At 40.7% G+C, this 72089-nt stretch overlaps 3 protein-coding genes and 2 pseudogenes across 3 annotated transcripts; 2 read left to right on the top strand and 3 right to left on the bottom strand.

Annotated features, from left to right (window-relative positions):
- The first annotated feature begins 6064 nt into the window (after positions 1–6064).
- Positions 6065–7012, top strand: LOC120876574 (olfactory receptor 56A3-like). The gene has a single exon (XM_040258551.1). It carries the CDS (start codon positions 6065–6067, stop codon positions 7010–7012), a length of 948 nt encoding a protein of 315 aa, XP_040114485.1.
- A 17571-nt stretch (positions 7013–24583) lies between these two features.
- On the top strand, positions 24584–25399 carry LOC120875882 (annotated as a pseudogene).
- Positions 25400–29611: 4212 nt separating this feature from the next.
- Positions 29612–31535, bottom strand: LOC120876573 (olfactory receptor 56A4-like). Its single transcript, XM_040258550.1, has 2 exons — positions 31287–31535; positions 29612–30307 (listed from the first exon to the last, which is right to left on the bottom strand). The coding sequence occupies exons 1-2, from the start codon at positions 31533–31535 to the stop codon at positions 29612–29614; spliced, it is 945 nt and encodes a 314-aa protein (XP_040114484.1).
- Positions 31536–42110: 10575 nt separating this feature from the next.
- LOC120876572 lies at positions 42111–43052 on the bottom strand (annotated as a pseudogene).
- Positions 43053–52030: 8978 nt separating this feature from the next.
- Positions 52031–52984, bottom strand: LOC120876571 (olfactory receptor 56A4). The gene has a single exon (XM_040258549.1). It carries the CDS (start codon positions 52970–52972, stop codon positions 52031–52033), a length of 942 nt encoding a protein of 313 aa, XP_040114483.1. The 5' UTR covers positions 52973–52984.
- Between the last annotated feature and the right edge of the window lie 19105 nt (positions 52985–72089).

Genomic DNA, 72089 nt, shown 5'->3' with positions numbered 1-72089 from the left:
GGATGTATGTAAGACACTCACATTTAGGAGACTAACTGCCAATAGACACATGGCAGTGTAGGACTGGATTCCCAGAGGTCCTTCCTTTTACAGAGAAAGAAAATAATTTCTTCTCTCATCTGCCTGTCTTTCCTTTCCCAGAATGGCTTTAAGGGCCAAAGGGAGCAGGGATGGAGGAGTTCCCAGAGGGCAGAGTCCCTAAAGCTCCAGAGGTATACCTACCCCAGGTACTTGGGAACTATCCAAGGCTTCAGTATCAGTGGAACCAGAACCCATGCTTAACATCATCCGTGAGTCTGAGTGAAGAAAGATATACCAGCATTAACCAGAAGACAGGAAAGACTTCTCTCTTCCTCGGGGGTCTGTGTTCGTTTCCATTCCTGGGCTAGTGCTGCTGAAGTAGTCTCCCATGTCAGGTGAGTAAGGGCACGTGAAAGCTCTGCTCTGGAACCTTGTTCTCTCCTTTGCCCTTCTTTTCTATGGTTTTTTTGCTTGGTGATGACAGAGACGCAGAGGAGGTGAAGTTTGTCCATAGGAGACAGGTGGTGGGGAGCTTGAAAGTACATCATCTGGACCCCACTTATGAAAACTTCAAACATTTCAACAAGGAGTATGGACACTGGGCACAAAGTATTCATGCAAAATTACTGTAATCATGGGGTAGGAATTATGTTTATTCTATATAACTTAAGAGATGAGAACAGAGATCACAGTTGGGGGTCAGAGGGTGTAAGAAAGTAGCTCCTAAGATATCAGTTCAATCTAAATAATATCTAAAAACTACAGCTGCCAAAACCAGAAAATGATGCCCAAAGATAAAAGAAGTATCTGCCACTGGATATCATCAATAATGTCTGTAACTGCATTTCAAAGAGATGTCTTAAAGGTCTATCTGAGTTCTGTGGATTTAGGTGAACCCTAACAACTTTAACAGTTAAATATATAAAATAATATGGCAAATAAGATATGCATTTCTACCTCACTGTGACAACACAGGACACAGCTGTATGTATATATTCAATGGCTTTGGGCCTGACATTTGTTTCTTTCACATCCAAACCCTAGAGGTTAAACTGAGGAAAAGACATATAACACCACTGAAATAATTTTTCCATTTGAAGATGTAAATTATTAAGATAGTCAACTTGACTCACTTTCTTCAGAGTATGGTTATTATTATATGACATGATATGTGTACAATTCATCCCCAAATTGTCAATATCACTACTAATGTATTCTGTTATTAGCAAGAGGAAAAAAATTGGAAGATCATTTAATCTCATCTACATATCACGTGGAAAGGCCATGCCTGGCATGTCCCAGCTAGATAGGACCCTTTGTCTGGAGAAGCAGAGGACCAAGAGGAGTGGAGAGAGGAGACTGGGAGGAGACTCCCCTCCTCCTTCCCCTGAGAGTCAGCCCTGGTCACTAACAGGGAGTCTCTGGTGAGGAGAACTGGAGAGCTGAGGAGGACTGAAACTGCATTCGGAGGTTAGATTTCATAACTGGAAACAAGAACACGATGTGAAACGGGACAGAATCAAAAGTTGGTTTCTATTGATATGAAAATACTGTTTAGTTCTGGGTTCACAGTTTGATTAAAGCTTCCTTTCCCTTGCTACTCTGCCCCCATCACAAAGCTATTTCTCGTCTATCAGTTCTGTTTCCAGAATTACTAATTGTATCATTGGTGATTTTTGATTACTCTTTTATAGTATTGATGAGGAAAGTACATTATCATAGAATTGTTTTTTAGGGTCAGAGAGAAACTGGAAGTTGTTTGAATCTAACACACTTGATTAGAATTAGATAGGAATAAGATTAGCCTAATACTGGGTAGATGGTTAAGATTTCGAGAATCATTTCCCTTGTTTGTAATGTGATGATAATAAAACATATTTCACAAGAGAGTGAAAGAGAAAATGAGATGAAGTCCTAGATATTGGAGCACCATTCTCAGCAAGTGACAAGAGTTCAACAACTAAACAGTATGAAAATTTATATTATGTTAGCAAGCCTAGTAAGAAATCGAGAGAGAATTTTAAAAACTCCTGGAAAAAAGTTTGTAAACCCACATGATAACTCTTTATATGAGACTCTGTTTATGAAGACAGATTTGACTACAATGGACTGCATGATTTGAAGGCCACCAGAGAGTCCTAACCTATACATTTTGCCAAGTTACAGACTTCTTTTGATTCTCTGTCACAATTCAGGTGCAGGAGAACCTTAGAATTCTTCATCTGCAATGTAAATGAGGATGGGTGCTAAACCGTTTCAGTTTTATCCAATTCTTGGCAACCCCATGGACTGTGGTCCACCATGCTCCTCTGTCTGGAGTGGCTTGCTGTGCCCTCCTCCAGGGGATCTTCCCAACCCAGGGATCAAACCCATGTCACTTATATCTCCTACATTGACAAGCAGTCTTTTATCATTAGTGCCATGAGGGTACCACATCACTTTACTCACAATACTCTTTCTCCAGCCTATACCCTATGCCTGTTAGTCAGCACTCCCCTGAGCTATGCTGTGCTTAGTCGCACAGTAGTGTCCAACTCTTTGAGACCCCATGGACTGTAGGCAGCCAGGCTCCTCTGTCCATGGGGGTTCTCCAGGCAAGAACACTGGATTAGGTTGCTATGCCCTCCTCCAGAAGATCTTCCCAACCCAGGGATCAAACCCAGGTGTCCTACAGTGCAGGCAGATTCTTTACCATCTGAGCCACCAGGGAAGCCCAAGAATACTGGAGTAAGTAACCTATATCCCTTCTCCAAGCAGCCCTCCCCTACTCTCTCATAATAGTTTATGCAAGACCATGTCATTGCTCATAGCACTTATTGGTATTACTGTTGTCCCAGAGTGGTTTTAGTTCTCCCTACTTCAGAATAGAGATGGTTTCTAACTCAATTTAGTGACCCTAGTATCTAACAGCATGCCAAGGAGAAACTTTAAATGATGAGACAACAATGGCAACATTGAACTAGCTTAGAGGAAAGAGGGAATGTGTACCTGGATTATTGCACTGAAGATGAAAAACAGAAACAGAAAGGGGATGGAAGGATTTTAAAGGTAGATCTCATCACCCTTACACTACTGCAATCAGAAGAATCAAGTTTCCTCCTGCTTACTGTTAGGTATTAGTCTAGCAGAGCTGGGTGGAACTGCTCATTCTCCTTTTAAAGTTGTTTCTTCCAGAATTTAGGAATCCTACTAATATGAAAATCTAAGAAATAGAGTAAACAAAAAGCAATTTTTACGAATAACCCAAATCAAAATGACTTTTTAGACAAATGCAAATTCACAAACATTATTTGCAGTGCCTAATTTTTAAAATCTATAATTCAGTTCACTTCAGTCACTCAGTCGTGTCCGACTCTTTGCGACCCCATGAATCGCAGCATGCCAGGCCTCTCGGCCCATCACCAACTCCCAGAGTTCACTCAGACTCACGTCCATCGAGTCAGTGATGCCATCCAGCCATCTCATCTTCTGTCGTTCCCTTCTCCTCCTGCCCCCAATCCCTCCCAGCATCAGAGTCTTTTCCAATGAGTCAACTCTTTGCATGAGGTGGCCAAAGTACTGGAGTTTCAGCTTCAGCATCATTCCCTCCAAGGAAATCCCAGGGCTGATCTCCTTCAGAATGGACTGGTTGGATCTCTTTGCAGTCCAAGGGACTCTCAAGAGTTTTCTCCAACACCACAGTTCAAAACCATCAATTCTTTGGGGCTCAGCCTTCATCACAGTCCAACTCTCACATCCATACATGACCACTGGAAAAACCATAGCCTTGACTGTGGATCACAATAAACTGTGGAAAATTCTGAAAGAGATGGGAATACCAGACCACCTAACCTGCCTCTTGAGAAATCTGTATGCAGGTCAGGAAGCAACAGTTAGAACTGGATATGGAACAACAGACTGGTTCCAAATAGGAAAAAGAGTACATCAAGGCTGTATATTGTCACCCTGCTTATTTAACTTATATGCAGAGTACATCATGAGAAATGCTGGACTGGAAGAAACACAAGCTGGAATCAAGATTGCCAGGAGAAATATCAAGAACCTCAGATATGCAGATGACACCACCCTTATGGCAGAAAGTGAAGAGGAATTAAAAAGCCTCTTGATGAAAGTGAAAGAGGAGAGTGAAAAAGTTGGCTTAAAGCTCAACATTCAGAAAACAAAGATCATGGCATCTGGTCCCATCACTTCATGGGAAATAGATGGGAAAACAGTAAAAACAGCGTCAGACTTTAATTTGGGGGGCTCCAAAATCACTGCAGATGGTGGCTGCCGCCATGAAATTAAAAGACGCTTACTCCTTGGAAGAAAAGTTATGACCAACCTAGATAGTATATTCAAAAGCAGAGACATTACTTTGCCGACTAAGGTCCATCTAGTCAAGGCTATGGGTTTTCCTGTGGTCATGTATGGATGTGAGAGTTGGACTGTGAAGAGGACTGAGCGCCAAAGAATTGATGCGTTTGAACTGTGGTGTTGGAGAAGACTCTTGAGAGTCCCCTGGACTGCAAGGAGATCCAACCAGTCCATTCTGAAGGAGATCAACCCTGGGATTTCTTTGGAAGGAATGATGCTAAAGCTGAAACTCCAGTACTTTGGCCACCTCATGAGAAGAGTTGACTCATTGGAAAAGACTCTGATGCTGGGAGGGATTGGGGGCAGAAGGAGAAGGGGACGACTGAGGATGAGATGACTGGATGGCATCACGGACTCAATGGACGTGAGTCTGAGTGAACTCCAGGAGTTGGTGATGGACAGGGAGGCCTAGCGTGCTGCGATTTATAGGGTCGCAAAGAGTCGGACATGACTGAGTGACTGAACTGAACTGAACTGACTAGATGGACCTTTGTTGGCAAAGTAATGTCTCTGCTATTCAATGTGCTATCTAGGTTGGTCATAACCTTTCTTCCAAGGAGTAAGCGTCTTTTAATTTCATGGTTGCAGTCACCATCTGCAGTCATTTTGGAGCCCAAAAAAATAAAGCCTGACACTGTTTCCACTGTTTCCCCATCTATTTCCCATGAAGTGATGGGACCAGATGCCATGATCTTCGTTTTCTGAATGTTGAGCTTTAAGCCAACTTTTTCACTCTCCACTTTCACTTTCATCAAGAGGCTTTTTAGTTCCTCTTCAATTAAAGCATAATAAATACAGCTGAAAGGTCAAATTATAGTAGCTAGTGGTCCATAGTCACTAAGTTGTGCCAGGTTCTGCTGCTTATTAGCATGTATTGTTCAAATTAAATTGTAGATATTGTAGTCCATGTAATCATTTTTAAATAGTGAAGAAACATGAGTATGAATTTAGAGACTCACCTGTTATAAAGAAGTTTCCTAAGTAATTTTCTCCTCTTAATTTCTATAAAGATTTAACAGCTCTATTAAAAATACAGAATGAAGTGTGTCAGAAAGAGAAAAACAAATATCATATATTAATACATATACGTGAAACTTGGTGAAACAGTACAGCTGAACCTATTTGCATGGCATGGATAAAACTCTAGTTAGAGAGAACAGATATGTAGATACAAGAGTGCTATGGGTGGATGAAATGGGAGATTGGGATTGACATATATACTCTACCATGTTTAAAATAGATAGCTAGTGGGAACCTGCAGTATAGTACAGGGAGCTCAGCTCAGTGCTCTGTGATGACTTAGGTAAGATGGCAGTAGGGGTGGTGAGAGGGAGAAGATATATGTGTACATACAGCTGATTCATTTTATTGTACAGAAGAAACTAACAAAACATTATAAAGCAAATATATACTCTGTTAAAATATTATAAATAAACCTTGAACAAATCAAACACTACAAAGAAATCATAGCATCTCAGCCTTCTGAATTGTTTAAAGTAATATGAATATCATACTGTGTACATAAGATATACACAAGAATTCACTTAGTGATGGATAATCTGCCGGGATGCATAAGTTACTCAAGTAAAGCAATTTGTTCTGTTTCTATGTATCTTGAATCAGTAGCTAATTTTTATCCCAATTTTACAGATCACTAAAAGGAAGGTGCAGGAACATTTGACAAAATATGACAGCACACCAAAATGGCAACATCTCCACTGAGTTTTCAGACTTCTTTCTGAACTGTTTTGTCAGGTCCCCCAGCTGGCAGCACTGGCTGTCCCTGCCCCTCAGTCTCCTCTTCCTTCTGGCCATGGGGGCCAACACCACCCTCCTGGTCACCATCCGGCTGGAGGCCTCTCTGCACGAGCCCGTGTACTACCTGCTCAGCCTGCTCTCCCTGCTGGACATGGCACTCTGCCTCACTGTCATCCCCAAGGTCCTGGCCATCTTTTGGTTTGATCTCAGGTCTATCAGCTTCTTTGCCTGCTTCCTTCAGATGTTCACCATGAATAGTATCTTTGCCATGGAGTCCTGTACATTCATGGTCATGGCCTATGACCGCTATGTGGCCATCTGCCATCCTCTACGATACCTGTCCATCATTACTGACCAATTTGTAGTCAAAGCAGCCATTTTTATTTTGGCCAGAAGCATCTTCCTGACAGTACCCATCCCCATTCTTTCAGGACGTCTCCATTATTGTGGGGAAAATGTCATTGAGAACTGCCTCTGTGCCAATATGTCTGTCTCCAGGCTCTCCTGTGGTGATATTATCATCAATCGTCTCTACCAATTTGCTTGTGGATGGACTCTGCTGGGATTGGACCTCATCCTCATCTTCCTCTCCTACACCCTCATTCTAAGGGCTGTTCTGAGACTCAAGTCAGAGGGAGCTGTGGCCAAGGCCCTAAGCACATGTGGCTCCCACTTCATCCTGATCCTCTTCTTTAGCACTGTTCTTCTGGTTTTTGTCTTCACGCTTGTGGTAGAAAAGAAAGTGTCCTCTGATGTGCCAGTCTTGCTCAATATCCTCCACCACGTCATCCCTCCAGCCCTCAACCCCATTGTCTATGGGGTGCGAACCCAGGAGATCAAGCAAGGAATCCAGAGATTACTGAAAAAAGACTGGTAACTAGGACAAGTGGATCTCTGCATTCCTAAAATGGGATGGCTTTGAGTCAATAGTGGATGAGTGGATTGAAATTTGTATCTATGAATTTTAGTCTCAAATTATACAAATTGTCTTTGTTTTTCCTTTTAATAAAGCTTTCATTTCTTTTAGAGTTTCTCTTTCTCTCACTTCTCGAAAATGAATCTTCATGATCATTTCTCCCCTTTTCCCACACTTTTTTCCAAATGTGCAAAATAATAAACGTCCTTAAGCAGATTCTAAAGGGAGAGATTTATGTTCCTGAATGAAAGTGAAAGTGTTAGTCACTCAGTCATGTCCCTCTCTTCGCAGCTGCAAGGACTATAGCCTGCCAAGCTCCTCTGTCCGTGGGATTCTCCAGGCAAAAATACTGGAGTGGGTAGCCATTCCCTCCTTCAGGGGATCTACCTGACCCAGGGATTGAACCCAGGTTTCTGGCATTGCAGGCAGATTCTTTACCATCTGAGCCACCAAGGAAGTCCTGAAAAAATAACTTTTAATATGCCATATATTTCATATTCTGGTGTAAATAATTGTGGATGTTCTGTGGGGTATATTATATAATTTGTAAGGTGTTCTTATTCTTATTTCCACTAAATATAACATATTGGAGACAAAGACATAGGAGCTGAAACTTTAGCCCTGAATAGTGGAAGGTTGCTGTTGGTCTCTGTGTGCTTATTCAGTCAGTTCAGTCATGTCCAACTCTTTCTGACTCCATAGACTGTAGCCCACAGGTTTTTCTGACCATGGAATTATCCTGGCAAGAATACTGGAGTAGGTTGCCACTTCCTACTCTAACTGGTAGGTAAATGGGTCTTTTTCTCTCAATCTCCAACCATATCACAAGCTTCTTTCTCACTGCCTTACTGTCTCTCTGCTTCTCTTCTCCAGGAGTGTGCATTGCAAGGGGACACAGTTTGTTTTTTTCTGAATACTTTTGTGTGTAACAATTATCATAAAGTTATAGCAGATTTAAGAGACTAATAAACTTTTTCCCCAAAATGTCTGCGCTTTGGACATGTATCTCTTGAATCCAAAAGATATGCAAAGACAGCTATGTGAATGATATGCAAACACAGCTATGTGAATGAGTTACAGAATTGTTAAACAATCTAATATATGATTCAGTAATAATACTTGCAGATATAACAAATTATATGGAAATTATTTCATGTTAATTTTACAGTTTCTAAGCACATTTGTGTCCTGGAAATTCTGTTAACTATTAAAATACAAAAATAAATCAAACATTAGTATTGCTTTTGGGAGTTCAAAGTTGGACTAGGAAGAATACAAATAATAATTCCAGAAATATATTCTTCTCAAATGAAGAGGCTGAGGAATGGAATCATGTGCTTCTATGGGCATTTCTTTGGAAGGAATGATGCTAAAGCTGAAACTCCAGTACTTTGGCCACCTCATGTGAAGAGTTGACTCATTGGAAAAGACTCTGATGCTGGGAGGGATTGGGGACAGGAGGAGAAGGGGACGACAGAGGATGAGATGGCTGGATGGCATCACAGACTCGATGGACGTGAGTCTGAGTGAACTCCGGGAGTTGGTGATGGACAGGGAGGCCTGGACTGCTGCAATTCATGGGGTCGCAAAGAGTTGGATATGACTGAGGGAATGAACTGAACTGACACTCAATTTTTATAATAGGGAAATGTTTATAATGAGAGAAAAAATCTGAAAAAGAATATATATTAATATGTATATATATGTACAGCTGAATCACTGTGCTATAGACCTGAAACTAATACACTGTAAGTCAACTATACTTCACTTGTTAAAAAAATAAAAGGAAAAAATAATGGATGAATAGACTGAAATTTATATCTATGAACTGGGTAATCTGGATAGTGTGTCTTCTCGAATCAAACAGTTTGATTTTAAGAGTTCCTTTCTCTCATCCTTTATTATGAATCTCAAGTTAGCTGGTTTCTTACATGGAATAAGGGTAAGCGTATGTCCAAGGGTTGGCCTGGAGTGTGGCTTAGGTGTTTTGACCACTCCGTTAGCGGTGCTGAGTGCACAGGGCATGTGCAGTACCTTGCTTTTGCTCCTGACACCCTGTTTTTGCTCCCAACTCTCCAGAAGTGACAGTTGGTTTTTTTTTTTTTTTTGGTCTTTTTGTATCTTTTCACTCTGAATTTACGCCAACTGTGCATGCATGCAGTTATTTGTAGTCTCTTATAGCTTCTTTGTATTTTATTGCTCAAGGAGACATTTGTCCGGGTGCCAGCATTGCAGTACTGCAGCAAAGAGTTCCAGGTTCCAGTCTATCCTGATGCTACTCATCATCTATAAACTGAGGAAAGCGAAAAATTTGTTTTTGATCTCTTATAAATATAAGCTTTTGTGCCTCAATAACAACTTGTGTGTTACTTTGTTTTAATCACAAAAGTAAAATCTCCCCATAATGCAATGTCAATAATGTCCCCAAAGTCTGAGCCTCTTAGTTTTCACTGGAAGCACCTGCTTCCTTGACCTACTTGAGATTTCACTTTGCAAAGCTCTGTCTGTTTCTTTTTCTCCTTCATCTCACAGTAAAGAACAATAAATTGAGATTTAATTCCCCTGTTCCTTCACAACATTGGGAACTACTGTTAAACAAAAGCATGCACTTACATAATAGAAGACAATAATAATCAACATTTTAACTGGGACTAATACATTTCTCAAAAGTAAAAAAGCAATCTGTGGAGATCCAGCTAAATTCATACAATATATAACTTTTTTCTTTGTTATTTCAAGAGGAACTCCCCAAAATCTCATACTCTCAAATGTTTCCCTTTCAATATAAGAAGAATGGCTTGGTTTAAAGGTGCATAACTGGATGCCAACAGAAGTGTCTTACAAATATAAAGATATAATATGCTTCCGAGGTAAATTTAAGCTACTATCTTTTAGGAAATATTAAAAGTCTGTGAGTTTTAACAATATTATATATTAATATCTACTCATGTATTTATATCAAATACACATATCAGTATAAGTAAGGATATAGATATGGGTATGGATGATGGGTATTGATAAAGATTCACCATAAACATAACATTAGAAATATTTTCATTAATTTTCATCAGAAAATTGTTCTATGTAACCAGTCCATCATACCTCTGCAAAACTCTCATCTTTTACTCTCTTAAAAAATTGATTGTCAATGCCATCTAGCCATTTTAATGCATTTATATGTGTTTAAACTTTAAACTAAATTGTTTTCTTGGCCTTTGATTTTGTTTGATACTTAATTTCTGATTCATTAAATATCTACTAAGAAAACAGACTGAAAAAATATATTCACACATGAGAAAATGAAAGATGATACATAGATGAAAAAATAACAGGAAACAATTTATACATTCAAAAAAAATTTGTTAGCCATCTCTATGTGTCAAAATGTGCTAGGCACAAGGGATGAGGGTGGAGCAAGTGGCTTATGTCCATATCTTCATGGATCTTATAAGCTAAATCCACATTCCTCAGAGTCTGTGGTAGAATTAACACCTTCTGTCTTTTTTAGCTCCTTAAAGACATCTTCCTCCCTGAAGTCACTGCCAAAGCTGCCTTATAGCAACAGCTCCCTCTCTACTGAAGTCTCTGAGTTCCTCCTGAACTGTTTTGTCAGGTCTCCCAGCTGACATCTCTGGCTGTCCCTGCCTCTCAGCCTCTTCTTCCTCCTGGCCATGGGGGCCAACACCACCCTCCTGATCACCATCCAGCTGGAGGCCTCTCTGCACGAGCCCATGTACTACCTGCTCAGTCTCCTCTCCCTCCTGGACATGGTGCTCTGCTTCACCGTCATCCCCAAGGTCCTGGCCATCTTCTGGTTTGACCTCAGGTCTATCAGTTTCTTTGCTACTTCCTCCAGATGTTCATTATGAATAACTTCCTGCAAGCATTTTTTTCACACATTAAAAAATATTTATTGAAAGTCATTCATTTTATACTCAGTATAGTACTAGAAAATGGGAAACTAACAAAATAAATCTCGATCTCAATACTAAAAGTACATGGCCTAGAGGGAAAAGGAAAAATATGTAAAATTAATTATACTGCAATGTTACAAAAGTTTGATTAAAACACACAAACAAATAAGGCACTTTAGAAGACCAAAAGAGGTTTTCATTTCATTTCACCTCCTCTTTCAAGCCACACCATCTAAACTGCTTCCCAAGCACTTTCTCAAAAATATGAACTACATCCTGCCTTTGAGACTTCTTACTTTTGATCTTTTGTTCACATAGCTCTTCCCCTCAGGTCCATTCAGTTTCCTTGACCACAGTATTTAAAATAGTATCCAACAATATTCCCCCCAAACACAAATGATTTCCTATTGCCCTCTGTTTTACTCTTCTGCATAATGCTTATCACTATCACAAATTTTATTCATTATTTATTCTGATTACATTCTCTAAAATTTATTTCTTCAAATAGTTTGTTTAGGCAGAAGAAAATGATGTCAAATGTAAATATGGATTTACACAAAGGAACAATGAGCATCACTTTTGCTACTACATGGATAAGCACTTTATATTTTTATTCTATAAGGATATTTTGTTTAAAATTCTCTGTTTAAAGAAAAATAATAGAAATGGAGTTTGCTGTTTATAAGACATGAAAGAGCAAAATGTATACCAGTAATAGTACAAACAAAAAGGGAGAAATGAAAGTATATTATTCTAAGGTTATCATGTTATATATATATATTATATATATAATGATATACCACTTGATGGTAGATTGTAATTAGTTAGAGATGTGTATGATGATCTCTGAAGTATTGCCAAAAATAACAGGTATAACTCATATGGGGAAAAAATAGACTGCTTTTTTTTATTACTGTACTCAACCCAAAAGAAGGAAGAAGGAACAAAGAATAAATGCCAAAAGGATAAACCCAAACATAGACATAGTCACATTAAGTACAAATGAGCAGACTAAACACCTTAAATTTCAATTAATGCAGAACTTATTGGATTAATTTTTTTAAGACCCAAGTAAATGCTGCCTACACAAAATACACTTCAGATATAAGCACAAATAGTTTAAAAGTAAAGAAATTGAAATATATACTATATCAATGCTAATCTAAAGAAAAATTGAGTGATTATATTAATACCAGAAAAAATAACTTTCAAGCCAAGAACATCAGTACAATACACAATCTTTCAAGTACACACTGAACATTTACCACAGTTGACCAGGAGGTCAACACTGAACTCTGATTGATTGTTTTCTTTGCAGCCAAAGATGGAGAAGCTCTATGCTGTCAACAAAACAAGACAAGGAGGTGACTGTGGCTCAGATCATGAACTCCTTATTGGCAAATTCAGACTGAAATTGAAGAAAATAGGGAAAACCACTAGACCATTCAACTATGACCCAAATCAAATCCCTAATGATCATACAGTAGAAGTGAGAAATAGATTTAAGGGACTAGATCTGATAGACAGAGTGCCTGATGAACTATGGACGGAGGTTCGTGACATTGTGCAGGAGACAGGGACCAAGACCATCCCCAAGAAAAAGAAATGCAAAAAAGCAAAATGGCTCTCTGGGGAGGCTGTACAAATAGCTGAGAAAAGAAGAGAAGTGAAAAGCAAAGGAGAAAAGGAACGATATACCCATTTGAATGCAGAGTTCCACAGAATAGCAAGGAGAGATAAGAAAGCCTTCCTCAGCCATCAGTGCAAAGAAATAGAGGAAAACAATACAATGGGAAAGACTAGAAATCTCTTCAAGAAAATTAGATATACCAAGGGAACATTTTGTGCAAAGATGGGCTCGATAAAAAACAGAAATGGTATGGACCTAACAGAAACAGAAGATATTAAGAAGAGGGAGCAAGAATACACAAAAGAACTGTACAAAAAAGATCTTCATGACCCAGGTAATCATGATGGCATGATCACTCACCTAGAGCCAGACGTCCTGAAATGTGAAGTCAAGTGGGCCTTAGGAAGAATTACTATGAACAAAGCTAGCAGAGGTGATGGAATTTCAGTTCAGTTCAGTTCACTTCAGTTCAGTCGCTCAGTCATGTCCGACTCTTTGCAACCCCATGAATTGCAGCACGCCAGGCCTCCCTGTCCATCACCAACTCCCAGAGTTCACTCAGACTCACATCCATTGAGAGCAGTTGAGTTGGGGGAAAATTTGTCTTTCTTTGAAAAGAATTACAGCTATATTCTTTCTTTTGGCTATGGTTTTTCTTTCTTTATTATGTTTTGCCATGTGGAGAAAAAGGAAGCCAGGATTTTAGAAGATACATGACGACGTCTTCATCTTAAAATGCTGGATGACATGAACCCAAATAACAGGCATCAATGTATGAAGATTAAAATAAAAGAATACTCATTTGTTTGCTATTTACAACACATAGTCCTCAAATCCTCAAAATCGGCAGTGACAGAGTTGAAATGGAGCCATGCATACATAAAATTTGGAAGTCATAGAACCTAATGAAAAATGTAAATAGAAATTTTACTATTTACTCATGAAAAGTAAAAAATATTAGTGCTAGAATAAGCAATAGATGTAAATATCAAAGATTTATCAGAAGATAGATGATAAGCATCATCATTTGTAATTTCTAAACTTTATACTGTTTACACATGCTTATGTATATATATTTTAAATTAGCTATTTTGTGTTTTATTATTTTAATAAATATATTTTCTATGAAATGTTTAATAGTGAAAATATTATAATTTATTATTTATTCTAATCACTGCAGATGCTGATTGCAGCCATGAAATTAAAAGATGCCTACTCCTTGGAAGGAAAGTTATGACCAACCTAGATAGCATATTCAAAAGCAGAGACATTACTTTGCCAACGAAGGTCTGTCTAGTCAAGGCTATGGTTTTTCCAGTGGTCATGTATGGATGTGAGAGTTGGACTGAGAAGAAAGCTGAGCTCTGAAGATTTGATGCTTTTGAACTGTGGTGTTGGACAAGACTTTTAAGAGTCCCTTGGACTGCAAGGAGATCCAACCAGTCCATTCTAAAGAAGATCAGTCCTGAGTGTTCATTGGAAGGACTGATGCTAAAGCTGAAACTTCAATACTTTGGCCACCTCATGCAAAGAGTTGACTCATTGGAAAAGACTCTGATGCTGGGAGGGATTGGGGGCAGGAGGAGAAGGGGACGACAGAGGATGAGATGGCTGGATGGCATCGCCAACTCGATGGACGTGAGTTTGAGTGAACTCTGGGAGTTGGTGATGGACAGGGTGGCCTGGTGTGCTGCAATTCATGGGGTCGCAAAGAGTCAGACATGACTGAGTGACTGAACTGAACTGAACTGAGTATGAACAGGAAACCTGTCTCTTCAAACCAAATAAGCATTATCCATAAAATTCAAAGCTCAGATTTTGTTGCTGAGAACTTGCACTTTGCTTATACATTATCCATAGTTAGACCTTTCCTCATATATCCAGAAAGAGGAGATAGATAGATATTTGAGACCAGACCCAACTGACACAGGATATTGATCTTGAGCTGGGAGAACAATGCAGAGTGCATAGTGACAATGGTGATGGCCCTTCAGGCCAACATTTTAACATCACGTCGTCTATCAAATATGAATTTATGTCTAATTTAGTCAAACCCTTGTTATGGTGCTAAGGTTTCAGTAATGAGCAAATTGGCAAATTCCATATGTATAAGAGCAAAGTCTCTGAATTTGGAAGAAACAGAAGTTCAAGAAGTAGTGAGAAATATCAATAGATAGGAAGAATATAGCCAAGGAGAACATAAGATATGGGTACAAAGCCATGGCACTTGCAGAGAGAACATTATAAACAGTTTTGTGCAAATAAATTTGACAGACATTTGACAACTAAACAAAATGAACAGATTTCTTAGTGACACAAGTTATTAAAACTGAGATTGATAATTAATATTATATGTCAAATTAGCTGGGCCATGAGATGCACAGATAGTTGGTCAAATGTTATTCTGGCTATTATTCTGGATGTTTCTATGAGGGAGTTTTGAATGAGATTAACATTTAAATCAGTGGACTTTGAGTAAAGCCGTTCATAATGTGGGTGGGCCTCATTCAATCAGTTGAAGGCCTGAATAGAACAGAAAGATGGTGTCACTCTGAGCAAGAGAAAATTCTCCAGCTGACTGTTCAGACTTCATCTGCAACATCAGCTCTTCCTGGTTCTGCAACAGATGTCCTTCAGATTAAAACTGGAGCATTACCTCTCCTGGGTCTCCAGCCTACCTGCTCACTCTGCCAACTTTGAACTTTCCAGCCTCCATATTGATATGAGCCAATTCTTTTACATACATAAAAATATATATATATATATATATGTACATACACACACAGACACTGATACAAGAATGGAAAATCTGAATAGAATAACACCTACTAAAGAAGTTCTATTTTATAACCTTTCCATAAAGAAACAAATACTTCCATGATGAATTCTAATAAACATTTAAGGAAGAAATAGTGTTAATTTCCAGAAACTCATAAAAATAGAACAAAGGAAATAATATTAGTCATTTTATGAGACCAGAATTACTCTGACAACCAAATGAGGAAAAAATATTGTAAGAGCATTTCAAATCAATTTCATTCATAAATGTACATATAGAATCTTAGCAAATCAAACAAGTAGTATATTTAAAGGGTAATAATAGTATGACCAAGCAAAAATTGGCCTAGAAATGCAATATTGACTTAACATTCAAAAATCATTCATTGTAATTCTTCTAATTAAGCTAAAACAATTTTGAGAAACAAAGTGAAATTCAATTCACCTTGCCAGATATTAGTATAAATCACAAAGCAATTGTAACAAAACATTGTAGAACTGATTCAAAAGTGACCAGATACTTCAACTTAGAGGATATTTTGGACATGAGATTCTTGTATGTAAGAATATAGCAAATGTCATCACTGACAACATAAATCACTACTGTAGATATTTATTACTTAGTATATTGTGTTGATAAAATCGCATCCTCATTTGCAGAAAATGAAGCTGGTTATATATGTTAGAATAACCAAAGAGGCAATATTCAAAGTCTTTAAATTTTTTTTGCATTCTTTTTTTTAAATAAATTTATTTATCTTAATTGGAGGTTAATTACTTTACAATATTGTATTGGTTTTGCCATACATCAACATGTATCCGCCACAGGTATACACGTGTTCCCCATCCTGAACCCCCCCTCCCTCCTCCCTTCCTGTACCATCCCTCTGGGTCGTCCCAGTGCACCACCCCACAAGCATCCAGTATCATGCATTGAACCTGGGCTGGCGACTTGTTTCATATGAGTAGTACATACAGCGTGAACACTAACAGATCAGAGTGAATAGGCATTTACATAACTAAAGACCATCTGCTTGCCAAATATTTAACCCTTAACCAGGCAATGGCATCCCACTCCAGTACTCTTGCCTGGAAGATCCCATGGATGGAGGAGCCTGGTAGGCTATAGTCCATGGGGTTGTGAAGAGTCGAACACGAGTAAAGAGACATAGCAGCAGCAGCAGCAGCTTGATCTTAAATAAATAGGTTAAATAAATAGGTTAGTAGGACAGTGGTGGTAGGGAGTGGGAGAGGGGTAGTCTCTCATGGGCCTTTGAATGGCAGTTATTTATAAACAAACGATATCTTAATGAACAAAATGAAATGACTGTGGTAGAGTAAGCAAGTGAATATCAGCCTCATGATATACAATATAAACCATTAATAAAGACATACAACTTAAAGATAAGACTTGAGAGCTTATATAAAATATAGAAAAACAACTTTGCAAACTTGACAGGAAAGAGTTTTAACCAATCATCCAACAGTAGAAGCTATTAAGAAAGCTCTAGCTTTCATAGCTCTAGCTAAGATTGCCTATATCGAAATTGAAGATTTCTATTTAACAAAAATATTGTATTCAAAATTAGACTGCTGATCAGGAGAGGCTATTAGCAATCTCTAAAGATAGAATTAAGTGTTCTAAAACTTCAGTCTTAAAATATACAAGGAACCATCAAGAAAAAAAAAAGAGCAAGTAAAGGTAAAGAATATATGAGAAGGAACACCAGAATGATTTAAATTTTTGTTTATAAAAGCTTAACAATCCAAAAAGTTAAATTAAAACAGTGAGGACTATTTTCAACATTTTATCTTTTTTAATTGGACAACAGCTAACACTGCTGTGGCTATAAGAAATCAAGGAACTCAATCCAATTCTGAAAGGAGTGCACAGGCATCATAGAGAAATCTGGTCTCCTAGGTTTATACCACAGGGAAATTTTCACACATACGTTTTTTAAAAAAAATTTTTTATTTTTACTTATTTTGCTTTACAATACTATATTGGTTTTGCCATACATTGACATGAATCAGCCACGGGTGTACATGAGTTCCCATTCCTGAACCCCCCTCCCACCTCCCACCCCATATCATCTCTCTGGATCATCCCCGTGCACCAGCCGCAAGCATCCTGTATCCTGTATCGAACATAGACTGGGGATTCATTTCTTAAATGATAGTATACATGTTTCAATGCCATTCTCCCAAATCATCCTGCCCTATCCCTCTCCCACAGAGTCCAAAAGTCTGTTCTAAACATCTGTGTCTTTTTTGCTGTCTCGCATGCAGGGTTATCATTACCATGTTTCTAAATTCCATATATATGTGTTAGTATACTGTATTGGTGTTTTTCTTTCTGGCTTACTTCACTCTGTATAATAGGCTCTAGTTTCATCCACCTCATTAGAACTGATTCAAATGAATTCTTTTTAATGGCTGAGTAATACTCCATTGTGTATATGTACCACAGCTTTCTTATCCATTCATCTGCTGATGGACATCTAGGTTGTTTCCATGTCCTGGCTATTATAAACAGTGCTGTGATGACCATTGGGGTACACGTCACACATACATTTTTTAAAAATGGTAAAGACAACATTCCTTGTCATGTAGTGATAGAAAGGCCCCAATCTAAATGTTGACTTTGTTAATAAAAAGTATACATACAATAGAATACTACTCAGCGTTAAAAGAAATGATTTGGATTTGCATATTGTACTTTTCATAGTTTTTTTTTACATAGTTGAATGAAAAAATAAGGAACAGGATGAGATTTATAATATAATACAATATATAAAAATTAAACATCACCACTGAGAAAAATTCTTTCTTATGGATAACTTATAGATAAATAAACAGTGAAGCTGAATGAGCAAGGACATGTATTAATTAAATAAGGCTTATGTCTTTTGAAGGGAGCAGAAATTAGGATTGAGATTGCACGATGAAAGTAAAATAAAATGTTTCATTATTAATATTAAAAAGCAAAAACATTAGCATAAGGCTAAATCAATGTCATTATATTAGTGTCTCACAATGTGAAAAGATCCTCAACTCTAGGACCCAGAAATCCCAAAGGAAAACAAATAAATAAATAAAGGAAAACTTCATTTTCCATAACAATTATAGAGTTAAAAACAAATCACCAGAGTTCCTTGCAGTCCAGTGATTACAACTCTGCACTTTCGCTGATGTGGCCTGGGTTCAATTCCTGGTTGTGGAACTAATAACCTGTAAGTGTCCAGCATAGCAAAAAGAAAAAAAAATTGCAACTAAAAATATTGTATTGCATTTTGTAATCTTTCATTTCAGTAAAAATGCAATGAGAGTCTTCTCTGGAGAATGCATCTTATTTCTCAGTAATTAAGTTTTCATTTGTATCATTTCACTTTTTTCATTGTAACATTATAGTTAAGATCATAATAAGAAATCATCTATCCATTCAACAGTGTTTATATGTGTGCTTAGTTGCTCAGTTATGTCTGACTCTTTGCAACTCCAAGAACTCCTCTGTCTGTGGGGATTCTCCAGGCAAGAATACTGGAGTGGGTTTCCATGCCCTCCTCCAGGGGATCTTTCCAATCCAGGAATTGAACCCAAGTCTCCCACATTGCAGGCATATTCTTTACTGTCTGAACCACCAGGGAAGCCTTCAGTAACATTTATGGACAATACTTATTCTCTACTGAGAATTCACAGTGACTTGTGAATGAACTTATTGCATCTCTGGAAAGGAATGAGAGCATTCCTATATATAAATGTGTGAATATATGGGTGTAAATATGTGAGTAATTGATGTTCAGAGAAATAACTCATAGCATGTCTTATATACAACATAGCCAGTAGGTCTGAACTCCCACAGGCTCTTTTTCTCAGGCTGAGACAGAACCATTATTTTCCTTAACTGCATTCCCATCTGTCCTGGAGGGCCTTATGAGTTTGCTTGTCTTGATTTCTACCTCCACCTCAAGGGAAAAGGGCTCCTCCAAGGCAGAATCCCTGAGGCCAGTGTGGTTATAACAATTCTCAAATTATATTTGGTTAGAGTCCCAACATCAGCGGAGCCAGAACCCATGATAGTGTATCCTCTGAAAGTGAGTCTGGGAAGCAAACCTGGAGGGGACTGAGAGGCATGGACACCAAGATTGGCCAGAAGGCAGAGGGGTCCTATGTCTTCGGTTCAGATGTGTATTCCTGTCCTTCTCTGAGTCAAGAGTGCTTGAGGGGTTTGAACAGAGGTAGTAGAAACTGTGTCCTGTGTGACAAGAGGACCTTTCTTAACTGCCTTGGCACATCTGGGGGCTTCATATACTAGGGATGAATGTAAGCTGGATCTTGTCCATGGAAAATTAACTAATGTCTTCGAATAGCTAACAAATAGGACCTAGTAGAACAAGTCAGCGGTTTTCAGTCTGAAGTCTGGAAATCTAGAAACGCGACAAGAGAAAATCTGTGCATAAATACTTGATTAATCAGAGGGAGAAAGATACCCTACATAGTGACAGACCAGAAAACAAGGGTGTGTATGAGAAGGAGTAGAAAGAGAATAACATATCTCAGTTCAATCCAAAGAATTTCTAGGGACTTCCCTGGTGGTACAGTGGTTAAGACTCCATGCTTCTCCTGTGGGGGTATAGGTTCAATCCCTAATCGGGCAACTAAGGTGAGGGAACTAAGATCCTGCTGCTTGAGGGTTGAGTGGTGAAAAAGAATTTATAAAAGCTAAAATGCTAATACTAGAAAATCTAGTAACTTCTTTTCTGTCTCTAGATCCAGCCCATAAGTTTAAAAGACAGACTGATGGTAGTATTTCACATTTAACCAAATAATATGGAGTGGGCAATCCTTTTCATCCCCTCCAAATTTCAAAGTCTGTGCTTCCAAGGTGCTGTGACATAGTTCCATCCTGGACTCTAAACTTGAGTTAGTTTCCTGCATTGGTCTCCAGCTTCAGCTGGCTTCCTCAGCTTGACCCTGATGGAGACAAGAAATGATTATCTCTGGGGTCTCAATCCTATTCTTGCCATAGGCTATCTCTGATTGCAGAGGAAAAATTGAAGAAGAAAGGGAAAAGGTATATGCATATCTAAGTAATCCAAATACTTTAGCCCTATAGATGAGTAGATAGATACTCAGTGCTTGAATAAAGTATTGGTTGAAGGGAAAAAAGAGAAAGAATGAGAGAAAAAAAGGCAAGAAATCTTTAAAAAGAAAGAAAATAAAATGGGCAATTCCGCATTTCTGCTCTCTAGAAATTCTATTGTAGTGCTAGAAAAAAATCTTTCCAAAACTATCCAGGAACTTTTAAAATACTGCATTTCTTGTAGGTTTCCTTATGGGTCCTTGTTCCCTGTGGCTGAGATGTTTTCATGTGACTAGATCCTCCAGAAATCAGGCAGGAGTATTTAATGAGTTTAACTATGGTGAGATTTGGGATTGTGTTAAGAATAAAAATGCTGTAATGTTACTACATGAAGGTGTGAGCAAAGGAAGAGCTAAAACACAAAATTCAGTGCAAAATGACAAGTCCTGTTTGAAGGAAAGTGTGTCAGAATTTGACGTGGAAATTTGCATGTGTTGAGACAAAATGAACTGGTATAAATGCAACTCTTGCTTTGTGTACTGTCTCAGAGGCACAGATGAGACCATTTTAAAACCACTTTGAAATTTACCAAGAACGTGTAAGCATTGCTATTCTTAAAAACTGTAAAAGAACTGAGATTTAATGTAAATGGATCTTGAAATTATTTTTGCCCCAGAGAGAGGGACAGTTCCTGGCAGACTCTACTAAAACAGACCTCCCTTCATTTTAAATCAGAACATTAAAAAGGAATGAAGAGAAGAGCTGGGGAAGAGGATAAAGTCCACTATACTTGCTAACCCAGAAATTTCCCAGGGCCAATTGATAGGAAGATTGAAGTCTAACAAAAAACAAAGTGAACAGGATTGGAAGTGTGGGATCAAGGACATGCATAGGTGGAAACTAATATGTGTTTTTAACAGTTACATCAAATTAGGTATTTTTGATTGAAAAATCTTTTCAGCTTTGGTTTCATGCTTCTATTAAAAATCCATTCCTATCTACTGAGCTCTCATTCCAAAATTACCTACTACTGTATTCAACTTTCAAAAATTGTATTATCCTAGAGGAATAGTTGCTCTCTTTTGAGGACATTGAGGAACCAAATACATTATTATAGCATTATAGGTGGAGAAGGCAATGGCAACCCACTCCAGTACTCTTGCCTGGAGAATCCCAGGGACGGTGGAGCCTGGTGGGCTGCTGTCGATGGGGTCACACAGAGTCGGACACGACTGAAGTGACTTAGCAGCAGCAGCAACAGCAGCATTATAGGGCTCATTATAATAGGAATCCCGACTGTCCAACCAATGTTCTTTAACTAATTAGATGTAGTACAGCTAAGAACTGGATTGAAAATCAAGTAGAAATTTGCATCAAGATTGAAAGTTTTCCTGTCTGTGTGGTCTTGGTATTTTCTCAACCTTTCTGCCTCTCCTTCTCCCTCATTTGTAAAGTTATATAATACATGCCTCCTGGGTCATTTTAATAATTGAGATAATGCTCCTAATATAGAGAGAAGGGTTTGATCCTGGGCTTTCCAGTTTGGCTCAGTGATAGAGAATCCCACCTGCCAGTACAAGAGACTCAGAAGACACAGGTTTGATCCTTGGGTCCAGAGGATCCCCTGGAGGAGGAAATGGCAACCCTCTCCAGTATTCATGCCTGGAGAATCTCATGGACAGAGGAGCATGGAAGACTACAATTCATTGGATCACAAAGAGTCAGACACTTCTGAGCACACACACACACACACACACACACACACACACACACACACACGCAAGCTCCTAATGTATTTTAACACAATGTCTAGTAAGTATTCAAAGTCCACTTGATTCACCGCAAACAATATTTGCATTTTACCAGCTAGCTAAACAGATGTAAAACAGTGAAGTTGATATATTGATGAAACAATTTATACCCATGGGATGACACTGAAGCAGAATATCTTTGTAGACAGATAGAAGGACTATATACAACATGACTTTAAAGACTCCAGAAATGTTAATATCAGACATTTTGTAGGCATTCCTCACTGCAACAAGCAGCTTATTTTTTGCAGCTTTCTTTGAACTTGCCTTCAAAATTCAGCAGGAGAGTAGTCCTGGGAACACTTTACTTTCATGTAAGTTTAGTCCTCATCTGCTCTCAAAATATTCTGCACATTACTCTGTTGTTTTCTTATCATTTTGTCTCCCAAGGGAATTTTCACCTGAGAACAAGGATAATACTTAATCTTTTTGTTCCTTCTTTATAAAGAGCTTTAAAAAAAAAAAAGCTAAATTAGAAGAAAGGAGTGGCAACACTGAACGGTATATGGTATGAATGTAGGAGACATTATCTGGTCAATTGGGCAAAGAGATTCAGAGGGGAATCACTAAAGACCTCCACATTGCTAAAATCAGAGGACCTGATCTATAACAATATGCCAGCAAATTTGGAAAACTCAGCAGTGGCCACAGGACTGGAAAAGGTCAGTTTTCATTCCAATCCCAAAGAAAGGCAATGCCAAAGAATGCTCAAACTACCGCACCATTGCACTCATCTCACATGCTAGTAAAGTAATGCTCAAAATTCTCTAAGCCAGGCTTCAGCAATACGTGAACCATGAAATTCCTGATGTTCAAGCTGGTTTTAGAAAAGGCAGAGGAACCAGAGATCAAATTGCCAACATCCGCTGGATCATGGAAAAAGCAAGAGAGCTCCAGAAAAACATCTATTTCTGCTTTATTAACTATGCCAAAGCCTTTGACTGTGTGGATCACAGTAACTGTGGAATATTCTGAAAGAGATGGGCATACCAGACTACCTGACCTGCCTCTTGAGAAATCTGTATGCAGGTCAGGAAGCAACAGTTAGAGCTGGACATGGAACAACAGACTGGTTCCAAATAGGAAAAGGAGTACGTCAAGGCTGTATATTGTCACCCTGCTTATTTAACTTATATGCAGAGTACATCATGAGAAACGCTGGACTGGAAGAAACACAAGCTGGAATCAAGATTGCCAGGAGAAATATCAAGAACCTCAGATATGCAGATGACACCACCCTTATGGCAGAAAGTGAAGAGGAATTAAAAAGCCTCTTGATGAAAGTGAAAGAGGAGAGTGAAAAAGTTGGCTTAAAGCTCAACATTCAGAAAACGAAGATCATGGCATCCAGTCCCATCACTTCATGGGAAATAGATGGGGAAACAGTGGAAACAGCATCAGACTTTAATTTGGGGGGCTCCAAAATCACTGCAGATGGTGACTGCAGCCATGAAATTAAAAGACACTTACTCCTTGGAAGAAAAATTATGACCAACCTAGAGAGCATATTGAAAAGCAGAGACATTACTTTGCCAACTAAGGTCCATCTAGTCAAGGTTATGGTTTTTCCAGTAGTCATGTATGGATGTGAGAGTTGGACTGTAAAGAAGGCTGAGCGCCGAAGAATTGATGCTTTTGAACTGTGGTGTTGGAGAAGACTCTTGAGAGTCCCTTGGACTTCAAGGAGATCCAACCAGTCTATTCTGAAGGAGATCAGCCCTGGGATTTCTTTGGAAGGAATGATGCTAAAGCTGAAACTCCAGTACTTTGGCCACCTCATGGGAAGAGTTGACTCATTGGAAAATACTCTAATGCTGGGAGGGATTGAGGGCAGGAGAAAGGGACGACAGAGGATGAGATGGCTGGATGGCATCACTGACTCGATGGACGTGAATCTGAGTGAACTCCGGGAGTTGGTGATGGACAGGGTGGCCTGGCGTGCTGCAATTCATGGGGTTGCAAAGAGTCGGACACGACTGAGCGACTGAACTAAACTGAACTGATCTGTAACAATCCTCAGTTGCAATAAAATATCTTATAGCTAACTGTTCATAACTCATTCTACTTTATAAGATATTTTCATTGAAAAAATAAAACTATTTCATAGATGAGGAGAAACAAAAATTGCAGAAGTTTGAAATGAATTTATTTTCTGTGTGCAACATGAAAAATCTTCATTTAAAGCAAATTAATCTGCTAGAAACCGTAAGTTTGCTCCTGAACTTTTCTCCCATTTTTAGTACAATCAGAGGCTAATTTGGATCCTAACTTTTTGGATCATCATAAAAGGAAGTCTGTAGAAACAAAATCCACAAGATGACATCTCACAGAAATGGCTCCACTGAGGTTTCAGACTTCCTCCTGAATTGCTTTGTCAAGTCCCCCAACTGGCAGCTCTGGGTGTCCCTGCCCCTCAGCCTCCTTTTTCTTCTGGCTATGGGAGCCAACGCCACCCTCCTGATCACCATCCGGCTGGAGGTCTCTCTGCATGAGCTCATGTACTACCTGCTCAGCCTGCTCTCCCTGCTGGACATGGTGCTCTGCCTCACCGTCATCCCCAAGGTCCTGGCCATATTCTGGTTTGACCTCAGGTCCATCAGCTTTGTTGCCAGTTTTGTTCAGATGTATATCATGAATTACTTTCTTGCCACGGAGTCCTGCACATTCATGGTTATGGCCTATGACCGCTGTGTGGCCATCTGCCACCCACTGAGGTACCCATCTATCATCACTGAGTAATTTATAGCCAAGGTGGCCATTTTTACCTTAGCCAGAAATGCACTTCTAACTATGTCTGTTCCCATCCTCTCTGCTTGACTCCATTGTTGTGGGAGAAATGTCATTGAGAACTGCATCTGTGCAAATATGTCTGTCTCCAGACTCTCCTGTGATGATGTCACTATCAATCATCTCCTCCAATTTGCTGGAGGCTGGACTCTGCTGGGATCTGACCTCATCCTCATCTTCCTCTCCTACACCCTCATACTAAGGGCTGTTCTGAGACTCAAGTCAGAAGAAACTGTTGTAAAGGCCTTAAGCACATGTGGCTCCCACTTTATCCTGATCCTCTTCTTCAGCACCATTCTCCTGGTCTTTGTCCTCACCCATGTGGCAAAGAAGAGTGTCCCCTAATGTGCCAATGTTCTAAGTTCTAGTTTTAAGAGTCTGTGAAACCATGCCCTGCTTTAAGACAGGCATCACTCATTTTATCCAGCCTCTTTTCTTCACTTTTTCCCTTTAAGCTATTGGCATGGACCTTCATACACACCCTCATGACAGTTGAAAGGAAATGGGAAATTTAAACATCGTATCAAGGGTAACTTCCAAATACCACCAGGTATGATTTTGTTCAAATCATAAGGTCAAATGATCAGGCCAAAACCCAAGATCATTTATATGTTCACATCATTTATAGGTCCCAGCCTACATTCATCTGCTCAGAGAAGCTTATGGCTTTCTCTATTGGGAGAGCTTCATGTATGTTTACTTCTTGGTCTAGAAGCCAGGAGACCCTAAGAAACAAAGAGCATTTTCCTCTGAAAGCCCAAGTCATACTATGTAAATCTTCATCTTTTCTTTAGGACTGACATGTTCCCAAGATTACCAACACAGGAAAATATCAATTTGATTCAGGGAAAGTCCTACTCAATCCAATATGAGTTTCTGCTTTCTGACCCCAAAATAAAAATGCTTGAATTCCACTATCAGTACAGTTCCCAAAGTCTGGACCATTTAGCTTGAGGTAAAATATTAGATGAATCACTGATCAATTTAAGGTATCGTTTTCCATACTTTGTCAGTTTCTTGACTCCTCCATCCAGTGTTGCAAAGAAATAAATCTTGAAATTTTTCTTTGGTTTCATGACTTTTGAACTTCTATTAGTAACTATTTGAAAATGAAAATGTGTTTGTATCAGCCTAAATTGGGCTTCCCAGGTAGTTCAGTGGTAAAGAATTGGCCTGCCAATGCAGGAGACACAAGTGAAATGGGTTCAATCCCTGTGTTGGGAAGATTCCCTGGAGAAGGAAATGGCAACCCATGATAGCATTTTTGCCTGGAAAATTCCATAGACAAAGGAACCTGGTGGGCTACAGTCCATAGGGTCGCAAAGAGTTGGACACGAGTGAGCATAACAAACAACAATAAACAATAATTTCAGGTGCTATTAGGTTCAAATTCCATTTTTACAATACACTCTATTATATAAATGATATGACTAACTAAAGTCTCACTCTTACAAACTTTACTATTTCAGAAGAAGGTCTCAATTCAACATGTTTTTAACTAAATATCAATGAGAAGTGTTCTCAAAAGAAAAAGGGGATCTACTTCTAAAGCAAATTTAATTAACAGCTATTATGAGATAGATAATGCTTGAAACCTCTAACTGATTTTTCCCAACATCTTCCCACTGATGGTCTAAAAACTTATGAGATTTTATGACTCACATCAACTTAAAGTAAACACAGACTTTCCAATAAAATTGCAGACTGAAACTTAGATGAAATGGATTCACAGAACTGAAGAATTTACCACAAGCTATATCTACAAAAACAGAGTTTTAAAATTTTTTTGTTTTATTTAAAACTCTGCTTTATTTTGCCTACTTACAGATTATTTTAATGTGGGGAAAGAAATTCTGTATAGCTTAAGAAATGTATGCCCAATTTCTATGTGAAAAATACAACAGAGAGTAAGAATGGCTATATCCCATACATAATATGAATTAAGATTTTTTTTTTCCAGTCACTGATGTGAAACTCAGGGAAGTGGAGAGGAAAAGTTAGCTAATTAGACAAAGAAAAGTTTACTCTCAAAAAATGCCCATAATAATAAATGATGTTTCTGTCATTTCTTTTTGCTTTACCACAAATAGAAAAGGAAGCCAGGGAATCAGGCTTCTTTGTGCTAAAATAATGAGAGAAGATAGAATGTTAGAAAATAGAGTGAAAAGACTAAAATGGGGGAACTCTTTTGTATTAGCATTATGCGTATCAGACGTGCCCAAATCCAGCAGTGACAGCCCTGAGGCTGAAGATAAGCTGTAAATAAATCCAGGAGACAGTTATTCCTAATTAGTTTTTATTGGTGAATAATAAGGATTATTAACATTAGAATAAGCAATGGAGAAGGAAATGGCAACCAGCGTTCTTGCCTGGAGAATCCCAGGGACCGGGGAGCTTCATAGGCTTCCATCTATGGGTTCAAACAGAGTCGGACATGACTGAAGTGACTTAGCAGCAGCAAGCAATGGTTGTTCATGTTTAAAGACAATTCTCATAAAGGAAACATGTATTTTTATCTCATTTAAATCTTTCTTCATCAGATTTTCATAATCTTATACATCAGTATTTGAAATTGACTGATTTTAATTTTTTATAATCTAACGTTTGGAAAAAACACAAATAGGAAATGAGGTCCTTTGAACCTTAGAACAAATATCCAGCTAATGTGAAAATGAAGGCTATATTGGCAATTTTAACATTACTAATAATTTAAAAGTCTTCCCCTATACTGATATATGTATCAAATGGATATCTTAGAGCATCAGTCTCTAACCTTTTTGGCACCAGGAACTGGTTTTGTGGAAGACAATTTTTCCATGGACTAAGGGATGGGAGATGGTTTCAGAATGATTTAGGTACATTATATTTATTTTGCACTTTATTTCTATTATATTTATATCAGCTCCACCTCAGATCATCAGACATTGGATCCCAGAGGTTGGGGACCCCTGTCTTAGAGGACATGCCAACTGACACTGGAGATTGATCTAAACATATATTTCAGAATGTTTCCAGGACATGACAGTGACCATGCACACCAAATTTTGAGACCAGTTGTTCCCTTATCTATGTATCCAACACCTGAAATATTGTCAGATGTATCAGGATCTAGGATTTGAGGATGGAGAAGGCAGTGGCAACCCACTCCAGTATTCTTGCCTGGAAAATCCCATGGATGGAGGAGCCTGGTAGGCTGCAGTCCATGGTGTCGTGAAGAGTTGGACACAACTGAGCGACTTCACTTTCACATTTCACTTTCATGCATTGGAGAAGGAAATGGCAACCCACTCCGGTATTCTTGCCTGGAGAATCCCAGGGACGGGGGAGCCTGGTGGGCTGCCATCTATGGGGTCACACAGAGTCCGACACGACTGAAGCGACTTAGCAAAAGCAGCAGCAGGATTTGAGGATAGGGTCATGAGCAAAAGAGACTTAAATCTAAGTATATTTACAGGGAAATTAAATAAATAAATAAATAAATAAATTCAGAAAATGATAAGTGCTATAAAGAAAAAAGGTAATACATGTTAGCATGATCTAAGAGAAGTATGCTACTTTGGTTGTAATTATTAAGGAAGTATTCCCTGTATAGGTGGTTTTTGAATTGAGATTATGAATGTTGAAAAGTTCATCATTTGAACATAAGGAGAATACTGTTCCAGTCAGTTGGAGCAATTAGTACAGAGTACTAAGCAAAGAAAAAACAGAAGTCTAAGAAGTAGTGGAAGTCCTAGGTGGGGATACAGCCATGGGGAGGATAAGGCAGAGGTGACAGGGAAGACCTGATCGCAAGTAGCAGAACTTCTGGTTCCAAACAAACAAAGGAAGATTGGCTATGAGAAGGTGACTAGCATGGTAGGCCTGTCAGAATACTGGAGATCTTTTCAAAAGTAGAGTCATTTGGAGGAACTTGGTATGGGAATAGAGTTCAGTCTTTAAAGCCAAACTTCTGATAGCATATGTGAAAAAAAGCTCTGCCATTGATGGCAATTCTGCTTTTCCGATTGTTCTTGCAAAAAAACTTTGGTGTCACCCTTTATTCCTCTCAATCTTTTATAACCTCCTTATGAACTCTCAATAAATCTTGTGACCCATAACTTCAATTTTCACTCACCACCTTAGTTCAAAGCATTATCATTTCCTACCTGGATTACTGAAGTAAACTCCTCATTGGTTTTTCCAGTCCTGCCCATACTCCTCATGTTCTATTGGAAGCACTGTTCCATCCCTGCTCTGGAAATTACATGTGAAGGGATATGGAATGTAAAGACTGAGTAGTATGTGGAAGGCACTAAATACTTATTTAATGAATGAGTAATTGAGATATCACAATGGCAAGAGGTCAGAATGAAGAAAATAATGGATACCAAAACATATTCAATGAGGGTTTCAGGAAAAGGTTACTGAGAGTAAATATTGTGATAGTAGTTGAGGAAGGTTTAAATAAAAGATAAGGGTAGCAGCACGGATGTTACATGGTGTTCCTTGTGGTCTTCAGTTGAAACCATCACTGACACACTCAAATTTCCATAATCCTTGATCTTTGACTCACATCTCTCAGAACTGGTACTTGAATAGCTTAATAATCCCTTGCTTGATTTCCTGGGTTCGTACTCCATAAACAATGGGGTTCAGGGCTGGTGGGATGAGATGGTGCAAGACGTTGAGAAGAATGGGTACCTCTGGGGACACTTTTTTCCCTGCCTTATTTGTGAAGATGAAGACTAGCAGCAATGTATAGAAGAAAAGTATGAGAATGAGATGGGAACCACAAGTACTCAAGGCTTTGGTGGCTGCACCTCCTGACTGCAAATGCATAACAGCACTCAAGATGAAGCAGTAGGATAGCAAGATAAGGACCAGATCAGAACCCAGTAGGCACCAAACAGTCACAAATTGGTAGAGCTTATTTAGGTGAATATCACCACAGGAGAGCTTTGCTACAGAAATGTTGGCACAGATACAGTTTTCCACTACATTGCTGGCACAGTAATTGAGCCTCGCAGCCAGAATTGGTGTAGGCAGCGTGGCCAGCAAATTGCGGAAGATGATGAAAATGGCCGCATTGATGACAAACTGTTCCGTGATGATGGATGGGTAGCGCAGTGGGTGGCAGATGGCCACATAGCGGTCATAAGCCATGACCAGAAAGGTGGAGGATTCCATGGGAAGGAATGTATTCATGATGAACATCTGCAGGAAGCAACCCATAAAGCTGATGGGCTTCATATCGAACCAGAAGATGAGCAGGACCTGCCAGAATTATTATTTTCAAAAGCAGTACATTCACTCCCACCCTAGGGTACCTAACCCTTGGATAATCCTTTGATGGCTTCAACCACTCATATCCCCAAACCACAGTCTCATAATCCTAACAGGGACGGTGTCCTAATTCCAAATACCTTCTATGTGCATCCCAACTTCCAGAGCCCAATTTATACACTCCTCAACTATAGATCACCATTTTGTTTAAAAAAAATTATTTCTAGTCTGTCTTCTCTTGATCTTTATAGTTCTTACCCTAACTTCATATGGACACATCTGCTCATCTAAATGTATCACAAGGACATCAAATCCAATAAGCCCAATACTTATACTTGGACACCCTCCAACCTCTCCTTATACATAAGAAACATCTTCCAATTATGCCTCCTACCTCAGTATATGACATAAATATACATCTAGTTACATTTTTTAAGTTTTTTTAATGTTGATCAGTTTTAAAGTCTTTATTGAACAATAAGTATTGTTACAATATTGCTTCTGTTTAATGTTTTGGTTTCTTGGCCTTGAGGCACGTGGGATCTTACCTCCCCCAACAGGTATCGAACCCACACCATCTGCCCTGGGAGGTAAAGTCATAAGCACTGGACTGCCAGGGAAGTCCCTAGTTATGTTTTAGAAAGAAAAGTCTTGAGCCCTTGAATATAAGGGTGGGGTGATTCAGAGTCAAGGAGAATCTCCTTAGAAGTAAAGACAAAATCAAAACTTGGAATATCACTGACTCAGACATTGAGAGAGGGCTTCTCAGTTTGAAAAAAAAAAAAGTGAAACCTTAAAAATCATAGGCATTGAGAATGAGAAGAGACATATCTGGAAGCTGTGACAGACCTAGTATGATACTGTTGGCAACTCACTGAAAATTTTACAAGAGTATTTACATCTGCAAAGCAAGGTAGTGTTTAGAGAAAGATAATTGAATACCCGGGAGTAAATCCAGGGAGGGTCTGACCTTAGGGATGACTGTGAGGCAGAGGATGACATCCAGCACAGAAAGGATGGCAAGCAGGTAGTACATGGGCTCGTGCAGAGATGCCTCCTGCCAGATGGCAAGTAATAACAGAAAGTTGGCCCCAAGGGCCAAAACTAGGAGAGGAGCCAGGACTAGAGACAGCAAGTGCTGGGTATCCTGCATTCCTGGAAAGCAGATCATCAGGAATTCAGTCACTTGGGTCCCTGTGTGGTTGAGAGATAACACCATGGCTGGCAGGTAAGCCTGAAACTGACTGAAAGAAAAGAGATATGAATTCAGAGTTTGATTGTTACATTAATAATCCCCTGACTGATTTATCTGCCTTCATTCTAGGCCATTAAGTTTCTCCATAATTCTATTGACATAAAATCTGTCTAAAATTTAAATTGGATGAAATCAGTCTTTGTTAAAACATTTTCCTTAGCATTCATAACTTTATGAAGCAAGAATAATTCCCTTCACATGAGTATGCTCCAACTCCACACACATAGACCCAGCCCGTTATAGAGCATGCTGTTTTCTCTCACCTCCATGTTTCAGCATGTGTCATATCCTTCTCCTAGAATTAACTCTCTTGCCCTTAAATAAATAGCTTCTGTTTGCCCCATTCTATCTGTGCCATGAGTTACACCTCTTAGAAATTTAAGAAAAAATATGTTTTTTCTTGTTACTCTTTTTACGTACATATATAATTAAATGCTTCTTCCACTTCTCCTTGTTCTCTGTGACCCTTAAAATCCTGAGCATGCTACTATTAAAGCGTTAATAAAACTTTCTCATATTCCTTCACATTTCCTATTTGTCTTCCAAAAACTCTGTGTTCCATCTGCCAGCAGTGGAATCTTATCTCTTTATTATAGCACAAAATAAAATACCACATATCTGGTAACACAATAAGCACTCAATAAGTACTATTAAGATAGGAGACCGATGGACTGTTGAAAGCATCGTAACACCTTGCACTCATTTAACTTATTAATACTATCTCCACATCTTGCTCTACCATTAACCACAGGCACTGTTGCTTAAAATTCATTAAAACTCTGAACAAAACAAAATGGGTAAATATTTTAGTGCTGAGAGGAAAAATAGAACAATAAATACAAAAGACAGCTGTGCAGTGTCTTATTTGCATGAGTTTTTGGTAAGCAACTGCTTAAAACAAACAAACAAATTGTTTATCATTTCCTGAAAAAAGAAGAAAAATTAAAGAAATGAGGTACTAAGACAAGGGAAGAACTGAGGAATACTCAAACATGCCCCAGAATAAAAGCTCACAGACAGAAGGGTCAATTCCTTTTGAGTATCTTCTTAACCATCCAGGATCCTGCTGGTAAAGTAGTTGCCAGGTTGGGCTGTGCTCTCTCCTGAAGCAATAGATGGATTTCGGAGCATACACACACAAAATCTCCCTATTGAGTTTTGGAGATGTTTCTTTTTCTTGACCCTGTAGTATGGGCATCTCATCAGGACTCTCTTTTATCTAGACCAGCAGTTCCTCAATACTAGTGTGCGTCAGAATCACCTGGAGAGTTTGTTGATGCACAGGTTGCCTGGTGCACAGAGGATAGTCTGCAGAGTTACCAACTTTGTAGGTCCGTCTGCAGGGAAGCTCTGCTCAGCTTTAGACACCAAACCGATAATTTCTCCCATTATCTTTAGACATTTAAGTACAATTCTGACCAATCTCTAGTCTCCCGATTTGAAAATTATCTTCCTCCCATGGACTCTCTGGGAATTCTCTAGGTTTTTTTTTAATGGTTTTGTCTCTCTTCCTGGACCTACAGTTCTTAGCCACCTCTCCTAGCCACCTCACCTCTCATTAAGGTCATTAGGATCAGGGACAATTTTTTTAATTAATTTATTTATTTTAATTGGAGGCTAATTACTTTACAGTATTCTGGTGGATTTTGCCATATACTGAGATGAATCAACCATGGGTGTACATGTGTCCCCCATCCTGAACCCCCCTCCCACCTCCCTCCCCATCCCATCCCTCAGGGTTGTACCAGTGCACCAGATTTGAGTGCCCTGTTTCATGCATCAAACTTGGATTGATGATATATTTCACTTATGACAATATATGTGTTTCAATTCTATTCTCTCAAATCATCCCACCCTCACCTTCTCCCACAGAGTCCAAAAGTCTGTTCTTTAAATCTGTGTCTCTTTTGCTGTCTTGCATATAGGATCATCATTACCATCTTTCAAAATTCCATATATGTGCGTTAATATACTGAACTGGTGTTTTTCTTTCTGACTTACTTCACTTTGTATACTCAGCTCCAGTTTCATCCACCTCATTAGAACTGATTCAAATGAGTTCTTTTTAATAGCTGAGTAATATTCCATTGTGTATATGTACCACAGCTTTCTTATCCATTCCTCTGCTGCTGGACATCTAGGTTGCTTCCATGTCTTAGCTTTTGTAAACAGTTCTGCGATAAACATTGGGGTACAGGTGTCTCTTTCAATTCTGGTTTCCTCGATGTGTGTGCTCAGCAGTGGGATTGCTGGGTCATATGGCAGTTCTATTTCCAGTTTTTTAAGGAATCTCCACACTGTTCTCCATAGTGGCTGTACTAGTTTGCATTCCCACCAACAGTGGGTTAGGTTTCCTTTTCTCCACACCCTCTCCAGCATTTGTTGTTTGTAGACTTTTTGATAACAGCCATTCTGACTGGCTTGAGATGTTACCTCATTGTGGTTTTGATTTGCAGTTCTCTGATAATGAGTGATGTTGAGCAACTTTTTGTGTGTTTGTTAGTCATTTGTATGTCTTCTTTGGAGAAATGTCTGTTTAGTTTTTTGGTCCATTTTTTGATTGGGTCGCTTATTTTTCTGGTATTGAGCTGCTTGTATATTTTTGAGATTAATTCTTTGTCAGTTGCTTTGTTTGCTATTATTTTCTCCCATTCTGAAGGCTGTCTTTTCACCTTGCTTGTAGTTTCCTTCATTGTGCAAAAGTTTTTAAGTTTAATTAGGTCCCATTTGTTTATTTTTGCTTTTATTTCCACTACTCTGGGAGGTGGGTCATAGAAAATCCTGCTGTGATTTAAGTCAGAGAGTGTTTTGCCTATGTTCTCCTCTAGGAGTTTTATAGTTTCTTGTCTTACACTTAGCTCTTTAATCCATTTTGAGTTTATTTTTGTATTTGTTGCTAGAAAGTGTTCTAGTTTCATTCTTTTACAGGTGGTTGACCAATTTTCCCAGCACCACTTGTTAATGAGATTGTCTTTTCTCCATTGTATATTCTTGCCTCCTTTATCAGAGATAAGGTGTCCACAGGTGCATGGGATTTCTATTTTGTTCCATTGATCTATATTTCTGTCTTTGTGCCAGTACCATACTGTCCTGATGACTGTAGCTTTGTAGTAGAGCCTGAAGTCAGGTAGGTTGATTCCTCCAGTTCCATTCTTCTTTCTCAAGATTGCTTTGGCTATTCAAGATTTTTTGTGTTTCCATACAAATTGTGAAATTATTTGTTCTAGTTCTGTGAAAAATACTGTTGGTAGCTTGATAGGGATTGCACTGAATCTATGGATTGCTTTGGATAGTATACTCATTTTCATTATATTGATTCTTCCAATCCATGAACATGGTATATTTCTCCATCTATTTGTGTCATCTTTTATTTCTTTCATCAGTGTTTTATAGTTTTCTATATATAGGCATTTTGTTTCTTTAGGTAGATTTATCCCTAAGGACAGAAAATTAGCAAAGAAACACAAACTTTAAATGATACAATGGACCAGGTAGACCTAATTGATATCTATCTTTTTTCTTCATGGCAGTTGGCACAAATTCAGACATTTACAATATGCCTCTAATAATTCAAGAAGGACTAATCCCTAGTCAGACTCCCAGTCCAAACTTCCGTGAGCTCAGTTGACCCACAATCTAATGTGCTCATGCTCTTCTGATATCAGTGATCTTCAGGGTCTTCACATACTAACAGCTGCAGCTATAATAACATTCTCTGAAGTAAACAGTAAGTAAAGTTGAGGACCAAACTGCAAGTGTCACTTATGCTTGGCTTCCCAATGTACTGTTTCCAAAAATACTTACAGAGAGAGTCTGTGCCAAATAATAGTAACAGTCTGACAACCCAGCTGTTTTCAGACAATGTGTGACTTCTCCACTTGGCCTCCTACTCTGGCTTTACCCAGATGAAGATGCTGTGTCTATAACAGTCACTGTTATGCAGCTGGAAACATGAAGAGTTGGTTTAAGAATACTGCTCCCTTGGGTTCCTGCCTCCCTGCAGATACATACACACTTTCATTATAAAAAGAGAGAATTTTGCATTTAAACTCAGATGAAATGAGAAATCAGTGACCAGCTTACATTTTCTCTTGAGATGTCTGAGAGTTACATAAACTGAGATATTATTGGTGATGGAAAGAAGTATCAGTCAGAGACTTGGAAGATGTATTTAAGAGATACTTTAAAAAGACAAATGTCATTAGATAAGAAATGACTTCCTCCTACATATTAGCTACATTCTAGAAAAACTATTTTTTTAAATGAGTAATTTATGATGATTTATTTTACTATTGAGTGAAAGTGTTAGTGGCTCAGTCATGTCTGACTCTTGGCAACCCCATGGGCTGTATAACCTGCCAGGCTCCTCTGTCCATGTAATTCTCCAGGCAAGAATACTGGAGTGGTTACCCATGCCCTCTTCCAGGGAATCCTCCCACCCCAGAGACCTAACCCAGGTTTCCTGCATTGAAAGCAGATTATTTACCATCTGAGCCATGAGGGAAACCATTAATTTTTAGTTATTAAATTTTATAAATATCTTTTTTAATTTATTTATGTTTTAATTGAAGGATAATTTATTTACAGAATTTTGTTGTTTTCTGTCAAATCTCAACATGAATCAGCCATAGGTATACATATATCCCCTCCCTCTTGAACCTAGAAATATCTTTACACAGGAAAAAATATGTCACTTAAGTGAAAACAAATATATGGTTAAATAGAAACTTTCTCTTCTCTAGTTTCACAAAATTTCACCCCAAAAATGAAACAGCAATAGTAAGGTGAATAATTGTAGGGATGTGTAGTAAATCTGTAAGCATACGTAGAAGGACATATTATGAAAATAATGAGCTGGGAGCAACTGGAAAAGTGATAATATAGGAGAGCACTTGAGAAGTTTTGTACTTGGGTTAGAACTAGTTTGGGGAATTGTGAAACAGAGAAGAGAGAGCAATTTAAAGCTATTGCTTTGATAAAAGACAATACCATGGAAGTAAATTATTTAATAATCTTTTAAAGATGACTAACTTCATCATGGGCTTCCCAGGTGGCTCAGTGGTAAAAAGAACACCCCTGCCAATGCAGGAGACACAGCAAATGTGGGTTTGATCCCTGGGTGGGAAGTATCCCCTGGAGTAGGAAATGGCAACCCACTCCAGTATTCTTGCCTATAAAGTTTCATGGACAGAGAAGCCTTGCAGGCTATAGTCCACAGAGTTGCAATGAGTTGGACATGACTGAGCCACTGAGCACACAGCTTCTTCATAGACCAGCTGTACTAGAGGATATCCTCAAATGATTCATAAAATAACATATACTGCTGCTGCTGCTAAGTCACTTCAGTCGTGTCCAACTTTGTGCAACCCCATAGACGGCAGCCCACCAAGCTCCCCTGTCCCTTGGATTCTCCAGGCAAGAATACTGGAGTGGGTTGCCATTTCCTTCTCCAATGCATGCATGCATGCTAAGTCACTTCAGTCATGTCCAACTCTGTGCGACCCTATGGACAGCAGCCCACCAGGCTCCCTTGCCCATGGGATTCTCCAGGCAAGAATACTGGACTGCCAAAAAGGGGTATGCTCACAAAAAGGAGCAAATTAATCCTAGGAATACTGACCAAATCTGAGTCTCCACTATTTTTAGGGTGATCATGGAAGGAATTGCAAATAGTAAAATCCACTTATCTTTGTTCAATTAATCCACTAATTTGTAAGTCTGAATTCTATGGGAAGACAAGGTAGCACCAGGACAGGATATAAGATTTAACACAACAAGGCTGAAAGTAGAATGATAAATTCAATTTAACTGTATATCTAAGATAAGCAGGTCTAATCACACTAGGACCACCACCTTGTTCAACTCAATGAAACTAAGCTATGCCCTGTGGGGCCACCCAAGACGGGTGGGTCATGGTGGAGAGGTCTGACAGAATGTGGTCCACTGGAGAAGGGAATGGCAAACCACTTCAGTATTCTTGCTTTGAGAACCCCATGAACAGTATGAAAAGGCAAAATGATAGGATACCAAAAGAGGAACTCCCCAGGTCATTAGGTGCCCAATATGTTACTGGAGATCAGTGGAGAAATAACTCCAGAAAGAATGAAAGGATGGAGACAAAGCAAAAACAATACCCAGCTGTGAATGTGACTGGTGATAGAAGCAAGGTCCGATGCTGTAAGAGCAATATTGCATACGAACCTGGAATGTCAGGTCCATGAATCAAGGCAAATTGGAAGTGGTCAAACAGGAGATGGCAAGAATGAACGTTGACATTCTAGGAATCAGTGAACTAAAATGGACTGGAATGGGTGAATTTAACTCAGATGACCATTATATCTACTACTGTGGGCAGGAATCCCTTCGAAGAAATGGAGTAGCCATCATGGTCAACAAAAGAGTCCGAAATCCAGTACTTGGATGCAATCTCAAAAAGGAAAGAATGATCTCTGTTCATTTCCAAGGCAAACCATTCGTATCACAGTAATCCAAGTCTATGCCCCAACCAGTAATGCTGAAGAAGCTGAAGCTGAACGGTTCTATGAAGACCTACAAGACCTTTTAGAACTAACACCCAAAAAATGTCCTTTTCATTATAGGGGACTGGAATGCAAAAGTAGGAAGTCAAGAAACACCTGGAGTAACAGGCAAATTTGGCCTTGAAATGCAGAATGAAGCAGGGCAAAGGCTAATAGAGTTTAGCCAAGAGAATGCACTGGTCATAGCAAACACCCTCTTCCAACAACACAAGAGAAGACTCTACACATGGACATCACCAGATGGTCAACACTGAAATCAGATTGATTATATTCTTTGCAGCCAAAGATGGAGAAGCTCTATACAAACGACAAAAACAAGACCAGGAGCTGACTGTGGCTCAGCTCATGAACTCCTTCTTGCCAAATTCAGACTTAAATTGAAGAAAGTAGGGAAAACCACTAGACCATTCAGGTATGACCTAAATCAAATCCCTTATACAGTGGAAGTGAGAAATAGATTTAAGGGACTAGATCTGATAGACAGCGTGCCTGATGAACTATGGACTGAGGTTCGTGACATTGTACAGGAGACAGGGATCAAGACCATCCCCATGGAAAAGAAATGCAAAAAAGCAAAATGGCTGTCTGGGGAGGCCTTACAAATAGCTGTGGAAAGAAGAGAAGAAAAAAGCAAAGGAGAAAAGGAAAGATATAAGCATCGGAATGCAGAGTTCCAAAGAATAGAAAGAAGTGATAAGAAAGCCTTCTTCAGTGATCAGTGCAAAGAATTAGAGGAAAACAACAGAATGGGAAAGACTAGACATCTCTTCAAGAAAATTAGAGATACCAAGGGAACATTTCATGCAAAGATGGGCTCAATAAAGGACAGAAATGGTATGGACCTAACAGAAGCAGAAGATATTAAGAAGAGGTGACAAGAATACACAGAAGAACTGTACAAAAAAAGATCTACATGACCAAGATAATCACGATGGTATGGTCACTCACCTAGAGCCAGTCATCCTGGAATGTGTAGTCAAGTGGGCCTTAGAAAGCATCACTATGAACAAAGCTAGTGGAGGTGATGTAATTCCAGTGGAGCTGTTTCAAATCCTGAAAGATGATGCTGTGAAAGTGCTGCACTCAATATGCCAACAAATTTGGAAAACTCAGCAGTGGCCACAGGACTGGAAAAGATCCGTTTTCATTCCAATCCCAAAGAAAGGCAATGTCAAAGAATGCTCAAACTACTGCACAACTGCACTCATCTCACATGCTAGTAAAGAGAACTTCCAGATGTTCAAGCTGGTTTTGGAAAAGGCAGAGGAACCAGAGATCAAATTGCCAACATCTGCTGGATCATCAAAAAAACAAGAGAGTTTCAGAAAAACATCTATTTTTGCTTTATTCACTATGCCTAATCCTTTGACTGTATGGATCACAATAAACTTGTGGAAAATTCTGAAAGAGATGGGAATACCAGACCACCTGACCTGCCTCTTGAGAAACTTATATGCAGGTCAAGAAGCAACAGTTAGAACAGGACGTGGAACAACAGACTGGTTCCAAATAGGTAAAGGAGTACCTCAAGGCTGTGTATTGTCACCCTGCTTATTTAACTTATATGCAGAGTACATCATGAGAAATGCTGGGCTGGAAGAAGCACAAGCTAGAGTCAAGATTGCCAGGAGAAATATCAATAACCTCAGATATGCAGATGACACCACCCTTATGGCAGAAAGTGAAGAGGAACTAAAAAGCCTCTTGATGAAAGTGAAAGAGGAGAGTGAAAAAGTTGGCTTAAAGCTCAACATTCAGAAAACAAAGATCATGGCATCTGGTCCCATCACTTCATGGGAAATAGATGGGGAAACAGTGGAAACAGTGTCAGACTTTATTTCTTTGGGCTCCAAAATCACTGCAGGTGGTGACTGCAGCAATGAAAGTAAAAGGCGCTTACTCCTTGGAAGAAAAGTTATGACCAACCTAGATAGCATATTCAAAAGCAGAGACATTACTTTGCCAACAAAGGTCCGTCTAGTCAAGGCTATAGTTTTTCCTGTGGTCATGTATGGATGTGAGAGTTGGACTGTGAAGAAAGCTGAGCGCTGAAGAATTGCTGCTTTTGAACTGTGTTGTTGGAGAAGACTCTTGAGAGTCCCTTGGACTGCAAGGAGATCCAACCAGTCCATTCTGAAGGAGATCAACCCTGGGATTTCTTTGGAAGGAATGATGCTAAAGCTGAAACTCCAGTACTTTGGCCACCTCATGGGAAGAGTTGACTCATTGGAAAAGACTCTGATGCTGGGAGAGATTGGGGGCAGGAGGAGAAGGGGATTACAGAGGATGAGATGGCTGGATGGCATCACCGACTCCATGGACATGTGTGAACTCTGGGAGTTGGTGATGGACAGGGAGGCCTGGTGTTCTGCGAGTCATGTGTTCGCAAAGAGTTGGACATGACTGAGCGACTGAACTGACTGACTGAAGATAAGCAGGAGAGAGTGGGAATGCACACAGTACCTGAAATATGATAGAAAAGTCAGGTAGGACAAGAAGAAGTCGGAAGTTGACAAAGTATATCTGAAAAAAGAATACTCATTTTTACTTAAAATGTGCCCATACACACACACACACACACACACACACAAAGTCATTGTTAATTTTCTTTTATTCATTAAAAAGAAGGAAAGAACTATGAGACATTCATGCTCCAGAGAAATGACATTAGATAAGTAATGAGATCTGGCAGAGCTAAGGGAGACATCTCTATTCACTCAACTATGAGAATCGAAGTTTTGGAGCCAGCTTCTACATCACCACAAGAGATACATCCATGGCACAAAACCAGTTTGAACTGTGTCACATGGAACTAAGAGCTCTAACATATAGCAAAGTATTAAGCAATTAAAGAAACTGAGAGCCATTGAAAATGATTACAGTAACATTTATTTCTCTTTTTTCTTGTAACTGACGTACAATATTATATTAGTTTTAGGTATACAACATAGTGATTTGTTATTTTTACACATTAGAAAATGATCACCATGGTAAGTCTAGGTATCATCTGTCACCATGTAGAGTTATTACAATACTATTGGCTATATTTCCTACACTGTGCATCACATTTATTTTATAGATGAAATTTTTTATTTCTTAATGCCCTTTATCTATCTCACCTGTTCCTACCTCACACACACACACACACACACACACACACACACACACAAAACACACATGCTCATCCCTTCTGACAGTAACCAAAAAATCAGGTGTTGGCAAGGATGTGGAGAAAAGGGGACCCTTGCACACTGTTGGTGGGAATGTAAATTTCTGCAGCTACAAAGTACAAAAGTTGACAAGTCCCTCTCAGAAAAACTAAAAATAGAACTACCATATGATCCAGAAATTCCACATCTGGGTATTTGTCCAAAGAAAAGGAAGACACTAATTCAAAAATATACATGCACCCTTATGTACATTGCAGCAGTATTTACAATAGCCCAGATATGGAAGCAGCATGAGTGTCCATCTATACATAAATGGATAAAGAAAATGTGGTTATGTATAAAAAACTAACTATTATGCAGGCATTTTTTTAAAGAATAAAATTTTGCCATTTGAAACAAGATTAGACCTAGAGGACATGCTAAGTGAAAGAAATCAGACAGAGAAAGGACAAATACTACATGATTTCGCTTATATGTGAAATCTAAAAAGCAAGACCAACAAACAAAACATAATAGAAGCAAATTCATAGAAACAATTCTTCTTTATTTGAAAAATAATATCACTCTAGTTAAGCTTTTGTAACCATGGCTTGATAAGTCCCTCTTACATAGATAAGGGCAGGGGAAACATCCAGGTAACTCCAGAATGCAAAAGACTAAGTTTCCAGTAAGTGAAATAGAAAGTAGGAACCAACTTACAGATATCTTCATAATCAACTCTAACACTGGAGGAAGCAAAATCCAAACTTATTCCTGTAGTTATGCCTCAGGAAAATCATTGCCTGTTAGCAATTTCTGTACCCAAGGTTAGGCCTCTTGCATTTTACCCCTTATAACCTCCTGAGCAGTTTCTGGATTCCCTGCTTGATCTCCTTGGTTCTCACACCATAAACAATGGGGTTCAGAGCTGGGGGGATGAGGTGGTGCAGGATGTTGAGCAGGATGGGGACGTCTGGGGGAATCCTCTTCCTGGCCACGTTAGTGATGACCAGGACCAGCAGGACTGTGCTGAAGAAGAGGATGAGGATGAAGTGGGAACCACAGGTGCTCAGGGCCTTGGCAGCAGCTCCCTCAGCTTTAATCCTTAGCACAGCTTTCAGGATAAAAGAGTAGGAGAGAATGATAAGGATGAGGTCAGAGCCCAGTAGGGTCCAGCCTGCCACAAACTGGTAGAGCCGATTGAAGGTGATGTCATCACAGGAGAGTTTGGACACAGAGAGGTTAGTGCAGATGCAGTTCTTGATGATGTTCTCCGCACAGTACCTGAGTCAGGAGGAAAGAATGGGGATAGGCATAGTAAAAAGGCCATTCCGGGCCACCACAAAGATGGCAGCCCTAGCTACAAATTGGTCAGTGATGATGGAGGGGTACCGTAGTGGGTGGCAGATGGCCACATAACGGTCATAGGCCATGACCATGAATGTGCAGGACTCCATGGTCAGGAAACTATTCATGATGAACATCTGGAGGAAGCAGCCTGAGAAACTGATGGCTTTATTGTCAAACCAGAAGATGGCCAGGACCTTGGGGATGACGGTGAGGCAGAGCACCATGTCCAGCAGGGATAGGAGGCTGAGCAGGTAGTACATGGGCTCGTGCAGAGAGGTCTCCAGCCAGATGGTGACCAGGAGGGTGGCATTGGCCCCCATGGCCAGAAGAAAGAGGAGACTGAAGGGTAAGGCCAGCCAGTGCTGCCAGCTCTGGTAGTTAGGGAAGCAGATGAGGAGGAATTCGGAGACTGGAGCAGTGGTGTAGTTGCTGAGTGATCCCATGTAATCCTGATCACAGCTGACCCTTTGGAAAACCTGAAAGACAAGAGTAAACCCATTCCAACAACACGACTAACTATGGGAAAGTAACTTATTTTCCAAAGAACCACTGAAAAATGATAATAGTGGAGTGAGTATTTTATAAGTATAAACACATCACTTTTTAAATATAAATCCATTTATTCTATTAAAATTCTACAAATAAAATGATAGTAAAATGACCATATTTCCACTTTAGCTTGAATAATTCCCATTTATACCCCTTCTCACTGTTCACAGTTTCCCAAATTCTGAATCTCAAATCTGAATTTACAGCTGAAGCTCTTAGCCACTAAAATTTCTGCCTCTATTTGCAAAAACACTTACATAGGCCTTGATGCTGGATCAGCATAGGCCCCACGTGAATGCCTATTCTTGTCCTTCCAGCAAGAGAGGACAATACAGGCAAAGCGGAAACCAGGCCTGTGTGCCTCACCAGAAAATACCAGACTTTAGAATCATGACTATCATTTTGCAGAAAATAGCACCTTAAAGCGTTCTAAAAAGAAAAATTTTGCAATAAGAATGTATGGAAAAGTTTCCTAATGCAAGCAGTTGAGGAAGAAAAAGAAATTTTAGGCGTCAATGTATGTGCATGCTACTTTCAGTTGTGTCTGACTCTTTGCAACCCCATGGACTGTAGTACTCCAGTCTCCTCTGTCCAAGGGATTCTCCAGGCAAGAATACTGGAGTGGGTTGCCATGCCCACCTCCAGGGGATTTTCCCAGCCCAAGGATGGAACCCAGGTCTTCTGCGGCTCCTGAATTGCAGGTGGATTCTTCACTGCTGAGCCACCAGGGAAGGCCCTTGGAGTCAACAGTTTGGGTTTACAGGTACTAATATAGGAGTGAGTGATAGCAGCTCGTGCTGTATTTATCTGACCACACATGGATTCCCCATCATTCACAAACACAGATAAACAGATTCCCATGTGTTCGTGGCCTGGTTCACTATAACTACTTATGAATAAATCTAAGATACTTATGAGATCACCTTATAAATAGTTGTCATACTAAAACTTAGAACATTGGTTGATGGGCCCCAGTGACATTTTGTTTTTGTTTTTTTGTTTGTTTGTTTGGCTGTACCATACAGCATGCAGGTGTCCAGGGATGTAATTAAGTAATTCTCTGTCCAGGGATGAAAGCTGCGCCCCCTACAGTAAGCACAGAGTCTTAACCATTGAATGGCCAGGGAAGTCCCTGTTTTTAATCCCAAATTCAGCCAATTTTTATCAACAATGGCAGTGGTCCTAATGAGTTTTAGACCCTCCTAGATTCAACTCCCTTCTTCTTTCTGAGAAAGTAGAAGCCTGTTCTTAAGTGTGAATATCTGAAGGCAAATTTCAAAGTTGGAAGAAATAAATTTGCTCTTCTGTTTTGCCTCATACGTTATCACTTTCCAGACCACCTATAGCAGCACTTCTAACAAAAATACAATGTAGGCCACATGCACAACTTTAAATTTCTAGTAGCCAGGTAAAAAATTTAAAGGAAACATGTGAAGTTAATTTTAATAATATGTTATTTTACTCAACATATCCAAAATATTATTACTTTAACATGTAACCAATACAAAAAAACTGTTAGAGAGATGTTTTACATTCTTTGTTTTTTGTATGAAATATTTAAAATTAAGTGTGCATTTCACACTCACAGCACATCTCAATTCTGACTGGGTACTGGCTACTGGATTGGACATCAATGTCTAGAGTTTGGGGAAAGCTGAATGTTTCTCTCTCTCTCTCTCTCTTTTTTTTTTTTTTGCTTGAACTATGGTTTGCTCTTGGTGTTGGTCACATGGCATTTATGGTTCCTGGATTATATATGGGAACTCCTTTCATTTGGTTCTATTTCTGGGTCAGCTCAAAATTATAGTTTTCATTTTCTTTTTCAGTACACCCCATCAAGTTTCCTTTAGAAATTTCCTAGCAAAGTGATCCTTCAGCTTCATGATGGGAACACCTCCTTTAGGACAGAGATAATCCACACCTCCAGAGCTCTCACCTTAGATAAAACAGACATACCAGAGACTAGGGCTTCCCAGCAACCCTAACCTCCCTGACTCAGACTAGATATCAGCTTCCTCCCATCCTCCCTAAACCAGTGATGTTATTTCATTTTTTTAGAATCAATGTCACTATTCAGTAAAGAATGCCAAAATGTCCAAATGTCTCCAAATCTGGTCCTAGGAACACCATTCTTTCACATAAGATATATTTGGAAGCTGGAACTAGGTTTTGTTAACAAAGCATGGCAAAAGAGCTAAGGTTCAAAAGGTAAAATTAGAACCTTAAAACAGCTATAACTTCAGACATAAATCCAGATAAAAACTCTTTATTGTGTTCATCAGACCATAAGAACTTACCAGATTCCAATTACCTTAAGGAAATACATAGATTTCTATAAACTCATCTGCTTTGTTTCCAGTTGGTTATTGTGTTCTTTTCCCTGGATCAGTGAACTGAAAATATTGACTCTGCACAGTGCCAAGTCCTCTGGAGAGCATAAAGGCTCGAGCAATAGAAAAGCTCTTCTGTCTTAGCTAGAGAAATAGGAAAAAGCACTGGGGAACCCAGCAGGATTAAACAGGAAGGCAAGGCAGGGAAAACCAAGGCAGCTGAGATTACTGGTACTTTCTCTTCTGCTGCTTCTAGAGCAATCTTCAAGAGCAGGGGCTAAATTACAGTTGAAAATATAAACTCTTGCTCTCCAATTGCCACAGGAAATAATGAATGTATAAATTTAGTTCAAGAACACTTACTCAGACATCTCAGTGGATAATACACAGCTTACACTAGAAACACTTTGCTCCCATTTGAAAGCTGTGATGCACCACATTTTTGGAAAGTGGTAGACTGATTATGCAGAACCAGACCTGCTTTAGTTCTACTAGAAGAATTTCTTCTCTTTGTTTATATTGAATACCTGAAGTTCTACGTGCCTCATCATTCCCATCTTAATGATTTTCCAGGATACAAACCAGACCTACCAGCTTGATGAGACTGATCTGTGAGCTGCTGTTATTTATAACTGTTTGCTGCACCTTCTGGTGCAGCCCTCCAGAGGATCCAGAGGCTATTTTTATCTCCATGAACTCTACTCTGTCCCTTCTTTCTCACAGCCCACAGTGGGGCTAAGACCATTTTAGACATCTGAACTTAGAGCATAGGCCCATTTCTTGTGAAGGGAAGGAGAGGAGGAGAAAAAGAAAGTGGTGAAGGAGGAATGGTGTAAAAGGAAGGGGAGAACATGGAGTAGAGAAAACACACACACAAAAAAAATTCAATGTGGAAGTTGTGACAAATAGGTAGAGAGTTAAACCAGGAAGACTTGTGGGGAAACTGGGGCACTCTACATAAGGAGTATAAAAGTTTGAAAATAAATATTCAAGACTGAGGACAGAGAGAAATTTATTTCAGACATTAAGTGTACTCTTAGAAAAGTTACATTTACATGAGGATTTAACTTTGTTGTCATTGTTCAGTAACTAAGTCGTGTCCAACTCTTTGTGTCCCTATGGACTGCAGCACACCAGGCTTCCCTATCTTTCACTGTCTCCCAGAGTTTGCTCAAACTCATGCGCATTGTGTAGGAATATTATCCATTCAGTTCAGTTCAGTTCAGTTGCTCAGTTGTGTCCGACTCTTTGCAACCCCATGAATCGCAGCATGCCAGGCCTCCCTGTCCATCACCAACTCCCGGAGTTCACTCAGACTCACGTCCATCGAGTCAGTGATGCCATCCAGCCATCTCATCCTCTGTCATCCCCTTCTCCTCCTGCCCCCAATCCCTCCCAGCATCAGTCTTTTCCAATGAGTCAACTCTTCCCATGAGGTGGCCAAAGTACTGGAGTTTCAGCTTCAGCATCATTCCCTCAAAAGAAATCCCAGGGCTGATCCCCTTCAGAATGGACTGGTTGGATCTCCTTGCAGTCCGAGGGACTTTCAAGAGTCTTCTCCAACACCACACTTCAAAAGCAGCAATTCTTCTGCGCTCAGCTTTCTTCACAATCCAACTCTCACATCCATGCATGACCACTGGAAAAACCACAGCCTTGACTATATGGACCTTTATTGACAAAGTAATGTCTCTGCTTTTGAATATGCTATCTAGGTTGGTCATAACTTTTCTTCCAAGGAGTAAGCGTCTTTTACTTTCATGGCTGCAGTCACCATCTGCAATGATTTTGGAGCCCCAAAAAATAAAGTCTGACACTGTTTCCACTGTTTCCCCATCTATTTCCCATGAAGTGATGGGACCAGATGCCATGATCTTCATTGTCTGAATGTTGAGCTTTAAGCCAACTTTTTCACTCTCCACTTTCACTTTCATCAAGAGGCTTTTTAGTTCCTCTTCACTTTCTGCCATAAGGGTGGTGTCATCTGCATATCTGAGGTTATTGCTATTTCTCCCAGCAATCTTGATTCCAGCTTGTGTTTCTTCCAGTCCAGTGTTTCTCATGATGTACTCTGCATATAAGTTAAAAAAGCAGGGTGACAATATACAGCCTTGACGTACTTCTTTTCCTATTTGGAACCAGTCTGTTTTTCCACATCCAGTTCTAACTGTTGCTTCCTGACCTGCATATAGGTTTCTCAAGAGACAGGTTAGGTGGTCTGGTATTTCCATCTCTTTCAGAATTTTCCACAGTTTATTGTGATCCACACAGTAAAAGGCTTATTATCCATTAAAAAGGGTCATTTCCTTATGGTGAGTGCATGCAAAATGGGCATGAAGTGTAATGTGCTATAGATGTATTACTTTCCCTTATTACCTACTGTGCAGTGGCTTAAATGGAAGTTCAGTTCAGTTCAGATCAGTCGGTCAGTCGCATCCAACTCTTTGCGACCCCATGAATTGCAGCATGCCAGGCCTCCCTGTCTATCACAAACTCCCGGAGTTCACTCAGACTCACGTCCATCGAGTCCGTGATGCCATCCAGCCATCTCATCCTCTGTCGTCCCCTCCTCCTCCTGCCCCCAATTCCTCCCAGCAACAGAGTCTTTTCCAATGAGTCAACTCTTCACATGAGGTGGCCAAAGTACTGGAGCTTCAGCGTTAGCATCATTCCTTCCAAAGAAATGCCAGGGCTGATCTCCTTCAGAATGGACTGGTTGGATCTCCTTGCAGTCCAAGGGACTCTCAAGAGTCTTCTCCAACACCACACTTCAAAAGCATCAATTCTTCTGCACTCAGCCTTCTTCACAGTCCAACTCTCACATCCATACATGACCACAGGAAAAACCATAGCCTTGACTAGACGGACCTTAGTTGGCAAAGTAATGTCTCTGCTTTTGAATATGCTATCTAGGTTGGTCATAACTTTTCTTCCAAGGAGTAAGCGTCTTTTACTTTCATGGCTGCAGTCACCATCTGCAGTGATTTTGGAGCCCCAAAAAATAAAGTCTGACACTGTTTCCACTGTTTCCCCATCTATTTCCCATGAAGTGATGGGACCAGATGCCATGATCTTCGTTTTCTGAATGTTGAGCTTTAAGCCAACTTTTTCACTCTCCACTTTCACTTTCATCAAGAGACTTTTTAGTTCCTCTTCACTTTCTGCCATAAGGGTGGTGTCATCTGCATATCTGAGGTTATTGCTATTTCTCCCAGCAATCTTGATTCCAGCTTGTGTTTCTTCCAGTCCAGTGTTTCTCATGATGTACACTGCATATAAGTTAAATAAGTAGGGTGACAATATACAGCCTTGACGTACTCCTTTTCCTATTTGGAACCAGTCTGTTGTTCCATGTCCAGTTCTAACTGTTGCTTCCTGACCTGCATACAGATTTCTCAAGAGACAGGTGAGGTGGTCTGGTATTCCCATCTCTTTCAGAATTTTCCACAGTTTATTGTGATCCAGACAGTCAAAGGCTTTGGCATAGTCAATAAAGCAGAAAGAGATGTTTTTCTGGAACTCTCTTGCTTTTTCCATGATCCAGTGGATGCTGGCAATTTGATCTCTGGTTCCTCTGCCTTTTCTAAAACCAGCTTGAACATCAGGGATTTCACGGTTCACGTATTGCTGAAGCCTGGCTTGGAGAATTTTGAGCATTACTTTACTAGCATGTGAGATGAGTGCAATTGTGTGGTAGTTTGAACATTCTTTGGCATTGCCTTTCTTTGGGATTGGAATAAAAATGGACCTTTTCCAGTCCTGTGGCCACTGCTGAGTTTCCCAAATGTGCTGGCATATTGAGTGCAGTACTTTCACAGCATCATCTTTCAGGATTTGAAACAGCTCAACTGGAATTGCATCACCTCCACTAGCTTTGTTCGTAGTGATGCTTTCTAAGTCCCACTTGACTAGGACAAATGAAGGATTTAGTATTAATGATAGGACAATAAGGGCTTAAAATCTGACTCACTCACTGAGTTGGAGAAGGCAATGGCAACACTCCCGTACTCTTTCCTGGAAAATCCCATGGAGGGAGGAGCCTGGTAGGCTGCAGTCCATGAGGTCGCTAAGAGTCGGACACGACTGAGTGACTTCATGTTCACTTTTCTCTTTCATCCATTGGAGAAGGAAATGGCAACCCACTCCAGTGTTCTTGCCTAGAGAATCCCAGGGATGGGGAAGCCTGGTGGGCTGCCATCTATGGGGTTGCGCAGAGTCAGACACGATGAAGCGACTTAGCGGCAGCAGCAGCACTCACTGCATGACTATAAGCTTCATCTGAATACACGCAGAAACAAAAGGGAAATGCCTTAGAAAGCTTCTGGGTGCCAGCAATAAGACTGAGAGAGCTGGAGAGGATGCTGAGACACAATCTAGCTTTCCCACCTTACCTGAGTTCCAGGACTATGCTTGCAACTGTGTATTTCAGATGACAGAGTATAGCTGGACAAGATACTATGTCTCATACTTTGAACCTAACTCTACATCTTCTGAAGGGAACCTTGGGTTGGATATCAGCTTCATCCCATCTGACAATGCTAGTACTGACCATAAGTAAAGCTTAGGGGTAGAGATAACCCTGCTATACTTTATTCTTCCAACTTTACCACCTCTTTCTGAACAGAAACAGGGATCCTAGGGGCATCTGCTACTGCCTGGTTAATGTATTGTCAGCATGCCAGAACCAAAAATCCTCACTCAGGAAGAGTCTAAACTAGGAAGGATAATCAATCAAAGAAAGGAAAAATCATGACAGGCAGGATGGAGGCAGACAAAGGTGATAACAACAATGAATGGTACCATCACTCTTTTCTACTGAGAACATTTCAGAAGCAAATAACATCTTAACAGCTTTTCTCAGAGGAAGCACCAAGTCATAGATGGTTCTGAGAGAAGTTGCAGGAGCTATTCTTCCCTAAGAAGGAAAATTACACTAAATTAAGGACTCCATGGGATCTGAAGAAAATATGATATATAGCATTGAGAGCTCTATTTATCTCTTTGGTTATTTTATAAATAAACTGATAGGTATACTCTTTTGTACTGCTCTAGGCAGGGCTTGCAAAGCTGTCAAGTATCTACACAGTATGTAGCCATAAATTAGTAACATAATTTACTAAGATAGCTGCCTAGGTCTGGTGAAAGCAGATTGCTGTTTCATGATTGGTGCATCAGGGCCTGTTTTGATCCCTTGACTATACCAGGTGGGAAAGTGGAGAGAACTGGGGGCACCGAGCAACACTAGAAGCCAGAGAGCTTCAAAAGGTATGAGTACTGGAGTGGCACCATAGCCACTCATCACCAGAGACTGTCTCTTGGAATTCAAGAAGATATGCTTGTAGGAAGCCTCATGGCATATTCAGACTGAAATGGATATGAATACAGTATGCTCAATTCATAGTTTTAAGTGGCATTCAATGTTTTAGGGTCTAGTGGTTTGAACCTTCATGTAAGTAAAATTTTCTCAAAAGAATAAACTAGTAGTAGAAATGACTGTAGGGACAGAGGAGCACTACAATGGTATGGATATCTTCTACCCCAAGGTAAATGGGATGTATGATAACGATTTTCCTCCTATTCAGAGTGCAGCAGGAAGCAGTATGCTTAGGAAAATGGTAATAATTAACCACTCACTTAATGTCTATATAATTTAATGTATGTACATGCAAAGTGGGCTTCCCTGATGGCTCAGTGGTAAAGAATCACCTGCAATGCAGGAGACACAGGTTCTATCCTTGAGTTGGGAAGATCTCCTGGAGAAGGAAATGGCAACCCACTCCAGTATTCTTGTCTGGGAAATTCCATGGACAGAGGAGTCTGGCGGGTTACAGTTCATAGGGTTGCAAACAGGCAGATTTGACTTAGTGACTAAATGACAATAACATGCAGAGTACTAAACCAAATGTTCATTCTTACTCATTCTGCAAAGTGATGGTAAATATATATAGATATAGATATATATGGAGGTGTTGCACAGATGGAAAATTTTATCAGGTCTGAAATGACCTGAGGAGCCATAAGATGTCACCTCTGCCACAGGTGCCGGAGAGGAATGTCAGGAATGCTCAGGGCAAAGCGCTCGACACTGAGAGTCACAGTAATGTCTGTAGTCCAGCCCAATCAACCCTTCACAATGCAGAAGTCATGTGGGGCTCTATCAGGCTGAAACTGGAGACAGGGAAGGCTTCCACATCATTTGTAAATCAGGGGACAGGCAGATCTTTTTAAGGTTATCATGTATATTCTGTGTCTTTAGTGGTCAAACACTCCTAATCATACGCCATTGACTAGGCTTGCCGTGCCTCTCATTTAAGGATTTTGCCAAGAAAAAGTCCCCAAAATATGTAACAAAGAAAGAATCCTTTGAAGCAACAGGAAACAAAGATTAATGGAGGAATGTTTTCATTCTTATGTAAGATATTAAGGCAAAGAAAAATCAGAATTCATTTCAGGATTAAAAAGTGAAATTCCCTTTCCAGTATACAAATAATTCCCGACTTTCTTTAACAATTCCAGGAGCTGGGTCTGATTCTTTTTACCCCTTATAACCTTCTGAGCAGTTTCTGGATTCCCTGCTTGATCTCCTTGGTTCTCACACCATAAACAATGGGGTTCAGAGCTGGGGGGATGAGGTGGTGCAGGATATTGAGCAGGATGGGGACGTCTGGGGGAATCCTCTTCCTGGCCACGTTAGTGATGACCAGGACCAGCAGGACTGTGCTGAAGAAGAGGATGAGGATGAAGTGGGAACCACAGGTGCTCAGGGCCTTGGCAGCAGCTCCCTCAGCTTTAATCCTTAGCACAGCTTTCAGGATAAAAGAGTAGGAGAGAATGATAAGGATGAGGTCAGAGCCCAGTAGGGTCCAGCCTGCCACAAACTGGTAGAGCCGATTGAAGGTGATGTCATCACAGGAGAGTTTGGACACAGAGAGGTTAGTGCAGATGCAGTTCTTGATGATGTTCTCCGCACAGTACCTGAGTCGGGAGGAAAGGATCGGAACTGGGAGTGACGCAAGGGCATTCCGGGCCACCACAAAGATGGCAGCCCTAGCTATGAATTGATCAGTGATGATGGAGGGGTACCGTAGTGGGTGGCAGATGGCCACATAGCGGTCATAGGCCATGACCATGAATGTGCAGGACTCCATGGCAAGGAAGCTGTTCATGATGAACATCTGGAGGAAGCAGGCAGAGAAGCTGATGGACCTGAGGTCAAACCAGAAGATGGCCAGGACCTTGGGGATGACAGTGAGGCAGAGCACCATGTCCAGCAGAGAGAGGAGGCTGAGCAAACAGTACATGGGCTCGTGCAGAGAGGCCTCCAGCCAAATGGTGATCAGGAGGGTGGCGTTGGCCCCCATGGCCAGGACGAAGAGGAGACTGATGGGCAGGGACAGCCAGTGCCGCCAGCTCTGGTAGTTAGGGAAGCAGAGGAGGAGGAATTCGGAGACTGGGGGAGTGGAGTAGTTGCTGTGTGATATCATGTAATGTTTTCTGATCACACTGAAAATTCACAGTCCTTAAAATGTAGGACAGAATATATTACCACAGAAAGTATGCATTCCAGTTATGCTCTTAACCTGTCCCAATGAAGTTTTCAAACCATCATCAATCATTGCTGACATTTAACTGAACAAACTTTATGCTATATTATGCTGAATGTTTATATTCATTAACTCATATCATCCTTTTAAAAGCACTTAAATGTAATTAATATTGTTATTCCAACTTTGCAGATAATGAAAGTGTACAGATAAAGGGGAGCAAGATACTTTGATCAGAATTAAAAAGTTAGTATGTGAAGCCAGGACTGAGAACCAAGGAATTTGACTCTAGAGCTCTTTCACAATATCTAGCCTCAATAAGCACAGTTTAATTAAGGCTTTCCTTCCCTCAGAGTTTAGAAGGGACAGCTACACAGAGGGCTGTGTTCAGCTGACCACATGGAAGTCTTAGAAAAGCCCAGCCATTTCTGTACAATTGGACAGGGACTGACTTCAGGATTCTTTATTTTCATAAAAGATTAGAGGTAAATATTCCTTGACCCCACCCAAGAAGAATATGTTCTTCCAACCTCAAAGAGGATTTTATTTCAAGGCATAATGTTTATCATTCTCTTCCTGGATTATTTGCTGCTATTTCTCTTTGTGAAATTGGAAGAGTGCTTTCTTTGGCTTGAGTCCTTTAGAAAAGACTATGAATTTCCTATCCTAGTGACAGAGACAGTCATTATTGAGGGATACCAGGAGGTTGTCAGTATTGAGGCATACCAGGAGGTTACCAAAAATAAGATAGAAAACTAGTTAGACAGTGTGATTTAGGCATATGAACTTCAATAGGAATTCATATACCTGGTTAGCAAAATTATCTGTGATTTCTTGTGGCCGGACACAATGATCCCAGCATTTGGAATCTGTTCTGTAAACTCACCTGCTTTGATTCCATTTGTTTCTTGGATTGGGTACTGTCTTATCCCCCTCACTGCTAAACAGAGATCAGGGTGAACCAAGTACTAAGAAGGATGACAACAATGGATGCACCAGTCAAAGAACAGGAAAGAGCCAGAGAATCATGGCAGGAGGAAGGCGGGAGCCCAGGCGGTATATAGTCAACAGAGCTGAGATTCTTAATGATGCTTATGAGTACTATCTGACAAGTCTCCTGTAGGAGGGTGAAGTGGGTGCAAGGAGGTATCAGACTTTTCCTGTCAGATAAGAATTGGAAAAGGGACTTTCACTTTGAATGTCTCAGACTTCCCAAATGCAGATTTTATCAATATAACCCATACATGCACACACAATTTCTACCCATTGCAAGGCTTTTAAGACAAACCAAGGATTCTGGGATTAAAACAGCAATAGGAAAAATTATGTATCAACTCTGTCCTGTATTCCCATTTGTGATTAAGAAAATTACCCTATGTGAATCAGAGAAATAAGAATAGTAAACATATCCACCTTTCCTGAAAAGGCTTCTCCTTTCCAGTTACTTCAAGTTCTGAACCCTCAGAGTGGCTTGATCTATTTGAACAAATGAGAAAAGAGTCAGTGCCTTCTCAGTACTCGGTTTTATCGTAAAGCATACAAATGTATAACATGCATTAAGGAAATCCAGTTATCTTCTGAGAGCTTAATTAATAGAGGAAAATTAACCTATCAATACTTACAATACAGTATGGTTGTGGCTCTAGTAAAGATGAAAACAACTGGAAAGAGACAAAAGTACAGATGAATGAAACAATGTGTTATGCTTGAAATGTGGACCTTAGATGGCAATGAATTCCAATTCTGGCTTTTATACTCATCGTACCACCCTGACATCTATTTAAACTCTTTGGTACCTAGTTTTCTCATTTATAAAACAGATAAATGATATTTAGCTTCAGTGTTGTTGTGGGGACAAAAAGGATCATTTCCTGAGATTCTGTTAGTCCAGGGATACGACAAGCTAAGAGCATCAGAATAGGAAACAAAAAGGGATAACATTCACCTGGGGAGAGGAGAGGGTCACTCTTATAGGTAATGGCAAGAGAAGAAAGGTCTGCCTAGGTGGGTGCTCAGTAATAAATAATGATGCAGTTTTATGGGCTGGTAGATCCCAATTTCTTCGGGGAGAGGAGATGGGAGAGAAGAGTGTCAGGAGACAAACTTTACAGGCGTGAAGGAGCATATGCAGCCATTCACAGCCCACCTGGCAGTAGGCATTGTCACATACATCCTAAGGAATCAACAGAGAATTTCACACAGGGAAGTGCCATGCTACAGACGAGGCAAAGGATACTTGCACACAAGCCTTTTAGAGAGTCCCAAATAGTTCAGAGGAAAAGTGATCAAGATCTGAACACAGGCATGTAGGTGGAGAAGAAAGGAGGTATTAGAGGGATGAGGAGGACTCTTGAATTTGGTGTAAGAAAAGACGAGATGCCGGGAGACTGGAGTTAAGAACATGACCAAAAGTCTTTTAAATGACACAGGAAAGAAATGTCCCTTTCAGACCTCCAGTAACACTGATATAGTATAGCAATATACTTTCAGCTCCATCTCATAGTCTCTTTTAAATTCCTTAATAGCTGGAACCTTTTTTTTCTCTGTATATGTATTCTCCTCATTGAAAGTAAGGCCTCTTATTCTAAGAAGTGAGGACTTGTTGGCCATCTGGGGCATAGATTTGATCATCAATACTCCAATTCCATTAGTTTTTACTCACAGGCTGATATTTATAAAGGAGTGGCTGCTGTGATTCTTTGTTCCAGGTGCTAACAAAGAAAACATGTTCTCTGACCATGATATATTGAATCTGGAAAGGTCAGAGAAGTCTTAAATAACCAAAACTATAATAGAATATATCAGTCCATTCTGAAGGAGATCAACCCTGGGATTTCTTTGGAGGGAATGATGCTGAAGCTGAAACTCCAGTACTTTGGCCACCTCATGCGAAGAGTTGACTCATTGGAAAAGATTCTGATGCTGGGAGGGACTGGGGGCAGGAGGAAAAGGGGACGACAGAGGATGAGATGGCTGGATGGCATCACGGACTTGATGGACATGAGTCTGAGTGACCTCCGGGAGTTGGTGATGGACAGGGAGGCCTGGCGTGCTGCGATTCATGGGGTCTCAAAGAGTCGGACACGACTGAGCGACTGAACTGAACTGAACTGATAGTACAATATCCAAGCCCAGAAATGGCTGCCTAGAAAAAGAAATGATCATCTTGGCTCACAGATGGATTTAGACTAGGTCAGAAAGAAAGATTCTGACCCAGCCAGGCACACAGCCTTGGTCTCCCGGCCATGATACGGGTGAAGGGCTTTGAGCCTAGAGTTGTTTGAAGCCCATAAACCTTATACAAGGTTTATACGGCCACAGGATCTAAGTATCTTCACAGGATCAACATCTGCACTAGGCCCTCTTGAAAGCATTCCATCTCCTGTTTATTCCTGGACTCGCCTCCTTTCCTCATTGCCTCCTTCCTCACAATTTTCCTGGCCCCAGCTTGGACTTACCACCCCCAGAAGTTTGCACTGCTGCTGCTTCTGGTTGTTGGGGAAAGTACCTGAACTGGCCCTTCCAAAGGCTCTAGAGGCTGATTTTATGGGCTCTGGCTTCACTGTGCCTCTTCCGTCCCCATTGCTCACAGGGGTTGGTGCCCTTGTCAGACACCTGTACCCCAAGGCCCTGTGGTCTATTTCCCAATAGAGTATATTAATTCAGCACTGTGAGCAGAGTGAGAGAGAGACAGATCAAAAGCTCTTGGGGAGTCTGAATAAAGAAAAAGAAACCCCAAGAAAAGAAGTGTAAGAAAACTGAGGGATGAGAACCTTCTCAGAAAAAAAAATTCTATAGTTGCACCTGTGGGGAAAGGACAGAATAAATTACCCTCGGCAACTGTAAGTCTGTGTAGGGAGGTGACAGAGGAATCCCCCCAGTGATCAAAAGAGCAGGGATCTCAGAGGAGCATGGACCACAGGCAATTGTAGGGGCCAGGAAGCACTTTCCAAGTGTCCCATCTCATGCGATGGGAGGATCAGTGGTTTGGATCCAAGCAAATACCTGGGAGTGGCCCTCTTTACAAGTGGACTCATGTCCAAGATTTCACCTTCATGACTACTTTTTGTCTGAACTGTCACGGTGGTTGTAGGAAATGCTACTGTTAACAATCCACATCTTATACAGAGCAACACTTAGCATTGTTTTCTTGGGAAAACAAGAGTGATTGCCACCAGTACAGCCACCACTCTGAACTGAAAATCAGACCTAAAAATAGCCTCTCTTGTGAAGGTCTTCAAATGCTTCTTAGGATAGGGACGCTCAGGCTAAATATAGGATCTTTGGGACCTTGTACACAGGAATCACAGAGAGAGGAGTCCAGGTGGAGTCTGGTTCTAGGTCTCTCCTACACACAACTGCTGGAGAAGGAGATATCAGGGCAGAAAAAAGGAGCAGAGAAAAAGAGGAGAGGAAGATAGGAAAAAAAGGAAGGGAGAGAAGGAAAGAAGAAGACAGGAGTTTAGTAAGGAAACATAACAAAGCTATTGAACGATTGTAGTTAATGTTTTTATGTAAACAATTGAATTTACAAAATCACACAGTTAAAAAATTGATTTTGTCCATGTTTGTGAGAAAATGAAACTAAAATATGGCAGGTTTAAATTATCTACCCAATTCATATAGCTAACCATAGCCTAGGCAGGATAATAAAGGTGACTTCCAAACATTAAAATTCAAGTCTCTTTAGAAAAAAGTGAGTGTCAGGAGGTTCTTTCTCGAGAGTATATGGGACATTGATCATTCCATCACTCAGTGAAGAGCAGGAAAAATAAGACATGGTGATCACTATATTGTGTTTATTATTTGGTAAAGCATGCCATCCATTTGGCTGAAGAAAAAAGACTGGTGCAAAAGAAAATCAAAGTTTATGATTCTAAGTAAGGCAGAATTTACCCCACAGCAAGAAAAAGAAATGAAAAGTTATAGTCTCAAGAATATCTTCTAGCTGATACTAGTAGTAGTACAGAGCTCCTCAGACTTCTCTCAAGTAATCAACGTACCTAGGAAGTCAGGGAGCCTGCTCCCACCTCGCCCGTGAAGAAACAAGACACATGGACCCGTAAATATCCCTCTTTTGGCTGAGTCTGCAGACAAATCAATACTTACTTTTACAGGAGTGATCATAGGTCTTCGGAAACTCTCAGCCTATTTTTTAAACAGGACACAGTTCTTAATTCTATTATAAACATCCAAGTAAATGCAACAAATTCAGTGACTTTGTTGAGGAAATCCATCAAGGTCTGTCTTCCCTAGATGTAAACACCTCTAGTTCCCCTTCCCAGTTAGGTCCCAACAACAGTGTCTCCTGACAGACAACAAACTACATGAACTCAAAGACTGAGCAGAAAGCCATCATTTGTTTTAATTAAATGTTAAACTCCTGCACTCACCATGGCAGAGTGACAAGGAAGGTCTCAGGAGAACATTTAGATGGTCCTGAGCTGGGGGCTGGATCTGGGGAGGGATTCAGATCTCTGCACCACATCCATTGGACTTCTATCCCTGGCACGCACAGCTTAGCTATGCTCCACCCAGTGCCTTCTCTTCCTTCCTACCACAGGTGATGGGGATGACAGAAAACCATGGAAGGGATCTAAGTGTGTCCCTCTGCTTCTCTCTTATGTCTAAAATAAAACATGGAGAATTACTTAATAAATCATCTGGAAGGATCAAACAAGAGGTAGATCAGGCTGTAGGGTAGACAGTGTCTCAGAGAGACCAGAAGAGCCATAGAAATTTCTGAAGATTCTCCTACCATGTCTCACCTTTCTCACACCACAGTTGGATTTTTACTTGGCCATCAATGTATATAAATGATAGTTCAGTTCAGTTCAGTCGCTTAGTCGTGTCCAGTTCTTTGCGACCCCATGGACTGCAGCACACCAGGTTTCCCTGTCCATCACCAACTCCCAAGCTTGCTCGAACTCATGTCCATTGAGTCGGTGATGCCATCCAACCATCTCATCCTCTGTCATTCCCTTCTCCTCCCACCTTCAATCTTTCCCAGCTTTGGGTCTTTTCAAATGAGTCAGTTCTTCATATCAGAGGACCAAAATATTGGAGTTCCAGCTTCAACATCAGTCCTTCCAGTGAATATTCAGGACTGATTTCCTGTAGGATGGACTGGTTGGATCTCCTTGCAGTCCAAAGGACTCTCAAGAGTCTTCTCCAACACCACAGTTCAAAAGCATCAATTCTTCGGCACTCATCTTTTTTTATAGTCCAACTCTCACATCTATACGTAACTACTGGAAAAACCATAGCTTTGACTAGGTGGACCTTTGTTAGCAAAGTAATGTCTCTGCTTGTTAATATGCTGTCTAGGTTGGTCATAACTTTTCTTCCAAGGTGCCAGCATCCTTCAATTTCATGGCTGCAGTCAACATCTGCAGTGACTTTGGAGCCCAAAAAAATAAAGTCTGTCACTGTTTCCACTGTTTCCCCATCTATCTGCCAGGAAGTGATGGGACCAGATGCCATGATCTTAGTTTTCTGAATGTTGAGTTTTAAGCCAACTTTTTCACTCTCCTCTTTAACTTTCATCAAGAGGCTCTTTAGTTCTTCACTTTTTGTTTTGACAGCTGCCAAGTTATCCTGATGCTTTTGAACTGTGGTGTTGGAAAAGACTCTTGAGAGTCCCTTAGACTGCAAGGAGCTCAAACCAGTCAATCCTACAGGAAATCAGTCCTGAATATTCACTGGAAGGACTGATGCTGAAGCTGAAACTCCAATACTTTGGCCACCTGATGTGAAGAACTGACTCATTGGAAAAGACCCTGATGCTGGGAAAGATTGAAGGTAAAGAAGGGAATGACAGAGGATGAGATGGTTGGATGACATCACGGACTCTATGGACATGAGTCTGAGTAAGCTCCAGGAGTTGGTGAAAGACAGGAAAGTGTGGCATGCTATGGTCCATGGCGTTGCAAAAAGTCAGAAATGACTGAGCAACTGAACTGAACTGAGTAGCAAAGACTCATAGAAACCACCACTGAGAAGAGACTGGATGATGTGGATAGCTGTCCTCTCAAGACTGATAGTCTTGTTGCTGCTAAGTCACTTCAGTCATGTCCAACTCTGTGTGACCCCAGAGACGACAGCCCACCAGGCTCCCCCGTCCCTGGGATTCTCCAGGCAAGAACACTGGTAGTCTTAGATAGACACAATTATGCAGAAAAGGAGTATCATAGGGGAAAAGGAAATAAAGAAAAGAAAGAAAAGTGTTACATTATGCCAAAGAAAATTCTTATGTGTTTTGTGATGCTACTGGCTAAAAATGTCTGGGGTGTGTGTTCAATTGCTAAGTGGTGTCTGACTCTGCAATCCCATGGACTGCAGTCTACCAGGCTCTTCTGTCCATGGGATTTCCCAGGCATTCTTGGGAGTCAGTTGCCAATTCCTTCTCCAGGAGATCTTCCCAACTCAGGGGTTAAACCCACATTTCTGGAATTATGGGTTCCTATTCCTTGCAGGAAACCCCCAGAGATATTTTCCCAACCAGAGCCAATGCTGAGGCTGAATCAGTCCTTGTAGTTCTTACTATGATTACGAGATACCCCTCAGCCACAAACATCAAGAAACTTTGGGAAAACAAGGTTTATTTCTCACATGTCCTAGAGGGTAAAGAGCATACCTGAGCCACACAAGAAGGTCAGGGGCATAGAAGAGGGAGAGACAGAGAATGGACCTGAGGTTCTGCTTTTATTGGGGCCAAGGGTGAGGCCCCAAGGTTTTCACAGTTTCACTCTTTATTGGTGAATTTAAAACAGAAGAGAGAGAATTAAAGTACAAGAAAAGAAAAGCAGGAATAATCAGCAGACCATGTATTTACAGGACCAGAGCTTTCTAAACTTTAACAGGCTGGTATCCTGGTTCTTTACCTAGTCATGTCACTGGTGATATGTTTATTTAAGATGAATGTTTTTGTTTTGTTTTTTGTTTTTTTGGAGTATACATAGGTGATTTACAATGCTGTGTTAGTTTCTGCTGTGCAGCAAAGTGAATCAGTTTCATATATATATATATACATATATCCACTTTTTTTTTTAATTGCTTTTCCCATATTGGTCATCACAGAGTATTGAGTAGATTTCCCTGTGCTATAGTAGATCCTTTAAGTTATGTATTTTACATATGCAGTGTTTAGTCACTCAGTCATGTCTGACTCTTTGCGACCCCATGGACTGTGGCTCACCAGGCTCCTTGTCCATGGGATTCTCCAGGGAAGAATACTGGAGTGGGTTGCCACGCCCTCCTCCAGGGGATCTTCCCAACCCAGGGATCAAACCCAGGTCTCCCACATTGCAGACAGATTCTTTACCATCTGACCACCAGGGAAGCCCATTTTACATATAGTACTGTGTATATGTCAACCCTGATTTCAGATGTGCACAGCAGTGAACGTCAGCTTATAGTTTCCCAGACCAGGAGTCCTAATCACTGAACCACATGGGGCCAGCAGTTAGAGCCAAGATCCCTAGTCTTTGCCTGCCTCATCAAGAACAAATTCAGGAAAGGAGGCAGAAGCTAAAGAGTAAAGTAAAAAGTTTATTGAAAAGTACTTGCAGAAAGGGGCACAGGCGAGCTGAGAGAGAGTCCCCCTTTGGGAAGTTTAAATCCTTTCTAAGGGGGCAGCTTTCTGGGTCTTTGTCCTCTCTCAGGCCAGTCATCTTGCTTTGTCCCCCGCCCCTGTTAATCTGTTTTAGGACCCTCCCCTGGGGTGCGCATGCACACCTTTACCAAGATGGGTCTCAAAGTGAAGGCTTCTGGGAAGAGCAAGACTCATTATGGCCTAGAATTATTCTCTGACTTTTGACTCCAGGGAGCCTTTCTGCACATGTATAGTGTCTCCCTTGTCCCAAAAGAGGAGGAAGGGGAGATCCCTCAATCCTTTACTCATACAGTTTTTGCCTCTCTTTGTCCTTGCCTTGATTATTCTCTTGACATGTTTACAGGAGACAAAAGACTGGCTATTTACCCTGTTTCTGTGTTACTTCCATTTTGAAAACAAATGAGAGGCTTGCTCACTGTAAATTTCTCAACTGGAGCCCACCTATCCGTTGCCTCAGGAAATGCAACAGGAGATTGGCTGATTGTAAATGTCCAACTTGGAGCCCCTCTATCTCCGATCTCAATCCCAATCTCCCAATTTATCCCTACCCCCACTTTCCCCCTTGGTAATCATATGGTTGTTCTATATTTAGTTTATAAAATAACCTCTATAATGTTCTCCATAATGGCTATATCAATTTATATTCCTACCAACAGGATAGAAGGGTTTCCTTGTCTCCACACCCTCTCCAGCACTGATTGTTTGTAAATTTATGATAATAGCCATTCTGTCCACTCTGAGATATCTTATTTTAGTTTTATTTGAAGGAGATGAATATTTTTAAAGCATATGCCTCAGCAATCAAAAGCCTAATGTCAGGCACTTACATTATAATCAAAAAAGCTGCCTGTCACATGTTTACACTACAGTGTGATTCTAGCATCTGGAATTGACCTAGTACTAACATATCAGAGGGCTTCCCTGGGTAGCTCAGCTGGTAAAGAACCCGCCTGCAATGCAGGAGACCCCGGTTCAATTCCTGGGTTGGGAAATTCCCCCAGAGAAGTCATAGGCTACCCACTCCAGTATTCTTGGGATTCCCTGGTGGCTCAGTGGGTAAAGAACTTGCCCGCAGTACAGGAGACCTGAGTTCCATCTTTGGGTTGGGAAGATCCCCTGGAGGAGGATGTGGCAACCCACTCCAGTATTCTTGCCTGGAGAATCCCCATGGACAGAGGAACCTGGCCAGCTACAGTCCATGGGGTCGCAAAGAGTCAGACACAACTTAGCAACCCAGCATATACATTTCCCAATATAGGCTTCCCAAGTGACTCAGTGGTAAAGAATCTGCCTGCAGTGCAGGAGATGCTGGCTCGATCCCTGGGTCGGGAAGATCCTCTGGAGAAAGAATTGGCTACCCCCTCCCATATTTTTGCCTGAGAAATCCTATGGACAGAGGAGCCTGGTGGGCTACAGTCCATGGGGTCGTAAAAGAGTCAGACAAGACTTAGTGACTAAAACAAACATTTAGAAAACGATTGCCATAAATGAGCTTGGCTTCTAGAGAAAGCTTTTGGTAAACAATTAAAATAGTTGTTGACCCTAATATTTTATGAGCAGGGAACAGGCTACAAATATAGTACCTCCAAAAGAAGTCACGTGCTCCACTGCCTGCTTCATTTAATGTCACTGGGGACAACCCCCCCCCAAAAAAAAAGAACAAGGGGACATAGAAAAAAATGATCAGGAGATACTCTCCCAAAGAACATAACCGGTATCTAGTTAGGGATCTTCCCCAACTGTCAGGAGATTAAGATGTGATGCCTGCCCCCAAAGCATTCCAGCATTACCATTGACAAGTTCCTGTGAAATGTATCCCATGCTTCACTTTCAACTTAGACTCTTAATGGCTAATACCCACTTTCTGCTCCACCGTTAAATATGTGATAAAAGAAGGAAGATGATGGTCCAAGAGAAGCCACATCAGGACTGATGAAGATGACCACACTTTCCTGGTGATCTTGGACTCTGAGCTGCGTTCAGTGACTAAATGAGAGTTTGGGTAGCCTCACTTGGAAAGAGTCAAGTATGTGTTACATGTGAGAGTCTCTCATATCATTTCTCTTAAGAAATAAATATTTAGTCACCTGGCCTCTCCTCTAGGCAGCTAGATTTATGTGAGGATTCTGGCCAATTCAATGGTAAAGAAAATGATGTAAATCTCTCCCAGATTGGCCTCTAAAATATCCCCCAAGATTCTGCACACTGTCTCCCTTCATTGTGTGACACGTTCATGCTCACTCATTCAGTCATGTCCAACACTCGGCGACCACATGGACTGTAGCCCACCAGGCTCCTCTGTCCATGGGAATTCTCCAGGCAAGAATACTGGAGTGGGTTGCCATTTCCCTCTCCAGGGGATCTTCCCGACCCAGGGATCGAACCCACATCTCTTGTGTCTCCTGCATTGGCAGGTGGATTCTTTATCACTGAGCTACCTGGTAAGCCTCACTGTGTGAAAGTCAGATGCAGAAGGATCTGTGAAAGTCTCTAAGGGCTTATAATGCAGAATACCCAAATATAACAGAAGCACGGCTCTGTCAGAGCTACATTTTGCACCTAATATCTCTTTCCTCCGTTGTTCTTGTCCAGTCGCTAAGTCATGTCCAACTCTTTGTGACCCTATGAACTGCAGCACACCAGGCTTCCTTGTCCCACAGTATCTCCCAGAGCTTCTCTAACTCATGTCCATTGAGTCAGTGATGCCATGCAACCATCTCTTCCTCTGTTGCCCCTTCATGTCTAAATGACGACATGAAGCAAAGCCCCCATGCACTGAAATCAGGATGTGGATGAGAAGTAAACATATCGTGTTAAATTCCTATGGTATCTTTATTGCAGTAACTAACTTTATGGGCATTTATTAATTCAATATATCATGGATTTTGATGTGCACTGCCTTTGCTACCTATAATTTGGAGCATGAAAAACTTCAGAAAACCCTACAACTATCTAATTAGAGTAGAAAAAAATGTAGATCAATCCCTAGACAATATAGTAGGAAAACTAGATTAAGTAGCAAATATGCCTAATTTCTCTCTCTTCACTCTTGTGCCTGATAACTGAATGACCATTAGTATTTTATCTTTTAACTCAGTTGTCTCTCCTGCAAATTTTCAAAAATGATAATTCATGGTATTTTGACCAAAATCTCTCTGAAAGTAGTTTACCTCTTGGTAACTATGCTAATCACTACTGTGCTAATTACACATGAAGCACTCAATTACTAATTTTTGGTTGTGTAGATGAAGAAATGGAAAAAAAAGTTACTATTTCGTATAGTCCTTAGCAAAATACACCTACTTTAGAATCTTATTAAATATTATGATACAATATACCCTTATCAATGTATAGTGGAAAGGAAAAGAGAAGAATGAATTTTTTCTTTCCCTTTCCTAAGAACAAGAAAGATAAACAGAACAGTGAGTAGGCCTGAATATTTGAAGTTTTTTTTTTACTTTAACTCCTTCTAACTCTGCATGTCTGTAACTAAGTTTGCCTTTCTGCTCCCCTAACTCTGCAAGAGCTACATTTTGCACCTAATATCTCTTTCCCTTGTTGTTGTTGTTCAGTCGCTAAGCCATGCCCAACTCTTTGTGACCCTATGAACTGCTTCCTTGTCCTACAGTATCTCCCAGAGCTTCTCTAACTCATGCCCATTGAGTCAGTGATGCCATGCAACCATCTCTTCTTGGTTGCCCCTTCTCCTCCTGCCCTCAATCTTTCCCAGCATCAGAGTCTTTTCCAGTGAGTAGGCTCGTCACATCAGGTCACCAAATTATTAGAGCTTCAGCTCCAGCATCAGTCCCTCTAGTAAATATTCATGGTTGATTTCCTTTAGGATTGACTGGCTTGATCTTCTTGCTGTCCAAGGGACTCTCAAGAGCCTTCTCCAGCACCACAATTTGAAAGCATCAGTTATTCAGTGCTCAGCTTTCTTTATGGTCCAGCTCTCACATCCATACATAACTACTGGAAAAACCATAGCTTTGACTCTGCAGATCTTTATCAGCAAAGTGATGTCTCTGCTTTTTAGTACACTGTCTAGGTTTGTCATACTTTTTCTTCCAAGGAGCAAGCATCCTTTAATTTCCGCTTGTAGTTCTTCTGTTTTGCATATCAGAAAGAAGGCTGATGAGCTACTGAACTGCGAGACGCAATAACTGGGTTTCTGACGCCTACCTATGACTATTTTTGAAACAATGCAAGAAGGAGACACGATCCTAACACCTTGGTTCCTCATCACGGACTCTTGACTGCGAGCCCTCATCTTATATAAGCCCCTAGACTTCTCACGGAGAGGGGGCACAGTTTTTGAGGCATGAGCCTACCCTGTTCCCCTCTTGGCAGACTAAGAATTAAAGCCACCTTTCTATTTCCTCCAAACTCAGTCTCCATATTTTTTATTTGACTTCAGTGGGCAGAGACAGCCAAGATGTAAGCCAGCAACATGAATATCTGATTCATGTGATTGGTTTGATATTGTTCTTAAATGTCACTGAAATAAAGGAAACCAGATTGTAAATTATTATATTTTATTTTTTAATCTTTCAAACCCCCCCCCCAACACACACACACACACACACACACACAGGCTTCTGAGCAGGAAGTACAGTATTTTTGTCTCAAATCTACCCTAGCCCTCCCACTGAGTGTTGGAGATCCCAGGAATTTTTCAGAGTTGTCAAGTTCACTCCAATACTGCTATTCCTACTTATAGCCACAGGGGGGCACCGTTGACATGTCAACAACGAAACATTTCTTTACTCCTTGCATAAGGCTATCCTGTTTAGACTCGGCTGCACAGTCTTCATGTCCCACAGTCCGCCTTTGAAGTCATACCTTTTATGGTTAACACCCGCATGCTCAGAGTACACAAGCAGTATCAAATGGCTATGTGCTAAGAGACTCCCAAACTCCACTTTATGATCTGTGGAAATGTAGTTTTGCTCCCTTAACAGTGTTTAGGTCTTTGTTTTGAACATTGATCACCAGCATAGACTCTTTGCTCAAGATAATTTAATTCCAGGAAACTTGTTGCTTTCTCTTGCCGCTGAATCTTGATTTAAATCTGCTCTGTTCCTAGAGAGCAGTGTTCAGTGGTTTCAGATCTTTCTCAAAAGACTCTGTGTTCCTCATGTAAGTGTAACTAATCTGAGTGGCCTTGACAGATCAATTTTCTCCCCCTCCTCTTGTTCTTAGTACACCCCCTTCTAGTACAACTGGACCACAGTTAGCAAAGTGACTCTTCACAAACCTTCTCATTTAAACTGAAAAAAAAATCTATATCCCTCCATTTTATTTATTTTTTTCTCTCAGTTTTATTGAGGATATAATTGACATAGCGCAGGCGGCTGCGAGCCGGCTCACTAAGGAGCTACCCCACGTCCGAGGTCAGGGGCAGCAGCCAAGAGTGCCAGGCTGCGACGGTGCAGGAACGGCCGAGAGGAGCTACCCTGCGACGGAGGTCAGTGGCGGCGGCTGCCAGGAGCTATCCCGCATCCAAGGTCAGGCGCGGCGGCCGGGAGGAGACACCCCGAGTCCGAGGTCAGGGGCGGCGGCTGTGAGGAGCTAACCCGCATCCGAGGCCAGTGGCGGCCTGGAGGAGACACCCCGCGTCCGAGATCAGGGGCGACCAGGAGAAGCCACCACGCGCCCGAGGCCAGGGGCGGTGACCTTGAGGAGCCAGCCCGAGCCCGAGGCCAGGGACGGCAGCTGGGAGGAGCCACCCACGCTGGAGGCCAGGGCCAGCGGCCGGGAGGAGCTCCCGAGGAGCGGTGGCTGCGCAGCACAGGAGGGCCTAGAGGAGCTATCCCACGTTGGTCAGGAACCACGGTGGTAAGGAGATACCCCTCGTCCAAGGTAAGGAGCAGCGGCTGTGCTTTGCTGGAGCGGCCGTGAAGAGATACCCCACACCAAGGTAAGAGAAACCCAAGTAAGATGGTAAGTGTTGCAAGAGGGCATCAGAGAACAGACACACTGAAGCCATACTCACAGAAAACTAGTCAATCTAACACACTAGGACCACAGCCTTGTCTAACTCAATGAAACCAAGCCATGCCTGCGGGGCAACCCAAGACAGGTGGGTCATGGTGGAGAGGCCTGACAGAATGTGGTCCACTGGAGAAGGGAAGGGCAAACCACTTCAGTATTCTTGCCTTGAGAACCCCATGAACAGTATGAAAAGGCAAAATGATAGGATACCAAAAGAGGAGCTCCCGAGGTCATTAGGTGCCCAATATGCTACTGGAGATCAGTGGAGAAATAACTCCAGAAAGAATGAAGGGATGGAGCCAAAGCAAAAACAATACCCAGTTGTGGATGTGACTGGTGATGGAAGCAAGGTCCGATGCTGTAAAGAACAATATTGCATACGAACCTGGAATGTCAGGTCCATGAATCAAGGCAAATTGGAAGTGGTCAAACAAGAGATGGCAAGGGTGAACGTTGACATTCTAGGAATCAGCGAACTAAAATGGACTGGAATGGGTGAATTTAACTCAGATGACCATTACATCTACTACTGCGGGCTGGAATTCCTTAGAAGAGATGGAGTAGCCATCATGGTCAACAAAAGAGTCTGAAATGCAGTACTTGGATGCAATCTCAAAAACGACAGAATGATCTCTGTTCGTTTCCAAGGCAAACCATTCAATATCACAGTAATCCAAGTCTATGCCCCACCTAGTAAAGCTAAAGAAGCTGAAGTTGAATGGTTTTATCAAGACCTACAAGACCTTTTTGAACTAACACCCAAAAAAGATGTCCTTTTCATTATAGGGGACTGGAATGCAAAAGTAGGAAGTCAAGAAACACCTGGAATAATGGGCAAATTTGACCTTGGAATACGGAATGAAGCAGGGCAAAGGCTAATAGAGTTTTGCCAAGAGAACACACTGGTCATAACAAACACCCTCTTCCAACAACACAAGAGAAGACTCTACACATGGACATCACCAGATGGTCAACACCGAAATCAGATTGATTATATTCTTTGCAGCCAAAGATGGAGAAGCTCTATACAGTCAACAAAAACAAGACCAGGAGCTGACTATGGCTCATCTCATGAACTCCTTCTTGCCAAATTCAGACTTAAATTGAAGAAAGTAGGGAAAACCGCTAGACCATTCATGTATGACCTAAATCAAATCCCTTATGATTATACAGTGGAAGTGAGAAATAGATTTAAGGGTCTAGATCTGATAGATAAAGTGCCTGATGAACTATGGAATGAGTTCGTGACATTGTACAGGAGACAAGGATCAAGACCATCCCCATGGAAAAGAAATGCAAAAAAGCAAAATGGCTGTCTGGAGAGGCCTTACAAATAGCTGTGGAAAGAAGAGAAGCAAAAAGCAAAGGAGAAAAGGAACGATATAAGCATCTGAATGCAGAGTTCCAAAGAATAGCAAGAAGAGATAAGAAAGCCTTTTTCAGTGATCAATGCAAAGAAAGAGGAAAACAACAGAATGGGAAAGACTAGAGATCTCTTTAAGAAAATTAGAGATACCAAGGGAACATTTCATGCAAAGATGGGATCGATAAAGGACAGAAATGGTCTGGACCTAACAGAAGCAGAAGATATTAAGAAGAGGTGGCAAGAATACACAGAAGAACTGTACAAAAAAGATCTTCACGACCCAGATAATCACGATGATGTGATCACTAATCTAGAGCCAGACATCTTGGAAAGTGAAGTCAAGTGGGCCTTGGAAAGCATCACTACGAACAAGGCTAGTGGAGGTGATGGAATTCCAGTTGAGCTGTTTCAAATCCTGAAAGATGATGCTGTGAAAGTGCTGCACTCAATATGTCAGCACATTTGGAAAACTCAGCAGTGGCCACAGGACTGGAAAAGGTCAGTTTTCATTCCAATTCCAAAGAAAGGCAATGCCAAAGAATGCTCAAACTACCGCACAATTGCACTCATCTCACATGCTAGTAAAGTAATGCTCAAAATTCTCCAAGCCAGGCTTCAGCAATATGTGAACCGTGAAGTCCCTGATGTTCAAGCTGGTTTTAGAAAAGATAGAGGAACCAGAGACCAAATTCCCACTGGATCATGGGAAAAGTAAGAGAGCTCCAGAAAAACATCTATTTCTGCTTTATTGACTATGCCAAAGCCTTTGACTGTGTGGATCACAATAAACTTGTGGAAAATTCTGAAAGAGAAGGGAATACCAGACCACCTAACCTGCCTCTTGAGAAATCTGTATGCAGGTCAGGAAGCAACAGTTAGAACTGGACATGGAACAACAGACTGGTTCCAAATAGGAAAAGGAGTACGTCAAGGCTGTATATTGTCACCCTGCTTATTGAACTTCTATGCAGAGTACATCATGAGAAACGCTGGACTGGAAGAAACACAAACTGGAATCAAGATTGCCAGAAGAAATATCAATAACCTCAGATATGGAGATGACACCACCCTATGGCAGAAAGTGAAGAGGAACTAAAAAGCCTCTTGATGAAAGTGAAAGAGGAGAGTGAAAAAGTTGGCTTAAAGCTCAACATTCAGAAAACAAAGATCATGGCATCTGGTCCCATCACTTCATGGGAAATAGATGGGGAAACAGTAGAAACAGTGTCAGACTTTATTTTTGGGGGCTCCAAAATCACTGCAGATGGTGACTGCAGCCATGAAATTAAAAGACACTTACTCCTTGGAAGAAAAGTTATGACCAACCTAGATAGTATATTCAAAAGCAGAGACATTACTTTGCCGACTAAGGTCCGTCTAGTAAAGGCTATGGTTTTTCCTGTGGTCATGTATGGATGTGAGGGTTGGACTGTGAAGAAGGCTGAGCGCCCAAGAATTGATGCTTTTGAATTGTGGTGTTGGAGAAGACTCTTGAGAGTCCCTTGGACTGCAAGGAGATCCAACCAGTCCCTTCTGGAGGAGATCAACCCTGGGATTTCTTTGGAAGGAATGATGCTAAAGCTGAAACTCCAGTACTTTGGCCACCTCATGCGAAGAGTTGACTCATTGGAAAAGACTCTGATGCTGGGAGGGATTGGGGGCAGGAGGAGAAGGGGATGACAGAGGATGAGATGGCTGGATGGCATCACGGATTCGATGGACGTGAGTCTGAGTGAGCTCTGGGAGTTGGTGATGGACAGGGACAGGGAGGCCTGGCATGCTGTGATTCATGGGGTCGCAAAGAGTTGGACACGACTGAGCGACTGAACTGAACTGAACTGAACTGTGTAAGTTGAAGGCACACAGAAATGACTTGACTTACATATACTGTGAAATGATTACTACAAAATGTTAGTTAACATCCAACATCTCATATAGATAGCCAAAAAAATGAAAAACAATTTTTCCTTGTGATGAGAACTTTTAGGGTTTGTTTTCTAAGCAGCTTTCAAATACAACACAGAGCAGTATTAACTATAGTCATCACGTTGTACATTGCACCTCCAGTATTTATTTATAACTGGAAGTTTGGACATTTATACTCCACCATATTAAAACTCCTTTAGTTTATGTCACTTCATTCTATCCACTCAAGACAGCGCTCAAAGATTTCTACTAAATACCTTTGCAATGCTATGATTACTTTACAGCTGAGTTGTGTCTGCCCTTCAAGACCAGGCTCTTTGAGTTACCCTGTTCCTCCATTCTGTTTATCTACATGGAGATTCACCCCAAAGCCTGTCTTGGTACCACTGTGTCTCCTTCCTTGAACCACTTGCACTGGGCTTGACAATTCTGAGAAACTGTGGTCCTCTTAACCTTAATCATCTACAAAAGACTCATGAAAATTAAATATTATCATGCCTAAAAACTGGAATATTGCAAGCATTCAAAATATTTGAGCTTTTAATTTCATTAGTATTACTATAATTATTATCAGTATATCTGGACATTGTAATTCTTAGTATCATATTAGGCAAGAGGTGTTGAAGTTGGCCCTTCTGTCTTCTGAGGAACAGTAGGAGATGATGGTGGAAAAAATTATTTGGGCAACCATGAGAAGGAGAGAAGGCCTACCAAAGAACTCCTTTTTAAAAAATGACAAATACTGAATCACATCTGTGGCTCTGGCTTGGGAAAATGAGAGCCAAGTCTGGGGGTATTGAGAGCACTATCTTGCAGAGAAACAGATGTCATTTTTCCTTTCAGACTGTTGAGCGTGGCTTTGGAAGAATCTGCCCCTGGAGCCCTTATCAGCATTGACTTGCAGTTACTTTTATCCCCATAGGGTGGCGCAGAGGATCTCCATTCCTGTTACCAGCTTAATACCAAATTCTTTCATAACTTTGAAAGCTGCCCCTACAGCATTATGTCACGTCTCTTCACCTGTCTGCCCTGTAGGACTTGACTCTCTCTCCAGCCCACTGGGTGGTATCCTGTACTGCAGGGACTGTATAACTGTCCTTCATGTGGTCCTAAGTTTTCAGACGCAAACATTGGGAGCTGTGCCAGTAATTACCTCT

Source organism: Oryx dammah, unplaced genomic scaffold, assembly GCF_014754425.2.
Source record: "Oryx dammah isolate SB20612 unplaced genomic scaffold, SCBI_Odam_1.1 HiC_scaffold_17, whole genome shotgun sequence".
NCBI classification, from domain to species: Eukaryota; Metazoa; Chordata; class Mammalia; order Artiodactyla; family Bovidae; genus Oryx; species Oryx dammah.
This window is presented reverse-complemented; position numbering and strand designations above follow the sequence as displayed.

Bases quoted from the DNA above. Each gene is read 5' to 3' on its own strand.
- LOC120876573 (XM_040258550.1), bottom strand. From the start codon at position 31,535: ATGGTGTTATCTCTCAACCACACAGGGACCCAAGTGACTGAATTCCTG. The intron at 30,308-31,286 runs GTCAGACCCTCC...TAATTCTGGCAG, and splicing joins GCCTCACAGTCATCCCTAAG to GTCCTGCTCATCTTCTGGTT.
- LOC120876574 (XM_040258551.1), top strand. From the start codon at position 6,065: ATGACAGCACACCAAAATGGCAACATCTCCACTGAGTTTTCAGACTTC.
- LOC120876571 (XM_040258549.1), bottom strand. From the start codon at position 52,972: ATGATATCACACAGCAACTACTCCACTCCCCCAGTCTCCGAATTCCTC.